At 37.4% G+C, this 72,089-nt stretch overlaps 4 protein-coding genes across 5 annotated transcripts; all 4 read left to right on the top strand.

Annotated features, from left to right (window-relative positions):
* Nucleotides 1–10,227: 10,227 nt before the first annotated feature.
* Nucleotides 10,228–21,630, top strand: LOC107814333 (peptidyl-prolyl cis-trans isomerase CYP21-4). The gene is made up of 8 exons (XM_075254052.1): nucleotides 10,228–10,385; nucleotides 15,964–16,101; nucleotides 18,000–18,039; nucleotides 18,482–18,520; nucleotides 19,379–19,464; nucleotides 20,504–20,641; nucleotides 20,742–20,892; nucleotides 21,187–21,630. The coding sequence occupies exons 2-8, from the start codon at nucleotides 16,058–16,060 to the stop codon at nucleotides 21,271–21,273; spliced, it is 585 nt and encodes a 194-aa protein (XP_075110153.1). The 5' UTR covers nucleotides 10,228–10,385; nucleotides 15,964–16,057; the 3' UTR covers nucleotides 21,274–21,630.
* Nucleotides 21,631–30,067: 8,437 nt separating this feature from the next.
* LOC107814330 (serine/threonine protein phosphatase 2A 57 kDa regulatory subunit B' beta isoform) lies at nucleotides 30,068–36,814 on the top strand. Its single transcript, XM_016639732.2, has 2 exons — nucleotides 30,068–31,551; nucleotides 36,058–36,814. Exons 1-2 carry the CDS (start codon nucleotides 30,373–30,375, stop codon nucleotides 36,358–36,360), a joined length of 1,482 nt encoding a protein of 493 aa, XP_016495218.2. The 5' UTR covers nucleotides 30,068–30,372; the 3' UTR covers nucleotides 36,361–36,814.
* A 467-nt stretch (nucleotides 36,815–37,281) lies between these two features.
* On the top strand, nucleotides 37,282–40,534 carry LOC107814332 (uncharacterized). Its single transcript, XM_016639736.2, has 4 exons — nucleotides 37,282–37,583; nucleotides 38,249–38,359; nucleotides 39,369–39,437; nucleotides 40,231–40,534. The coding sequence occupies exons 1-4, from the start codon at nucleotides 37,434–37,436 to the stop codon at nucleotides 40,279–40,281; spliced, it is 381 nt and encodes a 126-aa protein (XP_016495222.1). The 5' UTR covers nucleotides 37,282–37,433; the 3' UTR covers nucleotides 40,282–40,534.
* Nucleotides 40,535–41,682: 1,148 nt separating this feature from the next.
* On the top strand, nucleotides 41,683–43,346 carry LOC107814331 (transcription factor MYB27-like). Of its 2 annotated transcripts, XM_016639734.2 has the most exons (5): nucleotides 41,683–41,818; nucleotides 41,909–42,057; nucleotides 42,293–42,422; nucleotides 42,580–42,680; nucleotides 42,953–43,346. In XM_016639734.2, the coding sequence occupies exons 2-5, from the start codon at nucleotides 41,925–41,927 to the stop codon at nucleotides 43,201–43,203; spliced, it is 615 nt and encodes a 204-aa protein (XP_016495220.1). In that variant the 5' UTR covers nucleotides 41,683–41,818; nucleotides 41,909–41,924; the 3' UTR covers nucleotides 43,204–43,346. The 2 variants fall into 2 exon arrangements, with proteins under 2 accessions (XP_016495220.1, XP_016495219.1); XM_016639733.2 differs by having other exon boundaries at nucleotides 41,787–42,057.
* Nucleotides 43,347–72,089: the final 28,743 nt, after the last annotated feature.

The raw sequence follows: 72,089 nt of genomic DNA, 5'->3' as shown, positions 1-72,089 counted from the left end.
AGGAACCAGGTTCCCTGACAGATTTTGTAAATGCGAGCCTCATCCTTTTACCAAAGTGCAATACCATTAACTACTTGTTTGCTCTGTAATCATCATGCGTGTCTACCTACAACGGTATAGAAATAAGTTAGACTTTTCCAGAAAATACTTTTTAGCTATTTTAACTATTCATTTCTTTCATAGCCAATCAGCGAGGAACCAGGTCCTCAGCTTGATTTTATCAGCCCTAGTGCCAAGCAATTCTTTTCAAAGTGTTCTCTGCTTAGTGCTTTGGTGAAGATATCTACAATTTGATCTTCTGTACTGCAAAACTTCATGTAGATAAGCCCTTTTTCAATATTTTCTTTGAGGAAATGATGTTGCATGTCAATGTGCTTTGTTCTCTTATGTTGGACTGGATATTTAGCCATGTTAAGAGCACTGGTGATGTCACATAGTAAGGGCACACAATCAGAAACACACCAAAATCTTCTAGCTACTTGATCCACAACAGTTGAGCACAACAAGAGGTAGCCGTCACATACTCAGCTTCTGCAGTTGAAAGAGACACTGAGTTTTGTTTCCTTGTACCCTATAAAATTAGACATGAGCCCATAAAATGTGCTACGCCAGAAGTGCTTTTCCTATCCACTAGATAACTAGCATAATCAGCTTCAGCATACCCGATTAAATCAAAATTGTCTCTCGAGGGATAGTAGAGAACTAGGTCCTGCATTCGTTTGAGATACCTTAGGATTCTCTTGGCAGCCTTCAGATGAGATTCCTTTGGATTAGATTAAAACCTGGCACAAAGTTCCACACTGAAAACTATATTTGGTCTGCTTGTTGTGAGATGCATGAGTGACCCAATTATACCTCTATACATGGTCTCATTTACAGGAGAACCAGGTTCATCTATGTCCAAATGAGTGGTAGTGGCAATGGGAGTATCAATGATTTTTGAACTTTCCATCTCAAATCTCTTCAGAATCTCTTTGATGTATTTTTGTTGACTTATCATTGTGCCCTTAGGAGTTTGCTTGACTTGTAGAACCAAGATGAAATTCAATTCCCCCATCATGCTCATTTCAAACTCACTTCCCATGCGCTTTGCGAATTCCTCACATAGAGAATCATTTGTTGCTCCGAAGATGGTGTCTCGACATAGACTTGCACAATGAGCAGGTTCCTCCCCCATTTCTTTAGAAATAAGGTGTTGCCAATTTTTCCTCTTATAAAGCCATTTTCTAGGAGAAATTTTGACAACCTTTCATACCATGCACGACGAGCCTGCTTCAGCCCATATAATGTCTTGTCAAGTTTAAAGACATGCTCAGGATGCTCATGACACTCGAAGCCAGGAGGTTGCTTGAAGAATACTTCTTCTTTTAGAAAACCATTCAAAAATGCACTTTTGACATCTATTTGAAACAATTTGAATTCCATATGAGATGCAAAGGTAATAAGGATTCTGATGGCCTCCATTCGAGCAACTGGAACAAAAGTTTCATCATAGTCAATTCTTTCTTCTTGATTGTAGCCTTGAACTACTAGCCTTGCCTTGTTCCTTGTTGTGTTTCCAAACTCATCAAGTTTGTTTCTAAATACCCATTTGGTTCCTATAATAGTTTTGTCGACATGTCGTGGAACCAGGTGACATATGTTGTTCCTCTCAAATTGATAGAGTTCATCTTGCATAGCCGTAATCCAGTCAGCATCTTTCAATGTTTTCTTGATATTTTTGGGCTCAATTTGAGAGAGAAAGGCTGAGAAGGCAAGTGACTTTCTTGACTTTAATCTAGTTTGAATCCTTGATTCAAGAGGAGTAATCACATTTCCAAGAGGGTGTGAACTTTTGTGCTTCCAATTAGACACCTAAATATCATTGTGAGAGGGTCCAGGTACTTCTGAATGTGATCCTTAGTTGGCGTGAGTTCCGCTTCTTAGTTCAACATGTGGGGTTCCTTGGACAACATTAACAACTATGTTCTTAGTTTCAGTTGTTGTGATTGAGGAACCAGGTTCCTCCAGATCAGTTGGAAATACAACTGCACCATCATTATTTGATTTCTTGGCGTGACTCATCATGTCAGCCTTTCCATTGGCCATGTCAATGACTTCACCAGGAACAGTTGACTGCTCTCCATCTTGATCAATCTTACCATGTGAATCTTTCCCACATAGGTGGTGAGATTCATCAAAGATCCCATGTATGCTTTCCTCAATGCATTGTGTTCTTTTGTTGTATACTTTGTAGGCTTTTCTTTGTGATGAATAGCCCAGAAATATTTCTTCATCACTTTTGGCATCGAATTTTCCAAGTGCTTCCTTACCATTGTTAAGGACAAAACATTTGCAGCCAAATGTCCTTAAATGTGTCAGCTTGGGTTTCCTCCCGTTTAGCAGTTCATATGGGGTTTTGTTCAGGAGGGACCTGCTCATGTACCTATTCACCAAGTAGCATGCAGTGTTGACTACTTCTGCCTAGAAACCTATTACAATGTCATAGTCAATCGTCATTGTTCTTGCCATGTCTTCAAGAGTTCTATTCTTCCTCTCCACAACACCATTTTGTTGAGGTGCCCTTGGAGCTGAAAAATTATGACATGCCATTTTCAACACAGAATTCGTCGAATTTAGCATTGTCAAATTCCGTGCCATGATCAGATTTTATACACACTACATTATGGCTCATCTTCACCTGGATCTTCTTCAGAAATGCAGCAAATACTTGAAGAATTTCATCATTGGTTCTGAGAAATAGGGTCCAGGTGAATCTGGAATAGTCATCCACTATAACAAAGGTACTTCTTTCCTCCTCTCCTTGGCACCCTCAAAGGTCCACACAGATCCATATAAAGGAGATCAAGTGGCCTTGAGGTACTAACTTTCTTTTTGGGCTTGAAGGAGGATCTGACTTGATTTCCTTTTACACATGCATCACACACCTTGTGATCCTTGAAGCTTGACTTGGGCAGGACACAAACTAGGTCCTTCTTGACCAATTTGTTCAGCAACGTAAAACTTGCATGACCAAATCTTATATGCCATAGTTCAGCATCATCATCAACATCACTTAAACAAGTGAGATCTCTATTTTGCAAGGACTCAAAATCAGCAACATAAATGTTTCTGTATCTTTTAGCCACGAGAACCACTTCACCAGTCACAAGATTTGTGACTGTGCATATTTTTGACACAAATTCCACTTTGTTTCCCTTGTCGCATATTTGGGAAAAGCTCATTAAGTTGTACTTTAAGTCGTTCACATAGTACACATTTTCGATTAAGTGAGTGAGAGACTTCCCAATACTTCCAACTCCTAGAATGTATCCCTTTTTGCCATTTCCAAAGGACACACTCCCTCCCTGCAAAGCTTTGAGTGAAAGGAAATCATTAGTGCTTCCAGTCATGTGCTTAGAACAACCACTATCCATATACCATTTTTGGATTCCTTTCACTGCTCCATGCACAAGGAAATCAAGGATTAGACTTAGGAACCCAAATGCGTTTGGGTCCTTTGTAATGAGGAAATGGGTGAATCAAGGCTCTTCTTGTCCAAGCAAGCATCATACATCTTTTATATGAGGAACCAGGTTCTTTAGCAGTAGTTATCTTTTTAGGGAAGACTTTGTTTTCCTACTGGGACTGAAATCTAGCTTTACATGTTTCTTTAAAATGCCAGTGTTACCACAGTGAATGCAAAGCCAGTTGTCAGGGGCGGTAACATACTTGTTATGAGGATTGTAAGGAGTCCTTTCCTTTTCGAACTTGATTCCCTGCATGTTCCCCCTATTGTTCTTATACATAGCAGTGATTGCATCAGAGGATGAGGTCCACTTAATGGATTTTTCTAGGTCATTCTTAACTCTACCTAGATCTTTCTAAAGTTGTCGGTTTCTCTCAAGTTTAGTACACAGACTAGATTTCACTGATTTTAACTCATTTTCAAGCCTAAAATGTGCTTTACTTGCAACTTCCTTTCCTTTTTGAGTGTTCCCATGCCTGGTTTACCTTTTTAATTTTCAATTGTTTCCTTTAGGTCCACAACTACTACTAACAGGTCATCTCTCTCATGTTCTACGTTTGCAATTTTTTCAATCAAAACATCTTTTTCTTTCTTTAAAACCTCGATGGTTTCTTTGAGATCTACCACTACAACTGCTAGATCATCTCTCTCATGTTTTACCTCTCTTAGTTCCACAGGTAATGCATTTTTATCATTTATAAGACTATGATAAGCATCAATTAGAACATTTGCCAAAGATATAAGCTTTTCTGAGAGTAAGACTTCAAATTTCTTTGAACGTCTAGAAAGTTTACCTCATCATCATCATCATCATCAGATTTTGCCATCAGGGCAAAGATAGAGTCATATTCAGTTGCTTCACTTTCTACTGTCATCATGGAACTGTCATCTTGTTCATCATCTTCTCCAGATTCGCTGGAGGAGTCTCCCCATGCAGCAAGAGCTTGTTTCACAACATTGTCAGTAGTATCTTTTCTCTTGAATCTTTTGTCGGGAATCGAGTTCCTTTTGCCTCCTTTGTTTGTGTTGTGCTTGTACTGGTCTTTCTTGTGGAGAGGACAATCCTTGATGAAATGTCCTGGCTTCACGCAATTATAACATAGGTCATACCCTCTTGGCTTACTGGAACTGCCCCTCTTTGGAATACCTCCATTTCTGCAAACTATTTTTTGAAATCTCTTTGTCAGGTAAGCCATATCAACATCCTCACCACTTGAGTCATTGTTGTCTGTCTTGAGGACCAGGTTCTTTTCTCTTTTGGGCTCTCTTATCTCATTATCCTTATTCTTCTTCTTCTTCTTCTTCTTCTTCTTCTTCTTCTTCTTCTTCTTCTTCTTCTTCTTCTTCTTCTTCTTCTTCTTCTTCCTCTTCTTTATTTCATAAGTCTTTAGATTACCAATGAGTTCATCAATGGTCAGCTTCTGCAAATCCTTTGCCACTGTGATAGCATTTACTTTGCTTTCCTAGGAACTAAGTAATACACTAAGTATTTTCCTGATAAGTTTGTTTCTGGAAATGATTTCTCCTAGAGAATGAAGCTCATTGATGATAGAGGTGAAGCGAGCGTGCATATCCTGAATGGACTCATCATCCTTCATCCTGAAGAGCTCATACTCGGTGGATAGCATGTCAATCTTCGACCACTTGACTTGAGTTGTCCCTTCGTGTGCTGTTGGAGAGCTTCCCAGATCTTCTTAGCAGGTTGACAGGCTGAAATCCTATTGTATTCGTCTGGTCCAACACCAAAGACGAGAATCGTTTTTGCTCGAAATTTCTTCTATACAACTTGTGATCAACATCATTGTGCACCTTTCTTATTTTGGGAACTGTCACTGCTGGTTCACCAATTGTCTTCGTAGGAATGAAGGGTCCATCGCAGATAACATCCTAGAGCTCTTAATCTTCAGCCATGATAAAATCATGCATCCTTGTATTCCACCATCCGTAGTATTGGCCGTTGAATCTTGGTGGTCTGCAGGTAGATTGACCTTCTTCAAAGTTTGGTAGAGCAGCCATGAGGATCCTTTTAGGTGTTAGCCTGATAGAAAGAACCAGCTATGATACCAATTGATAGAAACTAAGGATCCACCAAACTATATAGAGAACCAGGTTCTCTATTAGTTCCTATAAAACGCACACACACACAGCAGTAAGTGAATGACACAATATAGTTTTATATAAAAAACTCCCAACTCACGAGATTAAAAACCATGACCTACCCTCGTAGGATTTCAATTTCACTACTGAGCAAACTTCAGATTACAACCTAGGAATTAACCTCTTAATCCTCACTAACTTGTAACAACTCTATTACAAGCCCCTTTGTAATAACTCTATTACAAAGCTTACAACTCGATTAACTCTAGCCAAGACACAAACACGAGGTTTATGGTTTTACAAAAAGTTTCCTACACAATGTTTTTGACTAAGCTAAGTATGAATTACAAGTAAATCAATTTAACAAAGGTGCAACACAAGTAAGGACATATAATGACTCAATATAGGAAACTGGTCCTTCGTTATGTTGTTCTTTGTTCTTGATACCCTTGAAAGTCACTTGCCATATTGACACACACTTGAAAGAATGCTTGATGAATTCTGGGATGTGCAAGTGTGATGTTTTTCCTTTGCTTCATGTTAATATTACATAAGTGACATCACTTGAATGATGCAAGCATGTTTGGTACAAGGGCATTCCCTATAAAGTGATTGATGCACTGTTGCGTGTGTAGAGAAACAAATGCAGCGACTTTATAGTTGTGGAGGTTGACTGGGTATAGTCAGTAAGGGAATTGGTGTCCATTTGTTCCCTCTGTTGTTTCTTTGACTCTGAAATATTGAACCACGTCCCCAGCTTGAGACTTGTTGTTCTTGAGTACTTGAAGATGTGTAACAGGTTCCTTATCTAGTTCTTAACATTAAATTTATTAGATCATCAAAGCATAACAGGATGCCTAACCTATCAAGGAGGTACTTTGTCCTTGAAATGAGATTTGTAAACTAAGATAGAGTACCCGCTATAAAGAAAAAAGTGAATTGATGATAATGTAAAACTTCATGACGTGTATATAACTTTAATATAAACTACCTAACTATCTTGAGTGAAGATCATGCTAGTACCGGTGTCACTAATGCCTTTGAGACAATTGTTTCCTTAGGATCAATAGATTGTTTTTGCTCTCTAAACTTCTTATAAATATCACCTTTGTAGAATTCCTTTGTTCTAATTGTCGAGTCCATTACTCAGATACACCAATAACAACCTAGTAAAATCTTACAGTTAAGGGGTCTGGAAAGGGTAGTGTCTACGTAAACCTTATCCCTATTCCGATGAAGTAGAGAGGCTGTTTTCTGATAGATCCTCGGCTCAAGAACATGAAAAGGACGAAAAAGACAATATATCAGTACCATCAACAGAAACCATAAAAATAATAACAACATTATAAGAACCAGAAAATAGTTGAAACACAATAATAATAACCAGTAAATAAGGCTGGATAGTAAGAAAAACGGAAGAATATTGTGAACAAAACATTAACAACTATCAATCTAAGACAAACCCTATTAGACTAGCCTGACACGTAGAACGAAGTAGAAAAATGCTCAACTACCTCCTAACCTACAACTCCAATGCTCGATCTCCACACTTTTCTATCAAGGGTCGTGTCTTTGAAAATCAGAAATCACATCATGTCCTGCTTGATCATTTGAGTCCGTTACTCAGATGATTACTTAATTATCCAAAATTATGAACTAAAGTCACTTTTCTTTCATTTTTAACAGGAAATCCACTCGACTTTTCCTATTGTAAACAAGTGGTCACTCAATTGGAATTATCAAACTTTCCGAAGGAAAAATGTGTTGTGGCAATTCATATGACTTTTTCATATTTTTGGACCAAATAAAATAATAAACACTCAAACAAAACATAGAAATCCCACTCATACAACTAACCTAACCTAACCCGCTAAAAATAAAATTCCACGGTAAGGCTAGGCACAATAGACGCTCGTAATCCGGCTCTTCCTCGGACCTCGCACATAGCAGGAGCTTAGTGCACCGGGCTGCCCACCCGTTAAATAAAATCGAACGCTAGAACGCATCCTTATTGCAAATGCATCTCTCTTTTTTTATAAAAAATTGAGTCCTTTTAACGTGGCTACCTGGTGTCCCTAAAAATTGAACTGAAAAACTAAAATTCAAGACACATTGACTAATTCCTAAATACCAGCTCTTTAACATGGCTACTTGGTGTCATTTCTACAACGTTCATTTACAAATTTTGCTCCTTAAAAAATCATTGTAAAAGCTATGTATCTTATATACTTTCTAAGTACACAAATTCCTACAACTGTTGTATACCTTCTGAGTATACAAAATTCTAAAACTGTTGTATACCGGTAAGGTATACAAAAAAATGAATTATATATCTTGAAGCTATACAAAGTTATTGTATTTTGTAATAATCTTTTCCTAAATAGTATGAAGCATAATATTTTTCAAAATGAAATATTTTTGACGGGGCATTTGTATTTATAACCGTTTTTTGGGTCACGTTTTAACTTGTGTCCGCTTTGCAAAAAAAATTGCAAACGTACCCACTTTTTCGCGTAACTTCAGCATACGGGGCTGAAGTAGCAAAGACAATCATGCAAAACTTCAGCATTCTAGTAGACGGGACTGAAGTAACAAGTTCTTGTTTTTGTAACTGGCGAACTTCAGCTCTATAGCTGAAGTTTTTGTTTGTAACTGGTTTTGTTTTTGTAATTGGCGAACTTCAGCTCTAGAGCTGAAGTTTTTGTTTTGTAACTTACGAACTTCAGTTCTAGAGCCTTCTTCCTTTCATAATGATACTGTCAAGAAAATAATCTTCATTATGTAAGCAAATATCTGCTCTAATTAATCAACATTAGAAGGAGTAATACTAGGCTGATTATTCAAGAACGTCCCAGAAAAGTAATCTTAGTGCATCAATTCCTCATCATGATAAGATCAATTTGAAAAGCTTAAACAAATTGTAGACCAATAACATAAAAATATCACATTTATAAGGGAAGAAAAAGAGCGAATTAAACTTTAGCATGCTACCTATTCTTTTCAAGCGAGGTGTTTCTTATGGTCAACAAAAAAATCTTAGCATCTTACTGATATTAGACGATTAATTACAAAGAGATTTGCTTCCGATATACTCTTCACATTTAAAATATAAAACAAAATTGAAAAACAATTGCAACAACTACTTCTTTAGCTTGTGCCTCTTTCACTTCCTTATGTAACCAAATATCTTCAAAATCTCTTCGTAGTACTAATAATTGTGTATATTAATATTAATATTTCCAGCTGCAAAATTATTGTTCTTGGAATCTCCTGTTGGTGTTGGATTTTCATACACAAACACCTCTAGTGATATCACAGAGCTTGGAGGCTCTGTTACGGACTTCAGAATGAGGTTGAGGGCGGATATAACTTTGAGGAGGAGAAGGAGGAGGAGAAAGGGGGCTGAAGTTATTTAAAAAGTGGGTACAAATTAAAAGTTTTAAAAAATGGGTATAGATTAAATGGGGGCGATCAAATAGGACGTCCCGTGCAATTTTTACATTTTTGACTCACTCTTTTTGTAACCCGAGCACCCCGCGTATATGTCCCAACGTAGTAGGGCTGCTTATCGGGCGAATTGGGCGGTTAATTACTCTTAACGGTTTGGCTTAACGGTTATCGGCTTTTAAATGCACTAATCCGTTAGCCACCAGATAAGATATTGGGCGGATTGGTATCGGTTTAGCTCTTATCGGGCAGTTATTGGGCGGTTTATCGGCCTATCATACATATTCACAAATCGAAATTACACCAGACATACATATCAACATATTCTTACCTATCCTCTGTTTTTGTTGTCCCGTTGTATATCCAGATCCTAGAGCAGTTTCAGCCACACATCCTTCACTTTACCGGGCTCAAGGTCTTTCAAATCTATTCGAGCACAACCAATGAATTCAGCAGCCTGAATCCCTTCATCATCATAAACTCTAATTGTTAAATGTTGAGTGGATATGTCTTCAACTATGAACTCAAAGTGCTCATTCCAGATTGGATTTAAACAGTTATCCTTAACAAAGGAAACAAAATCTGGCGTTATACATTCCTCATCAGGAGATAAATAAATTAAGAAGGACAATAATAGATGGAAGTTCTCTTACAATAACTTTGTTGGTCTTTGTCCTATCGCGTAGTGGACGTATAAACAACTCAACAAAAGGATCAGACTTACCAATGGTGTCTTTATTAGTCAACTCTTTGGCTTCGATGAGCTTGACTTATAATATGCCAACTGGCTTTAGCTCCAGGTCACTGCAAGTAACGTTGGTCCTAGACACTAGACAGACAGAGTACTGGAAAGTGGAAACTAAAGTCAAGGGTTTTTGTCTTTTTTATATTTAATATATATAAATCAAAATAAATTTTGAATATATATATATTCTTAACGGGTTAACGGATTATCCGTTAAGAAAATTGAATAATCCGCCCCCAAACCGATAAGCCGTTAATAAAAAAATCTCAATCCTTTCTCCGTCCGTTAAGCCGTTAACCCCGTTACCAGTAAGCCATTAAGCTTCGGCTCGGTTCGGTTTTCGGTTTCGGATAGGTTTTGAACATCCCTGCAACATAGAACTCAATGGACTTCAAATAGTACTAACTTGTAGTTCATTAGACTTTGGGGGTTTGAAATGCACTTAAAAAGAACGGGTCGAAAATTATACCAACTGCCTTCTTAGTTCTTTCTCCTAATCCCACGCAGAATACAGAAACGAAGAAAAACAATCAATCCAGCGCAGGCAATTCAATCTAGTGCAGACGATTCAGGTATATTATTTTAATTGTTCTAACTTTAAAGAAATTTATCTTACTGTCTGAAAATTTTGTAATTTCAAGTTTTTAGCTCAAGCATCAGATCGATTTAAAAAAGGTGTATGAAGTAATGTTCATTTCTATTTTATAGCTAGAAATATGTGCGCTTTTTAATCATTTTTGCTTGCTTTGTATATGAACTTTGAGCTTGAAATAAAATTATGCGACGTGAAGGTCATATTCATTTACTTTTTTTGGGGGGCCTAATTATACGGTCGAATTCATATCTAAAGTACGATTTTGTTGCCGAATTTGAATTCTTATTGTTCATTTGTTTGTTTTTTAATTTAAAAGGTGGGGTGATAATTTTGACTTGATTTATGATTAGTTGTTGATGAGGTCCATCTCATTGAAGAAGTATTAGACATGTGCCTAATAAAAGTTTTCTTTGGTTTGGTAGCCAACCTTGTTGACTTGGTTTGGTTGGTAGCCAACCTTGTTGAATTAGTTTGGTTTGGTAGCCAACTTTGTTGAATTTCTTTGGTTTGGTAGCCAACTTTGTTGAATTGTGAAAAGTGTGTGTAAATTGTCAAATATGGTAGGCTTTAGAGAGTGAAGCTTTGGCTATAAAAGGAGAGCTTCAACTCTCATTTCTACACACCAACAAAGAGAGAAAGAAAGAGTGAGGTTTCACAGACAAGGTATAAGAAAATAGTCTGTGAGGAAAATAGAGAGTGAGCGATATTGTAGTGAGGTGGGAATATCAAAAGAGGGTTATTTCTTTTGAGTGTTGTAGTGGTCTTTGGAGTATTTATCTCCGACCTACAAAGTGTAAAATTCCTTACTATAGTGATATCAGTTGCTCCTCTCGGGGTCGTGGTTTTTTCCCTTATTCAGAAGGGTTTTCCACGTAAAAATCTTGGTGTCATTGTTACTCTTTTATTCTTGTTAATTACCGTATCTCGGTGCTACATTATTATTCCGCTTTATTATCGTGAATATTATTTTGGCAAGGGGTTTATTCCCAACAACTGGTATCAGAGCACAGGTTCTGCTCGTTCACTGAAATACTATTCACTGTCGGTAGTACTATACTTGGTGAAAAATAAAAATGTCCGGAGTAAAGTACGAGGTAGCAAAATTCAATGGAGATAACGGTTTCTCAACATGGCAAAGAAGGATGAGAGATCTGCTCATCCAACAAGGATTACACAAGGTTCTAGATGTTGATTCCAAAAAGCCTGATACCATGAAAGCTGAGGATTGGGCTGACTTGGATGAAAGAGCTGCTAGTGCAATCAGGTTGCACTTATCAGATGATGTGGTAAATAACATCATTGATGAAGACACTGCACGTGGAATTTGGACAAGGTTGGAAAGCCTATACATGTCCAAAACGCTGACAAATAAATTGTACCTGAAGAAGCAGTTATACGCCCTACACATGAGTGAAGGTACGAATTTTTTGTCACATTTAAATGTGTTTAACGGACTAATCACACAGCTTGCCAACCTCGGAGTGAAAATCGAGGAAGAAGATAAAGCCATCTTGCTATTGAACTCGTTGCCATCTTCGTACGATAACTTGGCAACAACCATCTTGCACGGTAAGACTACTATTGAGTTGAAAGATGTCACATCGGCTCTTCTACTCAATGAGAAGATGAGAAAGAAGCCTGAAAATCAAGGACATGCTCTCATCACAGAAGGTAGAGGTAGGAGTTATCAAAGGAGTTCGAACAACTATGGTAGATCCGGAGCTCGTGGGAAGTCAAAGAACCGATCCAAATCAAGAGCCAGAAATTGCTACAATTGTGATCAACCAGGTCACTTCAAAAGAGATTGCCCAAATCCAAGGAAGGGCAAAGGTGAAACCAGTGGCCAGAAGAATGACGACAACACAGCCGCCATGGTGCAAAATAATGATAATGTTGTCCTCTTTATAAATGAGGAAGAGGAATGCATGCACATGTCAGGTTCAGAGTCGGAATGGGTGGTTGACACAGCGGCATCTCACCATGCCACACCGGTAAGAGATCTTTTTTGCAGATATGTAGCAGGTGATTTCGGCACAGTGAAAATGGGTAACACAAGTTACTCAAAGATTGCGGGGATTGGTGACATTTGTATCAAGACAAATGTCGGATGCACATTGGTTCTAAAGGATGTGCGGCATGTACCTGATTTGCGGATGAACTTGATCTCGGGAATTGCTTTAGACCGAGATGGATACGAGAGTTATTTTGCAAATCAAAAGTGGAAACTCACTAAGGGATCATTGGTGATTGCAAAGGGAGTTGCTCGTGGCACGTTGTACAGGACAAATGCAGAAATATGCCAAGGTGAATTGAACGCGGCACAAGATGAGATTTCTGTAGATTTATGGCATAAAAGAATGGGTCATATGAGCGAGAAGGGATTGCAGATTCTTGCCAAGAAATCACTCATTTCTTATGCCAAAGTTTTCCAGAAATTTCATGCTCTAGTAGAAAGGGAGACGGGTCGAAAGCTAAAGCGCCTCCGAAGTGACAATGGAGGTGAGTACACTTCAAGGGAATTTGAAGAGTATTGTTCAAGTCATGGGATCAGACATGAAAAGACAGTTCCTGGAACCCCACAGCACAATGGCGTAGCCGAGAGGATGAACCGCACCATTGTGGAGAAGGTGAGAAGCATGCTCAGAATGGCTAAACTGCCTAAGTCATTCTGGGGTGAAGCAGTTCAGACAGCCTGTTACCTGATCAATAGGAGTCCATCAGTTCCGTTGGCGTTTGAAATCCCAGAGAGAGTTTGGACCAACAAGGAGGTGTCCTACTCGCATCTGAAGGTGTTCGGTTGCAGAGCTTTTGCACATGTACCAAAAGAGCAGAGAACAAAGCTGGATGATAAATCTGTTCCCTGCATATTTATCGGATATGGAGATGAAGAGTTCGGGTACAGACTGTGGGATCCTGTAAAGAAGAAGGTCATCAGAAGCAGAGATGTAGTCTTCCGAGAAAGTGAAGTTGGAACTGCTGCTGATATGTTAGAAAAGGCGAAAAATGGTATAATTCCTAACTTTGTTACTATTCCTTCTACTTCTAACAATCCCACAAGTGCAGAAAGTACAACCGACGAGGTTGCCGAGCAGGTGGAGCAACCTGGTGAGGTTATTGAGCAGGGGGAGCAACTTGATAAAGGTGTCGAGGAAGTGGAGCACCCCACTCAGGGAGAAGAACAACCTCAACCTCTGAGGAGATCACAGAGGCCAAGGGTAGAGTCATGCAGGTACCCTTCCACAGAGTATGTCCTCATCAGTGATGGGGGGGAGCCAGAAAGTCTTAAGGAGGTGCTGTCCCATCCAGAAAAGAACCAGTGGATGAAAGCTATGCAAGAAGAGATGGAATCTCTACAGAAAAATGGCACATACAAGCTGGTTTAACTTCCAAAGGGTAAAAGACCACTCAAATGCAAATGGGTCTTTAAACTCAAGAAAGATGGAAATGGCAAGCTGGTCAGATACAAAGCTCGATTGGTGGTTAAAGGCTTCGAACAAAAGAAAGGTATTGATTTTGACGAAATTTTCTCACCTGTTGTCAAAATGACTTCTATTCGAACAATTTTGAGCTTAACAGCTAGCCTAGATCTTGAAGTGGAGCAGTTAGATGTGAAAACTGCATTTCTTCATGGAGATTTGGAAGAGGAGATTTATATGGAGCAGCCAGAAGGATTTGAAGTAGCTGGAAAGAAACACATGGTGTGCAAATTGAATAAGAGTCTTTATGGATTGAAGCAGGCACCAAGGCAGTGGTACATGAAGTTTGACTCATTCATGAAAAGTCAAACATACCTAAAGACCTATTCTGATCCATGTGTATACTTCAAAAGATTTTCTGAAAATAACTTTATTATATTGTTGTTGTATGTGGATGACATGTTAATTGTAGGAAAAGACAAGGGGTTGATAGCAAAGTTGAAAGGAGATCTGTCCAAGTCATTTGATATGAAGGACTTGGGCCCAACACAACAAATTCTAGGGATGAAGATAGTTCGAGAGAGAACAAGTAGAAAGTTGTGGCTATCTCAGGAGAAGTACATTGAACGTGTACTAGAACGCTTCAACATGAAGAATGCTAAGCCAGTCAGCACACCTCTTGCTGGTCATCTAAAGTTGAGTAAGAAGATGTGTCCTACAACAGTGGAGGAGAAAGGAAACATGGCTAAAGTTCCTTATTCTTCAGCAGTCGGAAGCTTAATGTATGCAATGGTATGTACTAGACCTGATATTGCTCACGCAGTTGGTGTTGTCAGCAGGTTTCTTGAAAATCCTGGAAAGGAACATTGGGAAGCAGTCAAGTGGATACTCAGGTACCTGAGAGGTACCACGGGAGATTGTTTGTGCTTTGGAGGATCTGATCCAATCTTGAAGGGCTATACAGATGCTGATATGGCGGGTGACATTGACAACAGAAAATCCACTACTGGATATTTGTTTACATTTTCAGGGGGAGCTATATCATGGCAGTCTAAGTTGCAGAAGTGCGTTGCACTTTCAACAACTGAAGCAGAGTACATTGCCGCTACAGAAACTGGCAAGGAGATGGTATGGCTCAAACGGTTCCTTCAAGAGCTTGGATTGCATCAGAAGGAGTATGTCGTCTATTGTGACAGTCAAAGTGCAATAGACCTTAGCAAGAACTCTATGTACCATGCAAGGACCAAACACATTGATGTGAGATATCATTGGATTCGAGAAATGGTAGATGATGAATCTCTAAAAGTCTTGAAGATTTCTACAAATGAGAATCCCGCAGATATGCTGACCAAGGTGGTACCAAGGAACAAGTTCGAGCTATGCAAAGAACTTGTCGGCATGCACTCAAACTAGAAGACAGTGCTACCTCCTCTAGATGAATGAGACTGGAGGGGGAGATTGATGAGGTCCATCTCATTGAAGAAGTATTAGACATGTGCCTAATAAAAGTTTTCTTTGGTTTGGTAGCCAACCTTGTTGACTTGGTTTGGTTGGTAGCCAACCTTGTTGAATTAGTTTGGTTTGGTAGCCAACTTTGTTGAATTTCTTTGGTTTGGTAGCCAACTTTGTTGAATTGTGAAAAGTGTGTGTAAATTGTCAAATATGGTAGGCTTTAGAGAGTGAAGCTTTGGCTATAAAAGGAGAGCTTCAACTCTCATTTCTACACACCAACAAAGAGAGAAAGAAAGAGTGAGGTTTCACAGACAAGGTATAAGAAAATAGTCTGTGAGGAAAATAGAGAGTGAGCGATATTGTAGTGAGGTGGGAATATCAAAAGAGGGTTATTTCTTTTGAGTGTTGTAGTGGTCTTTGGAGTATTTATCTCCGACCTACAAAGTGTAAAATTCCTTACTATAGTGATATCAGTTGCTCCTCTCGGGGTCGTGGTTTTTTCCCCTTATTCAGAAGGGTTTTCCACGTAAAAATCTTGGTGTCATTGTTACTCTTTTATTCTTGTTAATTACCGTATCTCGGTGCTACATTATTATTCCGCTTTATTATCGTGAATATTATTTTGGTAAGGGGTTTATTCCCAACAACTGGTATCAGAGCACAGGTTCTGCTCGTTCACTGAAATACTATTCACTGTCGGTAGTACTCAAGCTCTTCTATTGCAAAGCAAAAAGAAGAAGGGGCCAAGTGGTGTCAGTGTTACTACAATTATAGTATGCATCCTAATTGTTGCTGTGATGGTGTTTTCCCTGTATTCTACCTATAGATACTGGTTTCGAAGGTTAGTCAAAATCTTTCCTTGGATAATTGTTCGTAGCTGCTTGTATTATCTAAGTTTTCTGTTCAATTTGTTTATTATTGGCTATCGTTTGATTGTTTAGCTTTGACTTGGAAAATAATGTAGTTACTTAGGTAAAATTTGGACGTATAGCATAACTGCATAGGTATAGAGACGAAACTACATTCTGGGAGTAACAGAGAAAGTGGTTATTTTTCTAATATTTTTGAACTCATGCAATGTTCTTTGCTTCAGAGAGTAAAGTTCTCTTTGGCAGTTGTCAAGGTTCTTAACTTGGCATTTTTGGTAATGGTTCCGATTCATACTATTTTCATAAAAAAAGTGAGGTGACAAAGTGTTTGGATATGACATTACCATAGCTAGTAGTTGATGTAAAGTCCAAGGTGTGGAATTCCCTAATTTCTGGTTCCATATTTGCACTGTACAGAAAATTAATACCGGAACTTTTTGTATACCACTTCTATATATGTCCAACAGTAACCTAATCATGTCCATTTCATGAGCTTCTTGAGTTTTGATATATCCATTCAAGAAACTTGTTTGCTTTTGTGGGGAACCATATTGTCGGAGTGCCAGAAATAAGGACAATAATGATGTTTATAATATAGTTTTTGCAACTCTTTCACATTGTTTGATACTAAGAGACTTCTAGTCTTGCGTCTTTTCTTTTTCAGAAGTATTTTGGTACTCCTCAAGTCCAACTTCATGTGAAACTATTTTCTTTTTACTCTGTCCGAGAAAAGATTGACATTTTTATGAACTTGGAAATTATTTAATTTAACATACTATTTTAGAAGTTGATATTTTGTTAGGAGAGAGAAAGACATGAACTTGTGGAGCTCTTACCATATAATAGTTAGTATAAGGGCAAATTTCTTACTCTTTATATCTGTTTAGCTTATATATTAGTAACAGTTTTCCTTTGTTTCTCAAATTTCATGTCCAGTCAACATAAAAAGTAACGGAGGAAGTGCTACTTTGGATCTTCTAATCATTACTTGATATTAAATGACTTGAGTCGTTATGATAGTGGGAAGTTTCCAAATAAAGTATGTTATTTGTGCCTTTTTGTTACTAGCTTTCCTTTTTTGGGTTAAATTATGTCTATATAGAAAAATAATTATGGACATAAGAATATAACTTTATCATATTCTTGTATCATATGTTCTGCAACTTGCTAACTTCTTTTAATTAGCTTGTCCACGTCTGACACAAAACTAGTGTTAGTGCTAATGCTACTTACCATAGGGTAAATGACAGTCTAATCGAGAAGTAAATGTGCAGTTGATGGCGGGGTGGTGTTGTATTAAGGTGGTAACGGCAGCCAGAGATTAGCTTGGATGCTGTTGCTTGGAGGAGAACTGTGAATTCTATGACTGTTATTCTGTAAGAGAGTATTCGAAAAGTTCTAGACGTGGTTATCTAAGGGCAGTTCATATTTTTAGAGGAAAATCGAATTATTTAGGTCTTGGATTAAGCACATAGAAATACTTGTTTAGATTATGGTTGCAATGAGATGTGAACTCAAGACCTTTGTCTGCCCTTCTATCATGTTACATTGAGTGACCACCTCATTTAAAGTTTTATCCATACTCTTATTTATTTATTTATTAATTTATCTCGACAGAAAGAGCTCATTCTGAGCCCCTTATTATCGTTGATCCAAGTGTTGCATGAGTCCATCATAATATGTGTAAACTTAGTAATTATTTGGTGTGAAGAACTCTAAATAATGTATGATTGCTGAGGAAGGATGATATGGGATGAATATTTGTTTCATCAACAATGCCTCACTTGTACATTTGTTGAATATTTTATGACAAGATGCATTTGGATAGATGTTTTTTCCTCATACTTGGACGTTCTTCTTTTCTGGCTAGATCAATTGTTCAGACACACGATGATCTATCTACCAGCAAGGTATGAATAATTCTACAACACTTATTTTGGTTGGTAGATAATATTTGATTGGGAGTTGCAAATATCTTTCTTGAGCTCCAGTGACCAATTTATGCAGTTTTTTCTGGTCTCGACTATGATACATCATTTTTTTTTAATAATAGTGTGGTGTTTGGATTAATTTGCTCGCACCTAAATTACTCCACCGGGTACCTGTAAACTTCTACTAGCACATGCACTGGGTAATTTTGCCCACCAAGGTTTCGGCATATGGAAGAAATCACCTTGCTTTTTTGTCTCTGCTAAGATGTGAACCCTGCACTCCCATGATTTTCACCCACTTTATTTACTGCTAGGCCACACCCTTGGGTGCAAACTGTATATTTAAATCCTAGAAACTGCATTTGCCTTTCTATATATTCCTTTGCACTCATGTATATCTTTACCTTTTTCTTTGCTGCAGGCTATTGAGCGGAAGAAATCTGATATTCCTAAATATGCTGTAAGTTTCAAAAAATCCTCTTTCCTGCTTTCTCGCGGAGCTGGTTTTCATGACTGTTTCTATCTCACTTAGCTAGTCAGCAAGCATTTGTTTACTGGATACCAGGCAGTGTTGTCAAAGGCTCATTTAAGGCGCGCTTAAGCCCTGAAGCTCAGAAAAGCTCTGGGAGCGCACTTCGCCTCGCTTAAGCTATGTTGCGGTGCAGGCAAGGCACTAAGGCGTGTGCCTTATTGCCCATGAGTTCTATCTTGAACTGGGCATTATTAAACAACAATAATAATCGACAAATAAGTGTATTAGTTGTTGAGTAAAACATTATGAGTGAATATGTTACTCTTTTTTCTTAGATTACGCATATATTTATTTTTTTCCTCCATTGCGCCTTTTTTCACTAAAGCCCACATTTTAATTACGCTTCGCGCTTAAAGCCCCAATAGACTTGGAGCGCTTTTTAGAGCTTTTCACTTTTGACAACACTGATACCAGCTTTGAGCATGCAAGTGTGACAGGCAGCCAGTTCCGCACTCCTCTCATGTTCTTCAACTTTCCTTCTGTCATACTACTAGCTTGTTCTTCAAGTCTATTGGTGGTATTATTCAATATTAACTTGTCATTTCCATTCAAGGGAAAAAAATTGATAAATTTTTTTTTTTTATATCTTTGCCTATCGTCAAGGGTAAAATTTATCTACTTATCTTCCTTACATTATAGCATATGATAGGATACCGCTGTTTCTCTTTCAAATGTGAAGTTTTCCTCTATGTTTTTTATTGGCTATAATTGCATATTTCAATGTTTTTTTTTGTTTTGTAATCCTTATCTTTCCTAGACTTTGTTAACTTGTTATATCTCTGGTAGCTTATAAGCACCTCGAAAGGCCTGATAACCGTGGAACTTTACAAGGATGGTTCTCCTGACATTTTTGATGAATTCATTGACTTCAGGTGTGTAATTGGTATAACTTCTCATTCATTTTCTTTCCTTTTTTGTTTTTGGTTTGTTCTTTAACAGAGATGACAATTAAATTACTCCTAGTTCATATAGATCTAACAAGCAACCTTGTCTAATAAGTTGACAAGTCCAAGCATTCATCTCTTCCCTACCTCACATGCAGCAGCTGGTAACTTCTACACATGCTTCTAGAAGGAGAAATTTTGGGATAGTGCTTATATGAGATCCTAGAAAACGTTCAAAACAACCTGCGATTGAAATAATAAGGGGCAAAAGGATGTTTTTTGGGACATATTTTTAAGAAACACTTACCTAAGTTTTAATTTTTGGAAAATAGGGTCGGGATAAAAAGGTTTTGAACATGTTAAATCCACCTTTTTCTGTTCTTTCTATTTTCTCCCTGATTTTGAGAGGAAAAAAGCGAAAAGAGAGAGAGGGATTCATATGTTTGATTGGATCTCTAGTCTTCTTCATTCCTTCCCGTGACAATTATAAGAGCACAGGAAAGATGGATTTTGAATCTCACCATCGTTACCTTTTTCTTTTCTCCTTCAAGGATGGGTCAGGTGGGTGATCATTTGACAATTTGTGGTTGTGGCAGTTCACGGTTTCAAGCTGAAATGCTAGTGTTGATTTCATGAATCTCCACCACTTAACCCATGCTCAGGCTATGTGCTTCTCTTTGGAACCCCAAATTTTCAACGTTCCCATTCTTATTGAACTGATCTCTAATTTAATATTTGATTCGGAACTTTGAGAACAATCTGCAGATTCATGGGTGTTCTAACATTTGCCATGGACAGCTTGTCACAAATTCCTCATTAGGAACTCATCTTCTGTTTTATCCTAAAATCAGAATCTTTAAGGACTTCACAATGTGTATTCAGTTCTTCATAATCAATGGGTGCAAAACAAAATGCTGCCTCAACTAGATGCCTAGAACAAGAATGATAAAAATCTTGGCATGCTGGTCCATTTGCTGATGGTTCACATGGATGCTTAAGTATGATATTGTTGTTGTTGTGTTTGCAGTCAGAAGGGTCACTTTAAAGAGATGCAATTTACTCGTGTAATCAAGAACTCTGTCATCCACGGTAGTAAAGTTGAAAGACCTGAAGCTACAGAAGAATGGACTTTGATGGGAAACCATTATAGCCAACTGGACCCAAGGTCTTCCTTGCACATCATTTACTGTTATTGTGTATTTTACAGTTGCCTTGGGATCCCCTTACTTCATTCTCATCGCTGAATTGGCTATCATAATGTTCAGTCTTAAGCACGAAGCATTTATGCTTGGTACTTCCAAGGTGAAACATGAAGGTGGAGGATTTGATCTATTTATTACAACAGCACCAATCCTGGATCTGAATGACAAGATTAATGTCTTTGGACGTGTCATCAAGGGAGAAGAGGTTGTCCAGGTATAGATCCTTTTCCTTTTCCTATCAGTTTTTGCATGAAGAGGTTAAAGGACAGAGTTAGAGATTCGATATTTCACCGGATTTCCACACTATTTAATATTTAGTGAAAACTCAAGTCCATACTGGGAGTATATTTGGAAATTTATTTCATTATGGTTCATGATGAAATGATAAGTCATCGGGAAACTGGCCAAAACCCCATTGGCAAGCTGCACGCCTAGCGATGAGAATTTTAGTCTTCTCTGTTCTTTTCTCTCCCCATCTTAATGCTGATGGTTGGTTATGGCTATTCAGGAAATCGAAGAAGTAGATACAGATGACCACTATCGACCCAAAACTCGTGTGCAGATCAATGAAGTTACTCTTAAGCAGAGAACCTGAACTATGCTCTGTCCATAAGATGCAGTTACTTGACATCGATGGACAAAAGCAGGCAGCAGCATATGATTGCAAATATCTTTCAAAGATTTTGATTCCTCGGAGTTGACATGATGCAGCTTGCTAGCAGTGCTTTGGTTTAAAATCTGGATACAGGTATTCCGTTTGTGCAATGTGGTTAGGTTCTCTCCCAAGTTTTTCCCTTATGGTAAACAATCTGGCTATTGTATGTGTCTTATAATATGGTATGTTCAGAGGAAATTTTCATTACACAGTTCAAATGTTCAAAAGACGGTAATTGAAGAGTTTTTATCCAAGATCCCGCCTAGACATTTCTGATCACAGATCAAAATTTCAGGAGGAGTTGCAGGATTTTTATTTAATTTCCAAAGCTACAAGTCCTAGACTAGAAAAGAAATTTCTTTGGTGTTAAGTCAGCTCTACTAGATGCAGTTGCTCAGGTATCCAATAACTAACTCTTGGATTTAGATTATATGTGTGGATGTATCATGTTGAGATGTCGATTTGTTGTGTCCATGAAGTGAGGATATTTGTAGGTGTCCGATGAAATGGGGGTAATTATAACCCCCTGTTTAGACCTTTGGATAAACAATCTGGCAGTTCTATAAGACAATATGTTCAGAGGAAAACCTTCAAAACCTAGTTCAATTGTTCAAAAGCATAGTAGTCCATGAATTTGAAGACCCCTCTTCTTATGCTTCCAAGAACAAGGGGGAGAGGTTGGAGTCGAACTTTTCACTTACTGAAAACAAAGGCTGCTTTCTCATATTGTGCATGAATGATTGAATGAGAAACATAAGTCCATATTCCAATTATTGATGTCCCCTCATTTGATTTTCGGACAAGTTATTGAGATTATAATGTGGGGATTATAATTGGAGATTAAACAATAATTGAATTATATAGTGGATATATTTTTTTCTAATAGATGTTTGGTCTATTTGGATTAAAAATGAGATAACGTGGTATAATATAACATATATGTTTGGTTTTCTATCTGAAGTTTGGATAAATTTTTATTTATTTTTAATATTGGCCTTCTTAAAGGGCTTTGAGAGAAGAGCTTTGGACAAGGACATCTTTGTCATTTGGTTGGTTTATCCTTGTATTAGCTAACCCCGAGATTGTTATCCCACGTTGAATGTGGTATAAAACAACAAATACAACAACTATTCCTCAGTATCAAACAAGTCAAGGTCGACTAATGAATCATCATTAACCAGTGTTGCTCCATTTAATTTCATCTCATGTGTGAATGTGGTATAAAAATAATGTCAAAATTTTGGTATAAATAATCCTGGTATTACTTATATTCGAATAAAAATCTTCAACGAAACACATGATAAGATAATTCCACATTTTATCTTGGATTATTAGATAAGAAGTCCAAATCTGGCAACAACTTGTCTGGTGGGCGGTAACTAATTAGCTTCTTCATTGACCTGATTTTATGCTATTTTCTGGAATACTTTTGAGTTTTGCCATAGATTTATATAAAGATTAAAAGCTTGTTCTCTCCTTCTCTGTAATTAGAAATTAGAAAAACGTAATCAGGAGTAAAGAAATCTTATGAAGGCGTAGAGTAGGCGATTTCAAACACTTCATATGAACAGAAATCTCACTTCTAATTAAACAGTTATAATCCATGTCCTATTTTGCTGGATACAATAACTGTCAGTAAGAGATAACTGTATTTAAGCGAAAAAACAAGTTCAATTAAAAATAAAATATAAAAAAAATAAAACGAAGATGGGGTTAATTTTTCAACCCCAGTGATGATAATAAGAAAAAGAAAAAGCAAAAGAAAAAAGGATGGTCATAATGAGATTAACAAAGGCAAACCTAACAGGACTAAAATAGGAAAATAGATTAAATAGAAATGGAACGAGTCTCTACGAAAACGAGAATATGTCAAAATCTCACCAGCATAATAGCACTATTATAATCTTATCCAAATAGTGGGTCCAAGCTCCATCAAAGTATATAAACCCCACACAAAGAAAATACTTGATAGTTAATATTATAAACAAAGGAAAGATGGTCCTATTTAAAAATTAATTGAAGTTAAAACTTACCGAAAAAGAGACACTTGAATTTGAATTGGTAAAACTTGATATGATTTGGGAAACATCCAGTTTTAATTGGCTTTACCTATTAAAGTAATGTTTAAGAACTAATGACAAGCAATATTCTAGTCAGTCAGAAATCATGTTTGCACTGTTTTGAAGTGACAAACCTCCATTTATGTTCTCCAGGGTTTCTAATAAGGCTTTCACCATATCTAATTTCTAGTACTTAGTTCAAACTTATAGCCTAATTGCATTTTGACCCATCGTTTTTAAATTAGTTTATTTTAGAAAATATTTTTTTAAAGTACTTTTGGCGAAAAGTTATTTGTGAGGAGTTAATTAACTTGAAAAACACTTTTGAGTATTTGACCAACTTTAAAAAGTGCTTTTAAATACTTTTCAAAAAGTGCTTTGGGAACAACTATGTTTTTTTGCTTCTTAAAAGTTATTTCTGCTTCTATCCAAAAACACTTTTTTTCATTCTAAAAACTTGACCAAACACTAACTTTGAAAAAAAAAACACTTTTAATTAAAAAATAAATTTTGCCAAAAAGAAACTTGGTCAAACAAACTATAAAATTGACAAAGAAGTTTGGGGGTAAATCTTGAAACCAGATTCAAAATCTTCATTAGCTAAAATAAGAATAAAAATAACGACTCATTTTTAGAGATACTCTGAATATTATCCGATATCGTTTATTATTTTAAATAATATATATATATATATATATATATATATATATATATATTAAATAATATTTTTTAAAAATAATATATTTGAACAATAGACCGACACTGTCTAAAAATAATATGAAGTAAATATTAATTTGAAATAGGAAATAAAGTCTTAAAATCATTAAAATTTTAGACCTAAGCTTTCTTACAAGCTGAATTCTGTCTATAGGTTAATACTGCTTAGTATTTTTTTAATATCAACATTGTTATAAAATAAAGACTGTAAAGTAAAGACAAGTATAGAGAGAAACTGATATATTATTCGAATTCAAACTTATGTACATAAAGAACTGAAATCTCTTCTATTTATAGAAGAAAGGAAGCTGTTGTGTAAGCTGCTACGCAAGCTGCTGTGTAAGCTGCTACTGCAAGTTGCTGTGTAAGCTGCTACTACAAGCTGTTGTGTAAGCTGCTACTATACCAGATATGGATAATCTTCTACTGAGAGCAATGTTTATCCATAACGGAGTACTGAATGGATAAGCTTATTATACCCGGTATGGATAATCTTCTACCTAGGGTAATATTTATCCATAACCGGGTACCGAAGTGATAAACTTCTTCAGGAAGCTTATTTTCAATAGAGTACTAAATAGATAAACATATTTACGGTGGAGTCTAATATGGATAAGCTTCTTCAGGAAGATTATTTACAACGGAGTACTAAATGAACATCCATAATATAATATATTTATAACACTCCCCCTTGGATGTTCATTAAAAGATAATGTGTCTCACTAAAACCTTACTAGGAAAAGCCATGTGGGAAAAAATCTTAGTGAAGGAAAAAGAGTACGCATATTTAGTAATACGCATTGCTAGGTGCCTCAGTAAAAACCTTATAAGGAAAACTCCATGGGAAAAAGCCTTAGTAAGGGAAAAAGAGTGCATCGCGTATTTTACTCCCCCTGATGAAAACCTTGTTTCAAATATTTAAGTCTCCGCATTCCAATCTTGTATACCATCTTCTCAAAAGTTGAAGTTGGCAAATATTTAGTGAATAAATCTGTTGGATTATCACTTGAACGGATTTGTTGCACATCAATGTCACCACTTTTCTGAAGATCATGTGTGTAGAATAATTTTGGTGAAATGTGCTTCGTTCTATCTCCTTTTATAAATCCTCCCTTTAATAGTGCTATGCATGAAACATTGTCTCCGTATAATATTGTGGGTCTTTTATCACATTCCAACCCACATGCTCGAATGAATCACTGATCTCAATCATATTCACTCCCTGCTTGCCGGTTTGAGATCGAGCTTTATGGGTATCGGATAAATAACCTGCATCTGCATTACCAATACGATCTGCACCACTTTTGTTAGCATTAGCAAGATAAATAAATGCACCATCTACACCGAGATAGAGTATTTCAGGACCAAGGAGCTCATCATCCTCTTCTAGAGGTTGGAACAGATCCTTATTCACTTCAAGTGATTGAATATCCATTGGTGTACTTAATGGGTACACTTTGTCCATGTAAAAGCATTTTTAAGACCCTCTTGGAGCTCTTCTGGAGTTCCAATTTATGTCACCAACATAAACAACAAGTGTAACAAATTCTGATGACATTTTCTTTATAAAAATACATGGACAAATAACATAATTTATGTAACTTTCTTTCAGCAAATATTTACTGAGGCGATTATACCACATATGCACAGATTGTTTTAAACCGTACAAAGATCTTTATAATTTGATCGAGTACATTTCTCAAGACTTTGAATTATATGCTTCAGGAATCCTTCAAGGATCTTCATATAGATTTAGTCAAATAAGTTATATAGGTTAAGACTTGTATCTAAATGGTATGACATCTTCAAGTGTCTGGACTGCTAGTCCGATCCTCACAATCTTTTACAATATTGTGCACTATATTGTATTAAATATATCGTCGACGATCATTTTGTGTCAGTTCCGAAGCGACAGAACTTGTGGAGATCTCATCACTTTCTTTATTTTCAGGTACCTGAACTTTTTCGGGAGTTTCATGAAATGTTATGTTGTGGGCTCTTCTAGAGCTTATTTCCTCCTCATTATGATCATTTTGATCATTAGCTCCTACTATTTTTCAAGGATTGTTACCTTTGGAACCGATTGGTCTACCACGCTTCATGCGTACAGTAAACTCTATCCTTTAGGGACTTTAATTTTAATAGGAGCATTTGCAGCTGAAATATGATATTTAATTTTGGATCAGCAAATGCTTCTGGCATTCGACTTGAATTATCTTCTAAGTGAGGATCATGATAATTCGATTCATATAACATATTTTTCAACTGTTTATTCCATCCTTCAAATGTTAGAAAAACTAACATATATCCTCAATCATCTTTGGGAAACATATCTTTGTGTATTATGGTAGAGAAATTAATCACATACCACACAACAAAAGATAGTAAAAATATTTGGTTTCTGATCCTAAACCAATTGTGAAGGGAGGACTTATCATATATTGTTGATCTGATGCATACAAGTGCTGCTATATGCAATTTAGAAAATCTTAGACCAACACATGAAGCTTTGTTCTCATAAGCAATGGTTTAGCCATTAATAGGAGGTATTCAATGCTAAACCAGCTTGGATATAAACCAGCATTATCAAGATGAACTGTCTTGATTTCATAATCTGAAAATTATGCTCTTAATCAAGAAAAGCAATTCCAAATGCCAAACTGCAGGTTGACAATAATTACACATATAACCATCTCATATATGCACCTATAAGTGGTTCACATGATAGGTGAACGGGCTCATATTCACCTTTTATATATTTCAGAATCAGGGGTCTTAGTCCCAACTTTAGCTGGTATAATCAATTCATTATGAGAACAAGCAACACATGGTAATTCCTGAAGAATCTTCTAGTTCTTTAGTATATGCTTATCTGAATTCTCAAATAACTCATTTAAAAATGGCAAATGAAAACTTCAAGTTTATCATGTCATGTGCTATCTCTTAGTAAACTTCTGGTTTACTATGGCATAAACGTTTGCTTTAGTAAACTTCTGGTTTACTGTGATACATGATATAGTACAAATTAAAGAATAAGGCGGGTAACTTCTCACATACATATTATTTTACCCCCTATGATTGTGGAAACATGAAGATTATCAATCTTCCAATCATTTGTAGTCTCAATATGATAGCCATTTGTATTAGTAAACTTCAGGTTTACTACAACATATGTTTTGACCATAATCATATAATATGAATGACATATTTGTATATAAGCTCTTCGAGAGCCTTCATTTATTATCCACAATCTAATATTTATCTGGCACTACTAGTGTCATGTATTCTTTAGGCAAACATTTAGCTCTTCAGGAGTTGTTGATACATTTTGTACTATCAAATATTGCTCAGACACTACTGGTGTCATGAGAGAAAATCACAATCAAATAAACAATGTAAAACAATTGTTTAAGCACACGAAAACTCCTCTTCATAATATTTTTTCACTTCAGGAGGCAATTTCAATTGTGTTACTTCTTCAGAAACAAATTTAAAATATGAAATATTGAGTATATATTCTCTCAATTATATTAACTCTTCTGGAGGTGAATTGTAATGTATTCATATCAAGAGCGCGTTCATATTTACCCGACTTATTAATATTGTCACATTCACTTCAGGGAATGGATTAATATTATCAAAAGTTCTCATCCTTCAGGAAATCGAACATAATTATCTGAATGTGCATTAATCACATCAAATTGTGATGCCTCAACCTCTTTTAAAATATTTACTACTTCAGGAGCAAATCGAGGCGTGCATTTAATATAGAGAATATTTATGTAGCTTATCTTCAATTGTAACCATAGAAAGCCTAAATTATCACTTCTGGTGATCATAGGCATATACCACTTCTGGTAGTTAACAAAATATAATTACAATGAGATATACGAAATATAACCACTTCTTGTGGTTGTATATTTCTTGCAAACTCTGCTAGAGTTTAAGTTGATCTAATAATGTTATCCATATTCTTCAAAATGACATAAACAAGATATATTATAGTAAACATCATTATCAAATCATAATTTTTCTTTATGTACAACAATTACATAACCATACTATCTATTACAAATAACAAAAATTAAAATATTTACATTTCTACAGATTCACCACCGATTACATGACTTGTTTCTCCTTCTGGGAGTGCAAAGTAATCAGCTACATCCAAATGCATGAAGTCTAAATTATCTTCAGAAATAAAATTTGCTTCAGCATTTTTCTCTGTCTTTTTCAGGGAGGCTTGATAAATCTCAACTGGGTGCTTTGGCGTACGACAGGTACGTGACCAGTGCCCTTTTCCTCCACATCTATAGCATGCATTTTTCGCATTTGGCGCTTGCACCGCTTCATGCTTTTGTTCCTTCCTTTTCCACTGCTGGTGGTGAGGAGGCTTCTTTGGTGCATTATTATTACCATGATTGGGGTTTCTTCCCCGACCACGGCCATGACCACGACTGGGGCCACGACCTCTTCCACGTTTAGCTTGGTGGAAGTTCGTCTCATTCACTTCAGGGAATGGACAAGAACCAATAGGTCGACTTTCATGATTTTTCATTAATAGCCCATTATGTTGCTCTGCTATAAGAAGATGTGAGATAAGTTCAGAATACTTTTTAAATCCCATCTCTCGATATTGCTGCTGCAGGAGCATATTCGAGGCATGAAAAGTGGTGAAAGTTTTCTCCAACATATCATGATCAGTAATATTATCACCACATAATTTCAATTGGGAAATAATTCTGAACATAGCAGAATTATACTCACTGATAGATTTAAAATCTTGTAGCCTTAGATGAGTCCAATCATAACGTGTATGTGGAAGAACGACCATCTTCATGTGGTCATATCTATCTTTCAAATTATTCCACAGTATGACTGGATCTTTAATAGTGAGATATTCCATTTTCAGGCCCTCATCAAGGTGATGGCGTAGGAATATCATTGCTTTGGCACAGTCTTGGTTTGATGCCTAATTTTTATCCTTGATGGTGTCTGCCAGACCCATCGCATCAAGATGAATTTCAGCATCAAGCACCCAAGACATGTAGCTTTTGCCCGATACATCCAGGGCTACAAATTCAAGTTTAGAAAGATTTGACATTATTTAGGAAAAGAAAGTTCTTACCTCTAATACTTTCAAAGTATTTGCTCGAGATGTCAGAGTCTCGTGCTGATAACGTGTTATAAAATAAAGACTGTAAAGTAAAGACAAGTATAAAGAGAAACTGATATATTATTCGAATTCAAACTGATGTACATAAGAACTGAAATCTCTTCTATTTTATAGAAGAAAGGAAGTTGTTGTGTAAGCTGCTACACAAGCTGCTGTGTAAGCTGCTACTACAAGCTGCTGTGTAAGCTGCTATTACAAGCTGTTGTGTAAGCTGCTACGCAAGCTGCTACTGCAAGTTGCTGTGTAAGCTGCTACCGCAAGCTGTTGTGTAAGCTGCTACGCAAGCTGCTACTGCAAGTTGCTGTGTAAGCTGCTACCGCAAGCTGTTGTGTAAGCTGCTACTATACCAGATATGGATAATCTTCTACTAAGAGCAATGTTTATCCATAACGGAGTACTAAATTGATAAGCTTATTATACCCGGTATGGATAATCTTCTACCTAGGGTAATGTTTATCCATAACCGGGTACCGAAGTGATAAGCTTCTTCAGGAAGCTTATTTCCAATAGAGTACTAAATAGATAAACATATTTACGGTGGAGTCTCATATGAATAAACTTCTTCAGGAAGATTATTTACAATGTAGTACTAAATGAACATCCATAATATAATATATTTATAACAAATATGGAGTATTTAACTGGTTTTTTCTATCATAGTCAACTCTTATTTGGTAATTGCACATAGGAAGTGAAATGTTTTGTTTATAAGAGGAAAATATTTGTAAATAGAAAAAAACAATGGGATAATAAGAAGATATGTTTCCGTAAAATGTCAAAAGAGCGCATTTTCAATCAATCATTTTCTTTAGCGTCCCTCAATTTGTAATTATCTCCACATTCGTCATTTTCTCTCTCTTCTCCTGCTTGAATTTTGTAGTAATATCTATAACATTTTCTCTATTTATATTTCACCCCCTCATTATCTCAACCGATCGCCGGAAAATTCCACTCCGTCCGATCACTTTACCGACCTCCGGCGGTCATGGATCGCCGCTTCTACACACTAATTGAATTTCCCGACGGTACTATTCCTCATTTCCGGTAAAGTTAGGGCTAGGGTTTTCGTATTGGTTAGAAGTTAAAATGTTGAATAAAATTATAAAGCGAGGGCACAAAAAGGTGCCTAAATCAGAAGTATCATCAGATTACGGTCACGCGCCTCCGCCTCCGGTGGGAGGTAGGAATTCCGGCAATGTTTCGACGTCCGATGTGGTCGTGAACCACGCTTCGATAGGCAACATCGTAACAACAAATTCACCTTCAGTGATGACGTCATCAGCAGTTCCAGCAGCACCTGGAAACATCGAGAACCTTCCCTTGTTCCGTGACGTGCCGATATCCGAACGGCAAGTGTTATTTTTTAAGAAACTACAGATTTGTTGCTTTCAGTTTGATTTTACAGATACGATGAAATATGTGAGGGAGAAAGAGATTAAGAGACAAGCACTTGTTGAGCTTGTAGATTACGTTCAATCAGGTGCTGGTAAAATCAGTGAAAATAATCAAGAAGAAATGGTAAAAATGATATCAGTGAATGTATTCCGTTGTTTACCTCCTGCGTCTCATGAGAATACAGGATCCGAAAATGTGGAACAACAGGAGGAGGACGAGCCGTATCTGGAGCCATCATGGCCTCATTTACAGCTTGTTTATGAATTGCTGTTAAGGTATGTGGTTTCATCAGATACTGATACGAAAGTAGCTAAGCGTTTTATTGATCATTCGTTTGTACTGAAGTTACTGGATTTGTTTGATTCTGAGGACCCTAGAGAAAGAGAGTATTTGAAGACGATTCTACATCGCGTGTATGGGAAGTTTATGGTGCATAGACCATTCATAAGGAAAGGAATTAATAATATCTTTTATAGGTTTATATATGAGACTGAGAGGCATAGTGGGATAGGTGAGTTATTGGAGATTCTAGGAAGTATTATAAATGGTTTCGCGTTACCCATGAAAGAGGAACATAAGTTATTCCTTGTTCGGGCACTCATACCACTACACAAGCCGAAACCAGTTGCAATGTATCATCAGCAGTTATCTTACTGTATTGTTCAGTTTGTTGAAAAGGATTACAAGTTGGCTGATACAGTTATAAGGGGTTTGTTGAAGTACTGGCCTGTCACTAATTGTCAAAAGGAAGTACTCTTTCTTCAGGAGCTTGAAGAAGTGTTGGAGACCACACAGGCGGCAGAATTTCAGCGCTGCATGGTTCCTCTTTTTAGACAGATTGCTCGTTGCCTTAACAGCCCACACTTCCAGGTTAAGGGGAATTTATAGTGCTTGTTGTTATCTCCTACCTGCATCCTTTATTTATTCATTTAGTATGCATTAGTAATTTCTATGGAAGTTTTTTTTTTTTTTTACTTTTTTTTTATCTGCATTGTCAATTCGATTTCCATTTGGTTGAATTGAGGGAAGAATAGAAAACTGATATGACTGTGTTTTCTCTTGTATGCATTGGTAATTTCTATGGAAGATTTTCTTTTATATTTTTTTTACTTTTTTTTTTATCTGCATTGTCAATTCGATTTCCATTTGGTTGAATTGAGGGAAGAATAGAAAACTGATATGACTGTGTTTTCTCTTGTTTGGTTGGTTAGGTCCAATAATGTTCTTCCTTTACTTTTGTTTGTTTGTTTCTTGAGAATCATTATGGTGTGCGCACGTATAACTGTGTTAATGAGTGGAAATGAAGTATATGGTGCTTAGATGAGAACATTTGGCATTTCCCCAATGCATCAATACTTTTTGGTTTAAGCCAAAGTAACGAACTTTTGAAGTAGGTTGCCAACTTCTGTGCACAAAAGTGTAAGTTTCCTTCTGATTCGTCATATGCATTAATTAGTCTATGTATTGGCTGTTTCTCTGAAGTTACTTTATGCAGGCCTGAGAGAGGATCATTGGAAACTCCTTGGAGTTGAGGATGTGCTTTTTACCTCTTCGCAAACTCTCTTATCAAATTTATTTGTTAACAGTTGCACTTTACTATCCCTGTCCAGCCTGATTTTATCATAAATATCTTTTTTATAAGTACTACTTTTGTCATAACTTCTGAAATAATCACTAATGGATGTACTAGAAGCAAAATTTAAGTCTCTATGAGACCATTTTAAGGAGTATGTCACAAATGCTTTATCAAAATTCAGTAACTAAGATAGCTAGCGTCAATGCTGTCCAGTGCATATGAAAGAATCACTAATGGATGTAATAGAAGCAAAATTTACATCCGTCTAGAGTTATGAGACCATTTTAAGGAGTGTGTCACAAATGCTTTATCAAAATTCAGTATCTAAGATAGCTACACACGAATCATTGTGTGCTCGTAATGGCATTAGTAGTACATTTAACGTCTCTGGGCCCATCGTCTTCTTTATTGTCAAGCCAGAGACTACCTTCTTCTAGAGGTCCCATCACCTAGCTGATTATCTTGGCTTTATAGCCAAACTTGTATTGTTCCTTCCTGTAATAATGTCTGTAGCTTTTTCAGATCAACTATCTTACTTTCTTATTTGGGTTGTTAATGTGACTATTGCACTCCCCAGTAGAGGAACTTCCGCACTACACTGCTTATACTTGATCTTGATCTATAGCTTACTGGCAAAAAGTTAAGGAGGTGGTTTGATGCTAATAAATTTAAAAATAAAAAAAGCTAAGATTTATTTTATGCCTGTGGTTACTTGAGAAAGTTTGGCATTTCTCCAATGCGCCAATGTGTTGTATTTATTTAGTTTAAGCCGAAGTAACTAACTTTTGAAGTTAGTTTGCCAAATTCTGGGCACAAAAGTGTAAGTTCCTTCTGGTTTGTCATATGCAGTTAATTAATCTATGTATTGGGTGTTTCTCTTACGGCACTTTATGCTGGCCTTAGAGAGGATAATTGAATAATTTTTGTGTTTGAGGATGTGTTTTTGGACTTCTTTGGAAGATCCCTTATCTTTCATGTGAAAAGATGAATTTTTTTTTCTTGTTTTTATTAGCTTGCTGCTCGCTATATTTCTCATAATTGCTACTCCCTCTGTTCCAGTTTATGTGAACCTATTTCCTTTTTGGTCCGTTCCAAAAAGAATGAACCCTTTCTAAATTTGGTAACAATTTAGCTTAAAGTTACAACTCTACCCTTAATGAGAAGCTTTTATAACCACGCAAATACTCTGGGCCCCATTTGGATTTGTTTAGGACCACAAATTCCAAAAGTCTTCATTTTTTTCTTAAACTCCGTGCCCAGTCAAACAGGTTCACATAAATTGGAACGGAGGGAGTAGCTTTTTATCCTCATTTTTTCATTCAACTAAAGGGCAATTGACCTATCAAGTTGATGTAGATTCTTATCCTATTTATTTGTTAATAGTTGCACTTCACTATCTTTCTCCAGTCCCTTTTTATCATAATATCTTTCTTCTTTTGATAAGTACTAATTTTGTCATGACTATTTGAATGTGGAATTGCTGTCCACTTTTTTCTTTTGCAAGTCTATGAAGCTAACTTCACGTGGAAATTGTGTTTGGCTTCTTATAGATCCCTTTGCTACAATTTTTTTTAAGCATTTCTATCCTTCGTAATACTATCCAATTTAGACCTGCCACATAAACATTAGAAATGCGGACAAAATGCTTAGTCTTATCAGCCATTATTATTGCTTCTTCTATGGATTGAGTATTCTCATATCCTTGGCGTCAATGCTGATCGGTACACATGAAACAATTACTAATGGATGTACTGTCAGAAAAATTTCACTCTCTTTGAAATTATGAGATACTCTAAGGAGAGTGTCACAAATGCTTTGAAACAAAATCAGTATTTAAGATAGCTATACGCGAATCATTGTGTTCTCGCACTTGAATGTCATTAGTGGTCAGATTAACTTTTTTTGGCCTGTCTAATTTATTTGTCAAGACAGAGGCTACCTTCTCTATCATCACCTAACCGATCATCTTGGCCTTAGAACCAAACTTGTAATGTTCTTTCTTGTAATATTATCTCTAGCTATTTCAGATCAACTACTTTACTTCCCTTTTTTGGCTGTTAATATAACTTGTGCACTCCCAAGAGGAACTTCCTGAATACATTGCTCACACTCGATCGATTGCTTACTATCAGAAATTTAATGTGGTGCTTTGATGCTAATAAGCTTATTAAAAAAACATTGCTTTAGTTTATGTCTGGACCTACTTCCTTTTAGCGAAATCAAATTGTGGTTATCTCAATTTTGTTCTTGGTCAATGTATGAGTCCTAGTTGAGGGGAAACTGAAAACAAATTAAAAGCTGGAACTACTCATTTCTGTTGCCAGAGCTTCAGGACTGCGATCACCTCTTGGCTATTAAGAACTTGTTTTTTTTATAAGGACTCGTCTACCGAACAAGAAGAAATCCACAAGCTTTTCACAGTTTCTTGTTTCTTGGTGCATAACCTTCATCTATCCTTGATACGTGATATGAGCTTCACTAGGTTTTCTGTTCTGTTGCTTGCTTTAGAAATATATGTTACTAGACTCTTCACTTTGTGCTGTGCAGCTGTGTCATCAAGATAGTGTACAAAAATAGTGGAGGTGAAAAAATTTAATTCAAAAGAATAGTTTTTAGGCATGAGAGAGTGTGAACCTGCAAAATTTAATGTAACTACTTGATTCTAAATGACCAACCTCAAACTTTAAAGCTCTAGCTAAGAAAAGGAGGACGTCAAGGAGAAGCATACCTTTACTAGAGTATTTTCTTATAAAAGTTTTGTTTAATGGGAGAAAAGGGATTTTTTATGGTGAAGAAATTTGTTGCTTGATGCAGACAAGGGATCTTTCGTTTTTGAGCCGAGGGTCTCCCGGAAACAACCTCTCTACCCTCATGGGTAGGGGTAAGGTCTGCGTACACTCTACCCTCCCCAGACCCCACTAGTGGGATTATTACTGGGTTGTTGTTGTTGTATTGAACCATAGGATGTTGTCAAGAAAGTAATAGAGTGCTCATAGGAGGAAGTACCTGCACCTTGAGGGAGGGGCGTAGCTAAATCGATGTCTAATAGCTTTAGGGGATTCTTGGGTAGTTTTAAAAATTTGAGGGGAAGATGAAGAAAATAGAGAAACTAATTGTATTATCTTTTCCTTGCTTGATTGTGCATTACAAAATACACTTGGATGGTGTACTGTCATGGCGTTGACTAGGCGTTGATATAACAATGACTTGGCATTGACATGACGTTAATTCGGCAACCGAGGAGGTGTTGACGTGGCTGATTTTTGGGTTGTTTCATACTTACTAGTCGAAATGTATTCAGCAAAAATCAGACAAACGCCAGCATCTAAAAGTCCTTATCATTTCCGAAAACTTTCTTCTTTCTCTTTATAAATATTTCTGAAACATGTGGACCCAATACTCTCCTGTTCCAGCTACAACTAGCAATATACATCTAAATTTCCGACCTTCTCATCCTCCCTTTCTTTAAAAGGAAAAAACTTGGCTGCTTAATCTAAAAGTTCTAGCAACATGGAAATATCATGATGGAGAGCACGAAGATTGAGGTTTATAAAAAAAATATCTACAACTTTCTTTGAATTCCAACCTTTTAGCATTTTATGAAGCTCGCTGTTTTTTCCAGTATTTTGTCCTTTTCATCTTTGTATAATTGCAGCAGCTCTCTTATTAAGAAATTTTCCAGTAGTAAGTTAGACTTTATACTAGCTTTATATTGAAATCTTGTGAGAATAATTCTTAGGATTATGAAATGGCAATTTAGAACATCGTTGTGGTATTTCTGAAGCAATTTTATATTTCAGGTTGCAGAACGAGCCCTATTTTTATGGAACAATGAGCATGTTGTGGGGTTGATTGCCCAGAACCGCAACGTTGTATTGCCAATCATTTTTTATGCTCTACAAAAGAACATAGACAATCACTGGAATCAAGCTATCCATGGGCTGACTGTAAATGTTCGCAAAATGTTCATGGAAATGGATGCTGATTTGTTCGATGAATGCCAAAGACAGTATTCTGAGAAAGCAGCTCGAGCCACTGAACAGGAAGAGCAACGAGAATTAAGATGGCAGAAATTAGCAGCTGCTGCAATACAAGGATGTTAAAGGGCACATTCGTCGCTATTCCTGATCCATTAAGGTGGAATTAGACCCCATATCCAAAACTGGATACGTGGCCCACAACCATGATCATTGTTGTAATTGTATTCTAATTTTCTCTTAGTGTTTGTTCGTTGGTTTTCAGTGTGCCGAATCATTGAAGATTGAGTGGGAATGCAGCAGCATGTAATTCATATATGTATTCGACAATTGCGTGTCTCGTGCTGCAGCTCAAGAATGGTTTGTTTAAAGTATTATCTCGTGTAACTTGTTCTGTAATTTTTCCCCCTTTAGAGACATTTTTTTTCTTCAGTGAACTTTGAAGGCAACAATTTCTGATGTTTACACCAGTTGCACATAGCTAGTCGTTAGGCAATGCTACCTATTTAATATTTTTGTTCAAACAGTTATCACGTTTGGAAACCTACATGTGATAGTGTATTATCTGTAATTTGGTCAATGGCGGAGAACTCCTCGTTGAATTGACTGTCCTTGTAGCAACTCTAAACTAGCAATCCTAATTTCATAGCGTAGTGTGTTTTTCTTTCTCTAATTCGCCAAACATCCAAAACATTCACACGTTTTAAGACATGCGATATGGCTTGTACATATTTTATATGGCTTCTATTAATCTTGGATTTAAATTGTCTATTTTTTTATTTGCCAAACCACTAATGAAACAATAAACAGTATTCGAATTCTTACTTCGGGTAACTATATAAATTATCTAAAATCATTCTGGCTCTATCGAAACGATTTGATTTATCATAGTCAATTTTCTTACATTTATATGTTTTTTCCATTAATATAACTCGAGGAGTTCTATTTTTCAAACCACTTTTTTTAACCTCAAAAAAATCTTAATATGACAAAAACAGATGCCCTCCCATGAAACCCAGTCAGCGCCACTTGTTATAGCTAATCCTTTGCTATGTTCATCTTCATTCACACATCATTTTTCTTTTTTCTTCACTGCCATTCTCAATTGACTTACATTTATTTATACTAATAATACTGCAAAATAGAAAAAGAATTCAGTAAAAATTTAAGAACTTGGCAGGCAAACCCATAATCGTTCAATGGGTGGTGGAGGAGCTGCTGCTTTGCAGAAAGATGTGCCGTGGAGAGCAGCTGGTTCTGGTGCAAGACCAATCCCAAAGATTCATCATTCCCCTATTCTTTGTCTTCCTCAAAACCCTTATTCTGATTATGCTCTCTCCATTATGAAGGTTCGTTTCTTTTTACCACTCTTTCTCTTGCTCACCACTGCCATATATTTATTTGTTTCTGTTTTATTGGCTCTTCAATGGAAAAGTTTAAGTGGAAATGCATATTGATTAATATTTTCTTCGTTTCAATTTATGTGATTAGGCGCAAAGTGTAAGAAATAAAGGAAACTTTTTTTAGAATTGTAGGTTTTAAAAATGCCCATCACATTTATGTGGCTATATGAGCTTTGGAACTTGTGGTCCTAGTTATTACATAATATTTGTGTGACTATAAAAGCTTTTAAGTGCATTGAGGTTAAAATAAGAAATTTAAGTTTAATTGTTTCCAAATTTAGACATGAGTCCTTTTTGAATGGATTAAAAAGGAAATAGTGTCACTAAACTGGAACAGAACAGTATTAGAGTTGAATTTATTTGTTTGGTGCAGATACTAGGCGCCTAAGTTTCTCTCATTTTGCGACTTTCACGTTTCTCTGATTTGTATATGGCAGTGCATATTTTTGAGTTGCTGAAGTGGTATTTTCCTCATTTTTTCGCCTTTTTAATCTCTGTGTGTGTGTATTTTTTTTTTGGGTTGGTTGTTTGGGGGGGGGGGGATGGTGAGAGGCTAGGAGATTTACTTCAGAAAACGTAATCTTTCTGGTTTGTTCGGATGGGAATTGCAGCACCCGGATCCAATTGGAAGCGGATTGGGGACGGAGGCAATAGTAGAAGCCGCAGGGCCTGATTGCATTGTTCCTGGACAGAATCCACCTATCAAACTTCTGGGTTTTAAGGTGCTTCTATTTGTTTCCACAATTTAACTTGTTCCTTTTCCTTACTTATATTGCGTTGTTGATGGCAATGACAAATTCTCAAAGATTATATTTTTCTTACCATTAGAGCCTATAGTGGTTTACTTCTCTTCTGGAACTATGAGTTTGTTGGAGAATGTGATAGAGTTAATAGGCTAAAGATGGTCAATTCTGTCTTGACTTTTCCTTCTAATTTTATGGATGTTGTTGGTTGTTTTTATTTCTTGTTTTGGCCATTAATAGGACTGCTTTGCCATTAGTTCAGTCTGATGCTGCACTGCTTAATTGTTGGTTGTCCTTTGAAAGGACTGGTGATTTGTTTAATATAAGCTTGCGACTGTAATCTAGTTGTTGTTATCGCTAGCTTGTAGGCAAAATAATTAGAATTTAACCATTCATAGGGGTCTCTTCAATTTCATCTTTAAGTGTCAGGAGAAGAAAAGGAAGGCCAAAAAAAATCTGCTTTTGGTGGTGACGTTATTAAACTCATTCAGCAGGTCAAATGCTTTTCATTTTAGTTTAATTTAGGTTCTCCGAGATCAAGCATTACTATGTTGCAGTCTGATGGTTGCATCTTTTAAATTATAAAACTACTCTGCTGTGGGGATTTAAGTTGGTCATGCTGAAATCTTTGGAGCAATTAGCATTTGAAAGTTCTAGCAGCCGTATTTATGAGGTATAATTAAGATCGAACTGATGCACGGCTCAAAACCACTTTGCACTGTTAGGGAAAGGGAATGATGAGGTTGCATATAAGCACATGTAAAGAAGGAAATGAGATTCCTTTTCTTTTTATGTGTCGTAGGAGCAGGGGCAGGGAGCTCACATGAAAAGTCCTTGTTGAATTGAGTAAATTTATATACTTTATGAGGGTTGTCTCTATGTGCTAAGTATGTTTTATCTTAATTATCTTTTGGTTTTTCTCTTGTGCCTCTTCATTTAAGTCCTTGCGCTCAGTGTTTCACGCTCCTTTCCTTCTATATGCATGCAGGTATGGCCCATTGAAGTCGATTTGAAATTTATTGAACCTGTTGGGCGAGAACTAAAGTCAGTTGGGAAGGTAAATTTTTTCTTTGTCTAGTTTAGCATTCCAAGTATCTAAAGTAGAATGCTATTGAGACGAATCTAGTGACTGGTTTAGATCTTGTGAAAGCAAAGCAGTTAATTGGTTCCATTATTGATTGATTGACATTAAGACAGATGTATATTCCTTCGCATAACCTTGCACGAGGAGACACAACTTTGTCTCAGAACTGACTTAGCTTTATAATATATATAACCTGCAAGAGTATCGCACTTTTTGAACTTTAATGTAATAGTTTATGAAATTTGTGGAATATGGATATAGATATTGGTGCTCATTGACATAATACTGACATACACATAGACTGAGTGCATGTGTATGTACGTTTGTTTTAGTAGTCATATAAGATTGTCTGATGGTAACCAGTAAATTTTCTTACCAAGTGTGTGACACTTATTTTCCTTTCTTTAATAACTTTTTCTGAAGGATCAACCTTTACAGAGGGTGGTAAAAATTTTGTTGATCTCTGAAGAAGGTGGAGTTGATAGTTTCATTTTCTTTGACATATGAAAACTATAATCAACGTGGTAAACGTAATTATTATAAATGCATTCATTAGAGGATTTGGCTAATTAGCAATCAGACGATGCTGCTCATCCCTTCTTCCTAGCTAGTATAAGTTTCATTAGGCATTCGACAGTATAATCAAGAATGTGCAAATAGACCTTTTATTACAAAGATGCACATTTTTTAGCTGGAGAACTGTGTTACATATATTACAAGTGTCATTTTACCTTTATGACAGTTTGCTATTTTTTCGTGGTTGCAGTTCATGGATTCTGCAGTTGATCTTATGAACAAATCTTTCATCGATCGCTAGTACTTCCCATCAGAGTGGCTGGAATTTGACCAGTTAGTATACCAACTACTTGAGGCTTGTCAAAAAATAGTGAAGTGGGTTGTTGAGATCATCTGTTGGATTTATCCTACATCTAATGTTCCTTATTTGAGGTCCCATTTTGTACTTCCCCAAACTTGAAGTATATTGTACATTTGAAAGCTGCATGGAGTTGTGGCTTTTTGAAAAAGTTAATTACATCTTAAAGTTATATAATTTGGAACTTTTGTGGCAATTCCAGGATCCTATGCTATCTTCTTATTACAGGCTCAATTTTTCAGTCTATTCAGTAGCATCTCCCAATTATCAGACTTTCATCATGGATAATGAATCAATTGCAGATGCATATACAATGACTTTTTCTTGCTTATATGAAAAAATAAGAATATACAATGAAGGCCTACTATGTACAATGGCCTAGTTTTGTCATGTTTTGACTTTCAAATAAGGGTGATGATAGTGGTAGAGCAAGAAGGGGAACCTTGGAGCAGATAAAGTTGTTTTCGTGTGACTTATAGGTCATGGGTTCAAGCCGTGGAAGCAGACACTAATGCTTACATTAGGGTAGGATGTATACATCACACTCGTTGGGGTGCAGTCCTCCTCGGCCCTGCGTGAATGCAGGATGCTTTATGCATCGGACTGCCCTCTATAGTGGCATGTTATTTTGCCAAATCGACATCAGGACTGCTTGCCATTGTTTGTCAACATTTGTGCACTGCTTTTGAATGATGAATTCTGCTCTGTCCTTGGCAATTACTAGTAACACCAAGGAGAAAATATAAACAGAATTGATCCTTGGTGGGTGTGGCCTAGCGGCCAATGAAGTGGATGGAAATCATAGAAGATAAGATTCAAATTCTAGTACTTCGATAGAAAGCCGAAACATGTGCTGGTTGGAGGTAGCAGATGTCCAATCGAACGGTCAAGGTGCATGTAAATTGGCCCTGACACTACCGTTAAAAGGAAAAAAGAACTGAAAAGCAATTTAAGCGGAGAGTAATACATTTCAGACTTAGGTGATCTAAGCCTTTGCATCATTTTTGAAAGCTGGGGGCCATCTTTACATGTTTTACAAAGTGAGCAGTTTTCACAGTAGTGGTAATATTCAACTGTCTTAGTGTTTCAACTCAAACAAAGCTGTGAAGCATTATAAGATTTAGTCTCCCCCACAGGAGATGCATTTATTGGATTTTACTCTGCACCAAAACCTCATGCTTATCTTGATTTTTCTATGTAAGCACATGCCTAATTAAAGTTCTTATAGTTTATATTATTGTTATGAATGAGACAAAATCTTTATGCAAACAGAATAGTGCAAAAGAACTTGTGTAGCACACAAACTTAGTGTACTGTACCAAAACTAGTGATGTAACAAAGGAGATACAACTCCATCCTTTAGGTATGTAAAATTGAAATATCCATTGATGACCAATGGAAGACTTAATTGAGAAGATGAATGCATCTAAGCTGACCACAGATTCCATTATAATCTGATGTTTTCCACCTACTTTTCCAGGTAAGATCTTCTGGTTTCTCTTTTTCTCTTTTTATCCATAATATTATTTGCCACCTCGGCATCCCTATATAAGGAGGGTAACTTTCTTAGGTTGTGGCAACCATAAATGGCTTCTAAACAAACCATGCAACAAGACGAACTGCGCAGAGGGCAATGGCTTGAAGAGGAAGATGAGAGTCTGGTTATGATTGTAGCCATTTTAGGAGAATGTCGTTGGGATGATATAGCAAAAGCTTCAGGTATAATTAGATATGTAGAAATGTTAAACTTCATAGTACTGAAACAAAGTAGAAACTCATGTCAGATCAGAGGCAGTCGGTTCAGAATAAGTGTGATATATGTATACATTTTTAGTTTACTTTGTATGTATAATATAGTTTGAGCGAAAAGCAATTTGGTTTAGTTGAAGCCGCTCTAAGTCTGCCTCGGATACAAAGCATCAAATTAATGTGTTTAGATTATGCTTTAATGCAGGGCTGAGGAGGAGTGGGAAAAGCTGCAGATTGCGATGGTTGAACTACCTCCGTCCCAATCTAAAGCACGGTCATATTACTGCAGATGAAGAACGTCTGATAATCCAACTTCGGAGACAGTTTGTAAACAAGTAAGCTTATTTCCTTCTTCAGAAGAATTTTTTAAGATGCTTTACCACAAATTAATTGTCTTTTCGCTATCCAAACGTCGAAAGAATCTTTTCCTGTTTCCAGGCTAAGATCATATCACTTGTTTATTAATATTAATCTTTTTTATTAAATTTACAGGTGGTCAAAGATTGCAAAACAATTGCCAGGAAGAACTGATAACGAAATCAAGAACTACTGGAGAAGTCATTTGAGAAAGAAAGCGCTAATTAATGAACAAGGTCTACTACAACTTTACAAGATTCTGCTATTTTATACGGATTTCTTTTATATACCGACACTTCAAAAAAACTTTTATACTATCATTTCACTTAACATGTTATTGTAGTTAGTCTGCTTTATATTTCTGTATCTAAGCTAGTTCCACTTATTTATGAACAGTCCTTTAGGTGATCTGATAATGTAAAAGTTCTTTTACACAATTAGTGTATATAAGTTAATGTCTGTTCCCTAACCGTGCCGTTTCTCACAAATTATTGGTTTCATTTGACAGAATCCTTTGGCAGTAACACAAGTAATTCAGAACAACAATCATCAACTTTGAAAAGTGACACAGTCCCTTCTTCTCACAGTGATGACTCCTTTTCTGAAAAAGGAGATTGTTCCTCTGCTGATTCTTTGTCACACTCTTCAAATGAAACAACATTACTGGATTGGATTCCAAGTTGGTCATATGAACAAAGCAGAATGGAGCATCATATGTACTTTTGCAGCTCAAGCCTATGTTATTGTTATCCTCCATAGACCTCCCAATTAGGGCCAGAGCTAGAAGGCTAGCTACGGGTTCCACCGAACTCACTAGCTTTAGTCTAAAGTCCTAACCTTGTATTTTACTAAAAAGTTAACTAAATATGTACAAAATTAAATTCAGAATCCAGTTACTAACACTTGACATCGCTATCCTAGAATTTAGAACAGGGCTCGTTTGGTATGAGGGATAAAAGATAATTAATTCCGGGATTAAATTTGAGATGAGTTTATCTCATGTTTGGTTGGGATAAAATTGCGGTATAACTAATCCCGGGAGTATTATTTTTATCATTATAGGAGGGTGAGATAACAATCTCGGGATAACTAATTCCGGGGTAATTAATTCAAGAATAACATATTTCCCAACCAAACGACCCCTATAATTTAAATCTTGATTCTGTCTCTGCTCCCAGAACAATACTAGGAAGGTTCACATTACCTCAGGGACAATAGTTAAATCCATAGTATTCCTTACTTTTATATGTAGAAATGTGAAGTATCTTGATTTGTATAGACAACTTGAATGTACATTTTTATGGGGAAAAAAAGAAGAAAAAGTACAGTCTAAACACCCATTTAGACATATTACTATCTCCGGTTTTTAGCTCAAAGTTCTGTGCCCTGATAGAGTATAGGTTTGTCACGACAATAGGTAATTCTTAAATATCAAGCCTAATATGATTACGTGAAAAATGGTGTGAGAACCTACTAACTACACTGATAATGAAAAAGTTCTTTACGCTGTCGGCGTATATATTTTAAATCTTTAAGCTTATCGTACTTATTTTCTTATCCTGTGAATTAAACATGAACAAGGATAAAGAAAAAGAATGATGCAACAGGACGTTTAAAAGGAAGATGATGAGGACTAACAGCATTTTTCTACAATTATTAATGAACTTATCGTCAGCTTTACCAGTTTGACTGAAGTCATAGCTGGTGGATATATTCTGTCTAAAATTAAGAAAAGAGAAAACAACAATCACAAGAGCTGCTTAGTACAGGTTTATTGGCTTTTAAAATCCACAGAAAAGCAATTAAATACTTCAAAATTCCCCTCTTTTTTAGTGGAATAGCTTGCACAAACAAATACTCCACTATTTTTAAAGCAACGTGAAAAATAACAGCAAACTCAGTGTAATCCCACAAGTAAGGTATGTGGAGGGTAGTGTGTGTACATAGACCTTATCCCTACCTTCAAGAAGGCAGAGAAGTTGTTTCTGGAAGACCCTCGGCTTAAAATTGTTTGACCAAAAAGTAGTAGGCCTTTTTGTTAAACTAATTAAATAAGAAGACATAGGGTAAATTCTAGCCAGAGATAATCTATTCTAGATCTGAGATAGAAGATAGGAATAGACAAGCATAACTGAACATAAAATTTGATTACAGTTGCGATTGAGTTCCATAATGTAAGAAAAGGATGATTGCTCCAATGATATCAAATGATAACAAAGAATACATAAAGGAAAAAAGTCACCATTCTTGAACAAGACAGACCTCCATACATTTGATAAAATTGGATTACGGATGATTACCAAGATTCTAAGCTCTATTCTTCTTTTTTGGCGAAGAGCTTGAGAGGAGGGAACATCTTCACCTTCAGAGAGATGTATATGTCTGTGTGTGTTCCCATTTGCCCCTTGTATTATTCTCTCTCATGATATTTATATAAAACACTTTCCTTCCCCAGCGGTCCTTAACCGGAGTACCTAAGTTCTTAGAACATCCTGTAGAATATTCCTTTAAAATGTCTAAGTGTTGAACTAGCCGTTCGGGCCGAACTAAGTGCTCGACCTCGACCATAGCTGAATCATTCGCCAGTATATTTCTTCCTATACATGGCTTCGGCTCGGTTGACTCTTGGTCGTTCTTCCTTAAGTAGAATTCTTTTGAACAAATTTTGACCTATACAGTTAGTCCCTTGCCCGTCAGGGTTGCTTTTGGGCGAGCTCGGTTGGACGGACTTCGCCAGTTGCACTTTTGAGAAATCTGAGCACATTGGCCGAGGAGTGACCCCCCTTTTTAGCGAGGTGAGGTAGCGACGTGACGCTTCAAGAGCCGCACTTGACCGTTACTACATTTTGAAATGACATTGTTTCATCATGCATCATTATGGCGCATGTTCCCCATGCGTTACATCGTTTCCCTCGCTTCTTCCGTTTTGAAATTAATGAGGCGGCCTTTGGGATTTCTGAATTGGAGTGCCCATATTCTTATAAATAGGGATAGGCACTCCTCATTTGAATTGTTGCATTTTCAAAGCCTTTGAAGCCTGAGTTCTTTTCTTCTTCGAGTTCCCAACTTCTGTGTTTTCTTTCTCCCTTCAGTATCTTCTGCTACTGTTATTTCCTTTATCTTTGTATTTCCTCTTCACATACCATCAGAAAAATGGCCAGTGTTTCCTCTGATCCTGTGATGTTGGTTGTGGATGCACCCCCTCATAAGGAAGGAGCAGCCATGGTGGAAGATGAAAACTTCCCCACCGTGGATGAGATAATCCCATGTTCCGGGAAGGCTAGGTCGGACTTCAAGAACCTACCCGAGGACGAACCTGAACCTGTTATTTCTGCGATGGATGCGGCAGCGATTGCTGCATTTAGGGTTAAGTGGCGAATCCCGGCCCATGTGGAAATCGTTCCCGCTGGTAGTGATGTAGTGCAAATACATCGCCCAGGGTACTGTGCATTTTACGCGTACCCGTTCATCGTCGGCTACACACTTTCCCTTCATGTGCCCGACTCAGCTTTCTCCGTACATATACAAGCTTTTCCTCATGCTTATCAAATACGCGGAGCTATCCAACCATGGTATTTCTCTCTGCCATCTGCTTCACCTCTTCGCCCAAGTTTTTATAGGGGCACGATGATTCATATGCGCCACCGCGGGACCAAGGGGTTGGTGGTGAATATGGACGATAAAACTAATCGTCGTTTTTGATAAAAAAAACTCCTACGTGAAGACAGAGCACGTGATATCGAACCCCAGCGGATTTCCCGAGGAGTGGAACTTTGCTCGTAAGTGTTTTTCTCCTAAATGACTTCGTTATTTATTCTGGGTAAACTGATCGTTCTCCTTTTATTCTTGCAGTAGAGCAGAATCCTCCTCTACCAGTCGTTGACATTCGTGACTGGGTGAGTTAGGTTTTTCCTCATGCTGTGGGGATTCGTGAGTGGTCGCACTTCAATGAGAGGTTTGGGCGTAGACCTGCGGCCGGTGAGTCACCTTTGGCTTAAATTGTTGACTTTTATACTGTATTTCTATCCTCTTATTTTTCTGTGTTTATAGGTCGGAGGGCATCAAGGAGGGAGAGGGCTCCTATGCATGCCTTTTGCCAGTTGGGTATCTCGGCCGAGCCCGTACTCGTTGTGGCTGCAAGTGAGCCTGCTCAAGCCGCTGCTATTTCGCATATTACGGCTTCGCGCAGACTTGGACATCCAGATGCTGCTCCCCTAGCGGGGGTTCTGGCTCCCACAGTTCATTCAGTGGTCGGGTCATCGGAGGGCGAAGACAAAGAGGCTCCATTAAATAGGCAGAGGATGGTGGTTGATGGGGTGATCGGGACCGAGGAGCCTTCGAGGGGTGAACCCGTGTTGGCGATGTCTGAACTGGACAGTGGTACTAGTTTGGGCATGGAAACTGTGCCTCATTCTATCGTAGAGGTGGCTCCCTTGGAAAAGGGCAAAGTTCGGAGGCCGCTGCGATCATTCTGAGTGGTCCATCGACTTCGCAATAGGCCCGTGCTCCCTCTTCGGCCAGCGAGAGGGCAAAGGGCGTGGTTATAGATGACTATGAATCTGGTTCAGATATTGACCCCGAGGACATAAGCTTGTTTGAGGCGGGGTTCACTCGGGTGGAGGTAGGAATAGACTGTTCCTCCCACGCGATTGAGATTTCTCCGAATTGCGATTTGTTGGAGGACATGGTGAGCCGGGTGCCCCAATTTTCCCTTCTTTGTTCTGCTACTGTAAACATGGCCCTTCAGGAGATCAGCGATGCTGGCCTGTCACGGGGCGTAGCCGGAATGGCTTTGAGGGTGAGTTCTTTATCGCGTTCTTCGTTTTACATCTTCTACTCTTGCTGACTTTTTCTTTCTAATCTCTTTTCTTTCTTCAGACTTTCATCTTGGAGACTGAGAGTATCCACTGCGAGGAGAGTCGGGCTTCCGTTTTTTAGAAAATAGTTTCGAAGTACTGTCGATACCGTAACGAGTGCCGGGAGATGTATGCACGACTTAGGATGGGCGGTAATCTTCAATCTCTTAGGGAGGAGTTGGAGCGGAAGAACGAGGATCTAATATGGTCCATTGGCAGATGCAGCGAACTCGAGGGGCTGCTTAGGGCTAAAGAAGAAGAGCTCGAGGTGGGAAAAGAGGTTACAGCTGAGTGTGTTGATCTTCAGGCGAAGATGGTGGCCTTGCGGGCGGAGCTTGAGCAGAGTGCCACTAGAGTCGCCGGTCTGAGTGTTGAGTTGGGGAGAAGGTGACCGAGTTGGAAAGGAAGGCGACCGAGCTAGAGAGGGCTGAGGGAGCTCGAGTAGCGGCCTTGGCAAGGGCTGCGACACTGGAAGATTCTATCCACGTTCTTAGGTCTGAACGAGCAACTGAGATGGAAATGACCACTCTGAGGGAGGCGCGCCTTGACGAGCGAATTGGTGGGCTTGAGAGACATGTCTTAAGCCTGGGTGATCAAATTGCTGCTCTCGAGGCTGAGAAGGCGCGATTGTTGGTTTTGACTCCTGCTCCTGCGTCCGCCTCTGTTGACGTTCCTCGCCATTTGTACGATATGTGGATCCACGCTGATGCTCAGCGGGATATATATAAGGGCTTGTTGGCAGCGGGGAATGTTCCTGAAGCCGCTTTCGAAGAAGTTCGTGTTAAAATGCATGAGGCTCGGCTTGCCTGCGGCTATAACCCCGCGACACCGGAGGCTGGTGGAGACGATGAGGCCGAGGATGGGCTTACCTTTGATGATGAACATTCTAATGGAGAGGGTGACGGTTGAGGTGAAGCCGCTGAACCAAGCAGGGAGGGAGATGACGGCGTGGATGGGAATAATGCTGAGTGAAGCTTTTGTACTTAATTTTTTCAGTACTTAGTTAGTTGGGTGGGGGCCCCTTTTTGGCCCTTTGTAAGACGCTATTTTTCCTTTGAATGGAACAGTTGATTTGTCCTTGAGTGTACGTCTTTGGCGTTTCCTTCTCTTTTCTTTTCGAATTTCTTGAATCTTAAGTTCCTGACTTTCGGTAGTTAATTCGAGCGGGGTCGAATTTGACCTGCTAATTCGAGCGGGGTCGAATTTGACTTGTTAATTTGAGCGGGGTTGAATTTGTCTTGTTAATTCAAGCGAGGTCGAATTTGACTTGTTAATTCGAGCGAGGTCGAATTTGACTTGTTAATTCGAGCGAGGTCGAATTTGACTTGCTAATTCGAGCGAGGTTGGATTTGACTTGTTGATTCGAGCGAAGTCGAATTTGACTTGTTGATTCGAGCAAGGTCGAATTTGACTTGCTAATTCGAGCAAGGTCGAATTTTACTTGTTGATTCGAGCGAGGCCGAATGTACATTTCCTGTATTGGCACGATGTGTAAACTTGGAGTTACGTAAGAATTCCATATGCTTCTTCGCTTATTCATTCATTGGAGGACACTACATGTTGTTGTACAATTCATACATACACTCGAGGAGTTCCAGTCTATCTAGTCCATTCATTGCTCGGCTTGGAGAGGTAGTTGATAGACCGGGCGATGAATGTCTCGCTCAAGCTTCTGGACGTCTTAATGTATGTACGATATCAAATTTTAGCTAGTTGTGTTTGTCGCATAGCTGCTTTGGCGAGGGCGTGGGTGAGTTTCAGGCACTTGTAGCTAAAAGGAAGGGCAACAACAAGCATATTATGGTATCAAAAAGCCGACACAAAAGCAACAACAAGTAATTACAGAAGGCAAGGGATACAAGAATATGCAAATAATACTAAATCATGTGCTAAAGCTACTGTTACAGATAAGGACAACACTCGTCTATATGTCCTAACCCTCTACCTTAATTTTTAACCTCCACGCTTTCCTATCCGTGGTCATTGTGAGCAAGTGATTTTTGCCCTATATGAATTGCTCCTATAAAATTCAAGAAAATAAATTTTTCCAATTATTTGCAATTTTATAGATTTTTCGTAGAATTTTTAATTTTTTGCATTTCTGTGCATGTTTTAACTTCCTTAAAATCATGAAAACGCCAAAAATACCATGCATTGTATTTAGGTTTTTTCGTTTACATTTTTAAGGATAATTAGTTAATTATTTGCTTTATTAAAAAAGAAAATCACAAAATGGCCCAATTGTTGCCTTTTTGGCTGTTAATTCCAGAATAATAGTTTTTCTCTTTGAATTTAGGTTTAAATAATTTTTATATTTGTTGTAAATAGATAATTAGCTTAATTTTCCCAACTAGATTAATTTAAGATTTCAGTTAATCAAAAAGAGGGAAGAGAAAACAAAGAAAAAGAAAGAATTGAAAAGGGGTTCATTTGGTTTTTGGATTGGGCCAGGTTTAGAATTGGCCCAAAAATTCTCGCCCAGCCCACCCTCATGCTCGGTCCAAGCCTTCAGTCTGCAAGACCACTGAAACAACGTAGTATGAGGGCAGTACTATGTCGTTTTGAATTCAAAAGTCGAAATTAATCCCGACCCCTCGATGTTCTCCCATCCAACGGCCCTGAAGGTTTTTCCCATTTCGTTTAAAAGTGTCCAAACGTCCTAAAAATAACCTAGGACCCCTGTTCTATCTTCTCTTTTACCCTCATCTCTCACCACCGTCCGCCGCCCACTGAAAATTGCCAGCGGCGGCGGTTGATCTCCAAACCCCCTCAAATCTCGACCATATAACCGTTGTTGCCCCTCCATTCCAAATACACCCTTGTTTCCTCCCCCAAACCACTCGTCCTCTCTAAATCAGAGATCTAAGATAGCAGTAAAATCCTCTTCGCCCTTTTTTTTTGATTTCTGCCGAATCTAGCCTCTTTTTGGTGTTGAACATGTGTGAATCGACCAGCTTCGAGTGAAAAGCCAATTGAATGAGGGTTCATTTTGTGCATGGTGGTCGAGTTTGGTTAACAATCTCCGATGGGCCATTATTTCTGTTTCTTCTTCGTTCTTGACTCATGATGGGGACTGTGACAAAGAGCACAAGCCATTGAAGAAATTCCGGCTAGTGCTCAATGTTACAGTTCACACCATGAGGTTGAGGTTCTTCATGCCGGATGCCATCACCTTTGAGCCATCGATCTAGCCGGTATACTTCTATTCCTCTTCATCTCAGTTGGGTTTAGAAAACATAGGTTTTTCAGTCGATTAATTTGGTAATAATAGGTTAAGAAGCACAGTTAATCTCTTTGTTAGCACTTATTAATTTTCTTCTTTCCTTTTATTTCTTCTCTTTTATTCTGCTTCGTTAGAAGATCTTTTGTTAGTAGGATACAGAATTGGGTTAGTTTGGACTTTCTTGTGAATTCATTTGGTTAGACTTGAACTTGGGCTTGCTAGTGCAAGAAGCCCAAAGTACTTGTTGAAGTTCGTTGGTGCAGAAGCCCAAAGATATTTGGGCATATTGGTTAAAATGTATGGTGGGTTGAAGTAATTATTAAGCCTTCTGAGGGGTAGTTAAGGGAATTAGATAGGAGGAATCTTGGCTAACTGCCTAGGAAGCTTTCGGGAAGGTGGAAATTGGGCAGTTCAGCAAACATGTTTAAATTTCAGGGTTGGAAATGAACAAAAGGGAATTAAAGAGGGGAGGGTATTGAATGAATAAAAATTAAGTTTGGTGCCCTAAAAATATGACTATAAAAGGGTTCACTTCCTTCATTTTCAGGGGGGATCAGAATACCTAAAACTAGCAAACGGCTGAAATACACATACACTGTTAGAGTTTTAGATTCAGAAAGAAAAAGAATCTCCAAATATTGTTTCATTGTAGCTGGTTTTGATCTTTCTTGGTTTTTAAAAGCTTGAGTACACTATTGTTCTTTTTCTGGGTTCAAAATATGAAAAGCTGATTGATAGTTGATGTTTGTTGTTGTTTTAAAGATATGTTGATATTACTATTTCTTGCTAAAGTTCTGTGGCAGTTTTTGGTTTATATCCAGGTACCTCTTAGATCTTAAATGGTCTGAGATTGCAAGCTTGAAGCATGTAGTTCAAATGTGAAAACCTATTGATACAATACATGTTGCCATTTGAGTTTTATCCCTATTGTTCTTTAAGTTCATTCATGTTTTCTGTAATAAATTAGCTTTCTTATATATATTCTCGTCTGCTCATTCATGCTACTATTATTGCGCCACATGTGTAAGTCTTGGATTAAGATCATAGCTCATTATGTTGGGTTGTGAGTTGATTGAAATTTTCTCATTGAGTGTATAGAATACTCAAATCATCTACAGTAGAGATCCAAGTCGGCTGATAACTATCTGTGTTAGGATTTGTATAAATATGTTTAAGTCAACACTAATTTTCAGTTCAGGGTGGTCATGCTATAATTCTGTTGTAAAACTAACCAATTTCATCTTCTTTGGTTTGGTTTAAATATGTTTTAATTGGTTTGCTTTTTCTGACTTAAATGGCTAGGAACACGCTGCCTCAGTTTGATAGAAGCAAATACTAGATTTATAAACTCATTTCGATGTTGGTTGGTATTCATAGATGCCATTTAATTCACTTCCTATGTAGCCTAAGCTTCAAGAACCATTGTTCCTTATTTAAGTGTGTCCCATTCTAATTGATCACTTACTTAATCGCAAGTTTGTCTTGATATTTCCTCCAGGCATTTTAAGATCTTTATTCTGCCATTTTCCTACTCTTTCTTGTAATAGTATAAAATCCATGATGCCTTGTGTGAAAATTGTTAAGGGATCAATAAAATGATGCTAATGCTCATATCACTTGACAAGGAAAGGACTGGGAGGCCTATGCATTGTTTGAAACGTTCCCAGCACATGTTCTCCCTTTTAGAACTTTCTTTGGGAATAAGCTAAGGCCCAATAAATGATCTAGGGCCCAGCCATGTGTTTCAGGTTTTTACTAATATAGCTGCCCCATTAATTTTATATCAATGCTAGATACGGATATCATAAGTCCATCTCAATTAAGTTCGGTTCTTTAAAAAAAAAATTGAGGTGTGTCATATCAAACAAGACCTATAATTTATAGACTAGATCAAGAAATCACACTTGAAGAAAGTGAATTGAGGTGTGCTATCCATAATTAAATCACCTATGGCCCTCATTGATCTTATAACTTAGATATTAACAAAATGAAGTTTGTAGTTTGCTTTAGGCGCGTTAATTATATAATTATCTTGGCTATTACTAAAATTCGGGTGTATATTTCATGTGACCCGGTTCTAATTTTCAACAAGGTTAAATAGAACGTGTCGTGAATCACGGGTGCATTTCATGTAGCGTGACTTGCGATATGTTTTAAATAGCCTTGAAATAATTCCTTAAATTAATAAAAGCTGTTTTAAAGTTAAAAATGCACATAGGTTTAAAAATATTTTAAAATCAGATAATTAGGCCAATAATAATAGTTGAGCGACCATGCTAAAACCACGGAACCCGGGAATGCCTAACACCTTCTCCCGGGTTAACAGAATTCCTTACCCGAATTTCTGTGTTCGCGAACTGTAAAACAGAGTCAATCATTCCTCGATTCGGGATTTCATCCGGTGACTTGGGATACTATAAATCATCCCAAGTGGCGACTCTGAATTTTTAAATAAAAATAATCCGGTTTCGATTGTCACTTAAATTGAAAAAACTCACTTATATACCCTTCCGGGTGTAGGAAAAAAGAGGTGTGACAGTCATGTCCTCGATAAAATGTGGAAAATGTTACAGAAAAAATATTTTATATTTTCGGCACAAATCTCTTTCTATATATCCCCTCGAGCACTCAGCAGAAGAAGAGGAATCAAATCATACAAACTCAAATCCAATCCTTCGCTCCCACAGTCAGTTCTTGGGTTTGATCTCCGAAACGCGCTAACGAAACATTTTTTCACAACGGTACCAAAAATAGTCTAAGATGAAAACAAAATGGTGAAATGGTGTTAAAAACGATCGAACTACAGTCAAAATTTTCACTTCATTGAATAAAAATCACGTTCAGAAATTAACCTTTATTTAATATATGCATAATTAATTATTTACTCTTGGGCAGCCTTTCCACCAGCACTGCAAACTACTTATTATATATGATGCTTTTATTCTATTATTTATGTGCCCATCTTACTGATTTGCGAATCTTCATGCTTCTTTTAAATTTTTTAGTTCTAGATTTGCATGTATTTCCTAATTTTTTAAAGGTCATCAAGTTCGTTAAGTACAATCACCAATCAGAGGGGAGCCATGATTTGAATTTTGTAGGTTATGGAATTTAAAACAATAATTTTAAGTGCTAATGAGTCTAAATTTAATATGTATACATACTTAACGAGTTACTTCATATAAATATATTATTCAAAAAAACTATTGAATTCAGCCGAATTAGTATCACAGCTTCTGCCTCGATGTCACCAACAATAGAAAATAATGTGCATCCGTTACTATATATATTCAATCTGTGGTTAATTAATTAGTATAGTCCATATACACTGAACTTTCCAACAGATAGGAGCCATATGCTTCAAAATTATAAGATGATGGTAGCACTGCTTGGCCATATGCTGCAAATTCTATGATAATGATAATGTTGATAAACTAAACATCTATCTTTTATAATCATTGGATAATGATCTGAAATCATATCCGTCCTTCTAAAAGCACTGACATAATATATCTCCTGGGGCGAAATCAGAATTTGAAAAAGTATGAGTTCTGATCTTATCACCGATTTCTAACTCGGTTTAGTTATTTTTATTTATTTAATAAACTTTCTAATACAAATACAAGATTTAAGCAAAAGTAATTGAATTCGTCTGAACCTGTAGCTACTACACGTCCTCCGTGCCTGCATCTAAGCATTTCCAGTAAGCAAGTTAGACTATCCACTTATACTACCGCCTCGCCGTAGTACACGTCCCGGTTGGCGACCGGACGCGCGCCACCACCGTCCTTTGAAAACACTATGTCCATAGTAAATGGAATTAACAATTTGAAAGTAAACCTCTTGTAACTACAAAGTAACCGTCTATTATAAGTGGATTATTAACTTGAAAAATTAAGTATGTCACTTGCTAAAACATTTTAAGTGATCTGTTTTACAATATCAATATATATAAGTTAAATTCGTTGTGTATTGTTATATGTCGTTATTTATGAACGCTTTTCTCCTATGTCGTCATTGTGACGATCCGATAGGGTGTTTTGACTACCAGCCTTAATTTTAGTGTTTCGAGACCTTCCATAGCTTCACTTACGTTTATTGATTTGAGTGTGTGGTCCGTGTCGTTTTCCGGAAAGCTTTTACGTAAAATTTTGAAGAAAATGTGATTTTTGACTTAAAATGAGCTAGAGTTGACAACGGTCAACATTCTTGGTAAACGACCTTAGATCGGTATTTTGAAGATTCTGGTAAGTTCGTATGATATCTTTTTGTACGCATGTTTGGTTGATATCCGGGGTTACCCGAGCGCATTATGTGAAAGATTGTGAAAAGTTGAGTTTTAGTTGAAATTTAGAGTTTTGGTGATCGATTATTGTTATTTGATGTTATTTTGATTATTTGAGGTAGCGAGCAAGTTTGTAGGATGTTATTATACTTGTGTGCATGTTCGGTTTGGAATCTGAGGGGCACGGGTAAGTTTTAGATGGGTTACGAATAGGTGTCAACTGCTGGTGCTCAATAATTGCTGGTGCAAGCCTGTAGATCTCGCATTTGTGAGGTCTGGCTCGTATTTGCGAGCATCCTTGCGGTCAAAAGATCGCATTTGCGAAAGGCACTGGGACCGGGAAACTTCGCATTTGCGAATAAGGAACAACATTTGCGAAGGCTGGAAAATCGCAAATGCGGCTGGAGTCTCGCATTTGCGACTCTGAAAACTTTAGGTGCAGCTTCGCAAAAGTGAAGCTTAGTTCACATTTGCAGAGGGAGGGACCTTCGCAAATGCAGAGGTTTTGTCACATTTGCGACTTTTGTGTATCTGATGCACTAATCGCATTTACGTTGAGTGTGTCGCATTTGCGGACATCACATTTGTGAGTAAGTGTTCACAAATGCGACGTCTGCAACTGGGTAAAAGAGGGGAAAGTCAGGACTTAACTCATTTTACACCATTCTTCAACCCCAAACACTCTAGAGGTGATTTTTGAAGAAAATTTTCTTCTCGAATCCATTGATAAGCAACTTTAACTAGTTTTCAATCAATTTCAATTGCTTTTCCATGAATTTTAACATCAAATCTATGAATTTCCATGGTAGAAATAAGGGGTTTGGGTAGAATTTAGGGATTTTGTGAAATTGAGATTTAGACCTCGAATTGAGGTCGAATTTAGAAACAAATCACATCCAGACTCGGGGGTGAATGGTTAATCGAAAATTGGTTCGAATCTCGAATTTTGACCAAGCGAACCCGGGGTTGACTTTTGTTAACCTTTTCAATTTAGCTAAAGATTTAACCTTTTTTATTCGTGGGTAGTTTCTAAAGCTTATTTTAAATTGTTTGATCGATAATTGGTTAGATTCAGTTGGTTTGGAGGCTTGTTCAAAAGGCAAAGTCGTGATTGATTATCAATTTTATTGCGGAATGAGGTAAGTGTCGTGGTTAACTTTGACTTGAGGAAATTAGAACTTGTTTGGTCTATTTGTTATGTGAACTATGTGTGAGGACGTCACATATGCAAGGTGAAGCGTGTATGTATGTTGTCATGAGTTAAAGTATGCGGGTAAAAATTATCTTATTTGTACTATGTTATTTCATTTACTATGCTTTCCATGCCTTTGCTAGATTGATTATTCTTTAATTGCTTGCTTTCGTGTTTATTACTCATGTTGAGGTTGTTGTAATGTTGAAAGTTGAAGTTGTTTATTCTAGCACCATGATCGAAGTTGAAATTTGCTTCCCACCTTGCTTGATATTTGGGTTATTATTGTTGCTTGGTGAGGAAGAGTGAAAAGCACGAAGGGTGTTGTCGTGTCTTATTTATATATTGTTATTATTGATTGAGTGAATATGAGGATCAAAGCACGAAGGGTGCGTGCACTTGATTGCTCTATTATCTTTATCATGTGAGGACAAGAGAGTAAAAGCACGAAGGGTGATGTCGTGCACATGCTTTTTTATATTATATGGTGAGGATGAGAGTAAAAGCACGAAGTGTAATACCGTGCAATTGCATTTTTATTATATGGTGAGGATGAGAGTAAAAACACGAAGGATGATGCTGTGCAATTTGATAATTTCATTGCTTTTACTTGATACTTGGATTGTGAATTTAACCTGGCGGTTTTGTTGCTTATTTCGGAAAGAGACATACTTGGTGATTCTGTACTTATTGTTTCGGTTGTTGCCCATTTTATATGGCCCCACCCCGTTATTTCTTTTAATGCTTTACTTATTATTTCTGTTTCTTTATATATATAGTTGCATAGGTTTTTAGTAGGTATCTTGTCTTAGCCTCATCACTTTCTCGTCGGGGTTAGGCTCGATACTTACTCAGTACATTGAGTGGGTTATACGCATACTACACTTCTACACTTTTTGTGCAGATTCTGACATTGGTACCAGCGAAGTTCTGAGAGGCACTTAGAGGATACCAGTCAGTGATTCGAGGTAGAGCTGTACTCTGTTCGCAAGCCCTAGAGTCACTTTTCTATTTCTACTGTACTGTTTTCATTTTATTTCGGAGAGTAATGTATTTTCCTTGAAAACCTTGTATTTAGCTGGATTTAGACGCTCATGTACTTGTGACATCAAATCTTGAGGTGGTTTATAGTATGCTATTGACCATCTATCAGATATTTATTGCTTTTTCTTTATTTTGTATTATCTGTTGTATTGGCTTGTCTGGCATTCGATGGTAAGCGACATCACGACCTCGCGGTTGAAATTTCGTGTCGTGAGAAGTTCAAGTCCTTTCCTCTTTCTATTTTATTGTTTATAGAAAGAGAAAAGAAGCGTTTCACTTTGTGGAGAAGTTAGAACTGAAGAAAATTTGATCCTTAACAAGCTAGATTAAAGTACGCAGCTGAGATAGTGGACACTGAAGCTTTTAGAATTATCCCTTCCAAAGTTCGTGCAAATCAATTTGGATTTTATCTAATATTAAAATTGTCAAAAGTGACAAAGAAAATTAACTTTCGAGTTGATTGAAAAAGAAATTTTTTTAAAAAAAAACGTAGAATGGCATACGCCTTTACCTTCTTCTTATCATTAACTATATTACTTCGATTTAGATTTTTTTTTTCTTCCCTTAGAACAAAATGATACTCCCATTGTAATTTTAAATGGCACGGTATGATTACACAAAGGTTAAGAAAGAGAAAAAGGGGTCTGAAATTTGTGGTTAATATGTCATGGTTTTATATTTCTGTGGCTAGAGAAATTTAAAGTTAAATTATTTTTAAATATAAAATATAAACATTTCTTAAAGTAACTTTTTGTTTAAGACTTTTATATAAATTATTAAATATAGACATATGAAGTACTGAAAAGAGTGAGCTTCATATCCTCGCCGTACATTTTAAGCCTTTCTTACTTTATTAAAAGTTCCATTAGATGTATGGATAAAGTCATTTGTTTGAAGCATATATATACTTCTTTATGAGCCTCAATGCCCTGCACCAGGCATGCAATATATATATATTCAGTGTTTAAATAAAGAATTTAAATTATATAGACTAAAAGTTCAAAGAAGTTAATTTTACATCGTTAGTGTCATTTATGTTACGTACCATAGGTTACTTATTGCTTATTCCGAGATTAAATAAAGAATTTAAGTTATATAAACTGAAAGTGCAAAGAACTTAATTTTACATCGTTAGTATCATTTTGCGTATGTTACCATAGGTATCGTTTATGCTAAGTTGCCAAAATTTACATATATCACCCATGCATAGAACATAAATTCTTAAATAAAACCTAAAACAACTTAAATATAACATTATCAACGTATTTGGATAATAACAAGACCATACCTTGTGTATATGCAGCTACAAATTCTCGATGCTAATCTATGCTGTAGTTCCTAAACTTTACTACCACTAAATAACAGTACACTTGCCCATATCTTAGACGTAGCATGAGATCATATCATATCATATCATATCATATCATATCATATCATATCATATCATATCGTATCATATCATATCATATCATATCATATCGTATCGTATCGCATCATCCTTTTATAGTTTGAATATTGGTCGAGGGAGAAGTTGGATCTTGGCTACTACCCCAAGACTCCCTTGGAATGCTATGGTGGTTATTTATATCAGCCTGCAAATCCTCATCCATTTCTTTTCCAAATAACTTCTCCTTTCTTTCTGCCTCCTCAACAGAACGTGTCCTAGATCCGCCTCTAACTACATTGGCACCCGACTTGGTGGCCACCATTATGGCCATCTTCCTATTTATAGAAATTACCGGGTCTATTGCCAAAAATAGAAAAAGCGTAGACAGTAATATGATTTTCGTAGCCATTTAGTCCAGAATATTTGCTTCATCAAATGCTGTACGTTGGCGATTTATTAAGGGTACGCAATTATATTTATAGGAGGAATTTGCTGGTAAGGAAGGCTAGATAAATATCAAGGCGTGGGAGCTTTAGAAATATCTGAATGTGGGCTTTCCACCTGTGATTGCTAGATCCAGTGCTCCATTTTTGGGTTACCCATAGATATATTTTATATTAAAAATTGCAAGATTATGAATCCTGTTAGCAAATAGTACAAAGACACCTCGCATTGATAATGAAAACCCACTTTGCAATTTATCATCAATGAAGTTGTTGAAAGATACTTGGTATGATGAAGTTTCCAGAATATATATTTAGCTAATCGAAACAATAAAAAGTGCTTTCCTATTATTAGAGGCAGACTCAGAATTTAAATTTAACGAGTTTAATTTTTAAATTTTGTAGCATTGCACTTATTGTATTGTTAAAATTATGAGTTCAAATTCAATACTTGTTGAAATTTTAGTTCGTCCGTTTCGAAAAGATTGTTTTAGTTTGACTTGACACAAACTTTAATAAAGAAGAAAAGACTTTTGAGATACGTAGTCTTAAATAAGCCATAGCATTTGTGTAGCTGCAAAAATTTTGAAACTTGTGGTTTGAAACTTGTCATATCACTTATGTAGCTATAAATGCTTCTTATTGAGGAAATATTGATAAGTGTCAATCTTTTTGATATGGACTAGTAAGGAAATAATGTTAATCTTTTTGAAACAAAGGTATATTTTTACATATAAATTCAAACTCCAACTCCATATCGAAAGTAAGTAAGTTTTTAGTTGAATCCATAGTTGAAAGACTGTATTATTATACGCATTAGTTGAGGTACACCCTATAGTAAAGATTTCAAATGAAAATTGGTGTCAACTTAAGGGAACGTTTATCTATTTGACCAACTTAAATCCAAACTTAATTATGTTCACTCTTTTTTAGTGCATTTATATGAACTATATAAGGTCTATATATGCTTCCAGGACTGGCAGAGGATGGAACCTTCTAGAGGGAAAAGAGAGAAAAATCTAGAAAGAGAAAGTGGGAATTTTGTTTACTGTGGCATAATAAAGAGGAGGCACTTGTAATTATCTGGTTTAGTGTCATTTGTTCGTTATGATTTCCTTACCTCAGTGCTTTCTTACGTATTCGGAAGCTCAGTAACTGCTTTGATAACCTCATCTATATTCACTCTTTCGTCATTCAAATTTTATTAACACTAAGCAAATTAATCGATTGGGCTTAAGAATTTTAAAGAGGCAATGAAATGGGCTTACCTCAACTTAGCTTAACCTATATAATTAAAGAAGGAAAAATACTAGCTATGTCCATTTATAAGTAGTTGGTTATAAAAATTGACTAATTCATAAAATATTATTAATATTAGCCATTTGTAACCAAAAAAAAGTCCAATTTTTGCTTTCTTTTGAGTGTGTGTTATTAGAATAGATTGGGTACATCTTAAGCATCTTGAATCTCAGTTTTTGGGATGATTTGGTAGAGTTTTGAGATGATTTGAATTGAAAATTTGAAGTAGAAGATGAACATGAAAAAATGATATACATATCACACTGTGTATCACTTATGTATCAGATATGTATCATATTTGTATCAAATGTATATCCATGTATACCTGCATGTGAGATACATGTGTGATACATGTTTGATACATGTACCGCAGAAGAGCTTTTTGGACTCGATTTTAACTACGAATTTTGATACCAATTCAATCCAAATCACCTCTAATCTTCCTCAAATTTTGTATATTGACTCATGTATATGTTTTCAATGAATCTCGAGCAAAGATTGAAAAAGTTTTATTTTTTTGCTTAGATTTTTGGAATATTATAATTTTTTTTGTATTTCATCACCTTATTTGCTACCTCATCCATGAAATTTCCTTTCCGTCTTGCATCTAATGCTGCTAATCACACTTAATTTTTATATGTACTTGGCTAGTTTTGGTAAGTCTATGATTAATGGCTAGAGCTTGATAAGGTGGGACTTTTTGGGACGTTTTTGTAAGGTTCCCGTTAAAGAAAGGAAAGAAATGTTTGAAAAAAAGGAAAAAAATGAATTTTCAGAAACCACTATAGTTAAGTGGCTATTAACGTGTTATAGCTACAATATTCATATTTACTGGCGGTAGCTATAATTTCATTGCTACTGTGCTTTTTATTGAGTCACATACAATGATGCAAATACATTGTAATTTGTACAAATACACTCAAGTTTGAGTGTATTTTATATTTTTTAAATGCAAATACAATTTTTTTGCATTTTCACCTGTATTTATGTATTCCAAAGGTTATTTTTTGTGGCAGATCCCTATATTTGTTTTTAATTTTTATTATTTGAATACAACCGAGTTAAATACAGTAAATTGAATACAGTGTATAAGCAGCTAGGAATGAATATAGTGAATTAAATACAACCAAATATCATTGCTTTTGTAATTTTTTTGTTTGAATACAACTCTCTATTGAATACGGTGAATTAAATATAATGTAAAATAGTTAAGAATGAATATAAGTGAATTGAATACAGTGTATACAGTTGAATTGAATAGAGCGGTATACCCCATATTTCTTGATTATTTGTTGTTTGACTTCAACTGAATTCATCTTCTCCTCCTCTATGTTTTCATTTTCCCTAAAGAGTGTGTCTCTCAATTAACATTGTTTCTGTTAAGTGCTTCTTGTGTTATTATTGCAAGAACAGTGAAATTAGAGATAATATTGCATTAAAAATCTGGATTTATTGGAATCACAAAACTAGGTGCAAATCAGGGCTGTCCTTTTGCATTGTCCGTGAATATTTTGGTGAGAATTAGAGTGGCCTATGTAAGTTAACTACTAAGTATGATATAACATTCTTGATTTGACATGGTTCTAATGTTTTAGGAAGCTTTGGCCGGGAAATTACTTGGTTCTAGTGGTTGCATTAGTTGTTTTGGTAGTTGGATTAGCAGCTCCAGTTGGATGGTTTATTTGGAGGCGGAGGCAAGAACCCACTCTTCCATATGGACCAGTAGGAAGAGTTGAAACTGTTACTCATGATCAAGAACTGCAGCCGCTAAAATGAAATGAATTATTTGCCTCCGATGGTTCATCATGCTAAAAAGGAATTTTTGAAGTGGAAGTGCCATAGTAAAATTGAATACAATATAAAATATATAAGAATAAGTACATCTGAATTAAATACAGTGTATACAATTGAATTGATACACGATGATTTATTGCGCTTTCTGTTATTAAACAATTGTAATCTTTTAGGCGAATTACCTCTCTGTATTTATAAGTACAGTCACGTGAATACATGGAATATAGCACAATAGCATTGTATGTGACTCAATAGCAAAGAAGAGAAGAAAGTTCGTCGGAGATGGCATCTTCCGGCCAAGCAAAATACTGTATAAATTATATTAAAACTTAAAATGGAGACGAACAAAAATTTGGCCCTCAAATCTGTCATCACGCCTACGACTTTTCAAATGATACATAGATTTGAAACTTCTAGTTTTGAGTAAATTGAACAAATCTTCCATCGCGCCATGGATCCATTTGTATGGAACAAATACATCCGAATTTTGAGCGGCAAAACCATATGGAAAAAGGCTTCGTTTTGATATTAGAATCTGGGTCAATTGACGAACAAAGAAGAAGAAAAGCCATAGATTCCAGAGAAGAACCCATGGATTCCAAAGAAGGAGAACCCAAAAACCAAAACTGGATTTTGAGTGGCAAAACCAGATGGAAAAAGTCTTCATTTTGAGTAAATCGACAACATTAGCCTCCACCAGGGAACCAGATTTAGGATTTTAGAAAGTGGGAGGAAAGAGAAAGAGCGAGAGAATTGAGGTAGAAGAGAGAGCGGGTTGAGGGAAAAGTTGAGGGTTCAGTAGTATGTATATATTTGTACTTTTGTGAGCTTGGTGAATCTGAGCTCAATTTCTAGATTCACACAAGCAATTATGATTAGGCCAAGAATGAGAGAGATGAACTCGAGAGAGAAGAAATGAATTACAGAAGAGAGAAAATGAATTCTATATATCTGTAAAATGAATGATTACATTCTTATATACATTCAATTACGTACTAACTTAACCTAACTACTTAACTACTAGGCCCTACAACTATAACCGACTAATTAACTTATTTGCTAACTAACAAACCTAATTAACAGACTAACTACATAATAGCTCACACTCCCCCTCAAGTTGGAGGGTACAAAATGTGAGTACACATTGTTTGATCTTGTCGCGCAAAAAATGGCAATCGATCTCAATATGTTTGGTACGTTCATGGAAGATAGGATTGGCTGCAATCTGGAGAGCAGCTTTGCTATCACAATAGACTTCCACAGGTCGCTTGATGGGCACTCCAAGTTCAACAAACAGTCCTAATAACCAAACTACTTCTGTTATCACAGATGCTAGGCTTATATACTCTGCTTCTGCAGAGCTTCTCGACACTGTATGTTGCTTGTTGGACTTCCATGAGATGAGTGAATTTCCAAACTTGACTAAGTACCCAGCTACAGATCTTCTTGTGTTTGGAAAACTTGCCCAATCTGCATCACAAAAACTTGTCAAACTATCTGCACCTACGCTACTTAGAAATATTCTCATGCATGATTCATGCTTTAGGTATTTGACCACTCTTATTGCAGCATCTCAATGATATTTTTTTGGCTCTTGCATGAATTGACTGAGAGTTTGAACTGCAAACACAATGTCTAGTCATGTGATAGTCAAATAGATCAACCTACCAATCAACCTTTGGTATTCACTCACATCTGTCAGGTTTTAATCTCCTGCAATGCCAGTGTGTCTGTCAAATTCAACAGAAGTGAACTTCTGGTTAAGATCTATGAGAGTTGAAAGTAGCTTAGTAACCCTCAATCCCAAATCAAAAATGAGTTGAAGGCAGTATTTTCTCTGATTCAGTAAAATCCCTTATTTGGACCTCATGACTTCAATTCCCAGAAAATTTGAGACCACCAAGATCTTTCACCTTGAACTTCTAATGAAGAACAACTTTAGTCTCATTGATGAACTCCTTATTATTTCTAGTAATCAATAGATCATCCACATATATCAACACTGCTACAAAGTCATCTCCTTTCCTCTTAGTAAATAATGAATATTCAAATAGACTCTGAACATATCCTACAACTATTAAGGCCTCACTGAGTTTAATGTTCCACTGTCGTGAGGCTTGTTTAAGCCCATATAATGATTTTAACAGTCTACAGACCTTTGTCTCCCCCTGTCTCCTAAAACCTTGAGAAAGTTCCACATACACTTCCTCATATAAATTCCCTTGTAAGAATGCATTGTATATATCCATTTGTGATATGTTCCAGCCTTTAGAAGCATCAAGAGCAATCACTGATCTCACAGTATTCATCTTGGCAACTGGTGAAAAAGTTTTATTATAGTCTAGGCCTTCTCTTTGGCTATAGCCCTTGGCTACCAACCTAGCCTTGAACCTTTCTACCTCACCATTTGCAATGTATTTAATCTTGTACACCCATTTCGAAACAATAGCCTTTATGCCTTTTGGAAGATCAACAACATCCCAAGTTCCGTTGGCCTCTAAAGCCTTGATTTCAGTTTCCATGGCTTCAATCTACCTTTTGTCCTTAGATGCTTCATTGAAGGTCTTTGGTTCTTTTAATACTGAGATTCCAGCCAAAAAACTTCTACATTTACTAGCCAACCTGCTATAAGACAGATAGTTGGATAGGGGATAGGAGGAACTCCTTTTTATTGTGGTCACATAGTCCTGCAACCATATGGGTTCCTTTGTGGTTCTTTTATATTTTCTGGCCTCAGTCAACTCTTGTTCAAGAGTTACTAAAGGATTCACTTCATCTTCCTGCATTAAGTGTTGTTCTGGAACTGCACTGCTACTTGTTTGTGCATTGTTGTGACCTGCATTTGCATCATCACCTTCATTTTCTTCTGCACCTACATTTGCTCCTGGTGAGTCTGGCATATCACCATTTCCTTCATGTTACATATCTGCATTTGCTCCTGATAAGTCTGGCATATCACCATTTACTTCATGTTTCATATCACCATTTCCTTCATGCTCTGCAATGTAAGTCCATGCATTGTTGTCAACACCACTCCCCTCAACATACTTCTCTAAATTACTGCTTGCAATTCCTTCTAACTGCAGATTCATATTGTCATAGGGGTTCTGTAAAAGCTCAGATTGTTCCAGGTCTGAGGTGACATCTGAAGTTGTTATATGTCTTTATGAATTGTGAGATATGGAACAATGTTTGGCAAATGAAAAGATATTCTCCTTGAAAATAATTTCTCTACAAACAAAGAAACAATTAGTATTCAAATCCATTAGTTTGTAGCCTTTTTATGTCTCTGCATAACCAAGGAATATAGCTGCCTTTGCTCTTGGTGAAAATTTGTCTTTCTTAACCAAATTAGTGGCATAGCAAAGACATCCAAACACTCTAAGGTGAGACAATGAGGATGGTTTGTTATGAAGGAGCTCATATGGAGTTTTTCCATTCAATAACTCAGTAGGCAGTCTGTTTATCACATACACAGCTGTTTTAATACATTCACCCCAAAACCTTGTAGGAACACTTGCTTGAAACTTCAATGCCCTAGCTGTATCTAGAATGTGCTTGTGTATTCTCTCCACTATTCCATTCTACTATGGAGTGTATACACAACTACTTTGATGAACTATCCCATAGGCATTAAACAATTCATTCATGTGCTTATTAAAGAATTATGTACCATTATCTGTCTAAGTACCTTAACTTTGGACTGAAATTGAGTGTGCAACATGGCAAGAAATTTCTTCAACACCACAATATCAATTTTCATTGAAGTAAATGTACCTAAGTGTCACGATCCCAAAACTGACCAGGTTGTGATAGCGCCTATAATGAAACTAAGCCAGCCGATATAAATCCCCAAATCAAACCAGCATTTTCATAAAAGACATTTTTAACTATAAATTTACTAAAAACCCATAATATGCGTCTAAACAACAAGTACGAAAAACAACACAAGCCCGACATCGGGGTGCCACAAGTCGCGAGCAACTACAAGGTCTGTCTAAGTACAATAAAGTCTGGGAACAATACTAATATAATCTAGGGAAGATTAAGAGGGAGAGGAGCAGGACTGCGAATGCCATGCAACTACCTTGCCGACTCCAATAGACCCGCTGGATGAAGCTCAACGCTCGCTATCACAACCCGCGACTCCTGGATCTGCACACAAGGTGTATGAAGTAATGTGAGTATGCCAACTCAGTAAGTAATAAAAGTAAATGAAAGCTGAGCAGTAAGAAATTAGATAATTCCATGTCATAGCACTACAACAAACATGGTATGGTTCCAAAAACAGTGTAGAAATCAATTATCTCATAAAAACTCAGTTTCAGTAAAAGTACTTTAAAAAATGTCTTTCAATAGTTTCATCAGAGAATTAATGAAGTTTAGAGTAAAAATGACAAAAATCATAACCAGCCCCCCGGGTGAAACATATATCATAAACCGCCCCTCGGGCATAATATCTGCAGAACCAGCCCCTCGGGCTACCTCACAATCACTCATAATCAGCCCCTCGGGCATAACATGTATCAGAATCAACCCCTCGGGCAACAACTATCACTCACTCTGGGTACCCACGCTCACTAGGGGTGTACAGACTACGGAGGGGCTCCTACAGTCCAAGCGCTATCACAAGCCATCTCGCGGCATAATGAATCAGGCCCTCGGCCTCTCATATATCACAAAATAGTACAACATGCTGCGCGCGCAGCCCGATCCCCTAATATCCTCACAACACAAGCCCTCGGCCTTACTCAGTTAGAAACCTCTTAAGCCACTCGGACTAACAATAAAATGGGGTGCTCAGCCCGAAAATATCATTTATGCATTAAATCAGAGTAAATAAGACTGAGTTATGAAATCAGTAAAACATGGCATGACTGAGTATAGTTATTAAATCAAACAGTGAGGAATATTAGTAAAGAAAGCCCCTAAGGGTCTAAATAGTTGGCACGAGGCCCAAATATGGTATTCAGCCCAAAACATAGTAATACTTTCTAACATATGATAGTATCAAGTAGTTTCAGTCAAATATGCAACTTAATAGTTGCTACGTGATGGACCAAGTCACAATCCCCAATGGTGCATGCCCCTCACGCTCGTCATCTAGTGTGTGCATCACCTCAAAATAGTACAACGATGTGAAATCCAGAGTTTCATACCCTCATGACAATATTTACAATCATTACTTACCTCAAACCGGACCGAACTCTAACCCGCGATGCCTTTGCCCCTCGACTTGGCCTCCAAATGCTCCAAATCTAACCAAAATCAGCATCACATCATTAATACATGCTAAAGGAACAAAGCCCATGCGAAAATTATCAAAATAACTCAAAAATCCAGAAATTGGCCAAACCCGACCCCCGATCCCACATCTCAAAATTCGATAAAAATCACAACACTAGATTCCTTAACCCCTCACGAGTCTATACATACCAAAATCACCAAAATCGGACCTCAAATGACCGCTGAAATCCCCAATTTATACTCTCCAATTTCAAGCCCTAATTTCCCAATTTTATGCATAATATTTCCACAAATTTCATGATTAAACAATGGAAAATCATCACACATATAAGTTTTATGGCTCAAGTTACTCACTTTGCTATTAACCCTTGAATCCCTTCTCAAATTCGCCCTCAAAAGCTTCAAAGCCGTCCAAAAATGGTGAGAAATAAGCTGAAAATCGTGAAGATGGCCTTTTATACTTTATGCCCAAGTGCTGCCTTAATCGCGATCGCGGAAAGACCTTCGCGATCGCAAAGAACAACTTCGCTGGCTCCTGACTTAACTCTACGCGAACGCGTTAATCACCACGCAAACGGGATGCTATGCCTCTCACTCTTACGCGATCGCGGACCACTATTCGCGTTCGCGATGAACAAACGTGTGGCCCCAGTTTTGGTCCACATAACCCTACGCGAACGCGACAACCCACGTGTTCGCGATGCTTCACCTGATCAACCTACACGATCGCATCTCTTACTCCGCGAATGGGATGAACAACCTGACTGGTCTCCAGAAATGCTCTACGCGATCGCGAGCCTCCTCACGCGATCGCGAAGAAGGATCTTCTGCAACAGAAATACCAGCAAAAATCTGCTAACCTTTCAAGTCCAAAAATGACCCGTTGAGCATCCGAAACACACTCGAGGCCCTCGGGGACCTCAACCAAACATGCAAACATATCCCATAATCTCATTCAAACTTAGTCGAACCTTTGAATCACTCCAAACAACATCAAAACACCAAATCAACCTAGGATTCAAGCCTAAGAACTTATAAACTTTCAAATTCCACAAACGAGGCCGAAACCTATCAAATCACCTCCAAATGACCTAAAATTTTGCACACACGTCACAAATGACACTACGAATGTACTCTAATTTCCGGAATTCTAATCCGACCCTGATATCAAGATTTCCATTGCCGATCGAAAAAATGCCAAATTTCCAATTTTGCCAATTCAAGCCTAAATCCACCACGGACATCCAAAATACATTCCGAACATGTTCCTAAGTCCCAAATAACCTAACGAAGCTATCCGAACCATAAAAACCCAATTCCAAAATCATTTACCTACAAGTCAACTTCCGATTGACTTTACTAACTAAATAACCAACGTAAGAGACTAAGTGTCTCATTCGACTCTAAGATCACTCTGAACCCAACACAACTAACACAATATGATTAAATACAGCTGAACAACACACAAGGAAGTAGAAATGGGGGAAATGGAGCGGTAACTCATGAAATGACCGGCCAGTTCATTACATCCCCCCTCGAACGAGCCAAGAAACATACCTGAAGCCTCAAATAGGTGTGGATATATGCTCCGCATCTCTCGCTCGGTCCCCCAAGTAGCCTCCTTCACGGGCCGACCTCTCCACTGCACTTTCACTAAAGCTATATCCTTTGATCTCAACTTTCGGAACTACCGCTCCAAAATAGCTACTGGCTCCACATCATAAGTCAAATCACCGTCTAACTGAACCGTGCTGAAATCCAAAACATGAGATGGATCGCCAATATACTTCCGGAGCATAGAAACATGAAATATCGGATGCACACTCGACAAGTTAGGTGGCAAGGCCAGCTCATAAGCCACCTCCCCAATCCTCCAAAGCACCTCAAAAGGTCCAATGAACGAGGACTTAATTTACCTTTCTTCCCAAATCTCATAACACCCTTCATGGGTGAAACCTTCAGTAGAACTTTCTCCCCAACCATGTAAGACACATCACAAACCTTCCTCTCAACATAACTCTTTTGTCTCGACTGTGTTGTACGAAGCTGCTCTTGAATCACTTTCACTTTCTCCAAAGCATCTTGCACCAAGTCTGTACCCAAGAGTCTAGCTTCGCCCAGTTTAAACCAACCTACTGGAGATCTACATCGCCTCCCATATAAAGCCTCATATGGAGCCATCTAAATACTCGACTGATAACTATTGTTATATGCAAACTCCACGAACGGTAGAAATTGATCCCATGAACCCCCAAAATAAATGACACAAGCGTGCAACATGTACTCTAATATCTCAATAGTGCGCTCAGACTGCCCGTCTGTCTGAGGGTGAAAAGTTGTTCTCAACTCAACCTGAGTACCCAACTCTCGCTGCACGGCCCTCTAGAACTACGATGTGAATTGAGTACCTATGTCTGAAATGATAGAAACTGGAACCCCATGCAGGCGAACAATCTCTCGGATATAAATCTTAGCTAAACACTCTGAAGGATAGGTAGTACACAAGGAATGGAGTGCACAGACTTGGTCAACCGATCCATAATCACACAAATAGCATCGAACTTCCTCAAAGTCCATGGGAGTCCAACTACGAAATCCATGGTGGTCCGCTCCCACTTCCAATCTGGAATATCTGTCTGCTGAAGCAAGCCACCCGGTCTCTGATGCTCATATTTTACCTGTTGACAATTGAGACACCGAGCTACAAATCCCACTATATTTTTCTTCATTTTCCTACACCAATAGTGCTGTCTCAAATCTTGATACATCTTCACGTCACCCGGATGGATGGAATACCGCGAGCTATGGGCCTCCTCCAGAATCAACTCCCGAAGCCCATCTACATTGGGCACACATATCCAGCCCTGCATCCTCAATACCCCATCATCACCAATAGACACATCCCTGGCATCGTCGTGCTGAAATCTATCCTTGAGGACAAACAAATGAGGATTATCATACTGGCGCTCTCTAATACGATCAAACAAGGAAGACCGAGAAACCACACAAGCTAAGATCCGTCTGGGCTCCAAAATATCCAACCTCACAAACCGATTGGCCAAGGCCTGAACATCAACTGCAAAAGGTCTCTCCCCAATAGGAATATATGCCAAACTGCCCATACTCACTGCCTTCATACTCAAGGCATCGGCCACTACATTGGCCTTCCCCGAATGGTACAAGATAGTGATATCATAATCCTTTAGCATCTTCAACCATCTCCGCTGCCTCAAATTGAGATCCTTCTACTTGAACAAGTGCTGGAGGCTACAATGATCAGTAAAAACCTCACAAGACACACCATAGAGATAATGTCTCCAAATCTTCAACACGTGAACAATGGCAGCCAACTCCAAATCATGAACAGGTTAGTTCTTCTCATGTGGCTTCAACTGACAAGAAGTATAATCAATCATTCTACCCTCCTGCATCAACACACACCCAATACCAACTCTCGAAGCATCACAATATATTGCATATGAACCAGAAGCTGATGGCAAAACTAACACCGGAGCTGTGGTCAAGGCAGTCTTGAGCTTCTGAAAGCTCGTCTCACACTTATCCGACCACCTGAATGGAGCACCCTTTTGAGTCAATTTAATCAAAGGTGATGCAATAGATGAAAATCCCTGAACAAACCGATGGTAATAACCCGCCAAACCCAGAAAGTTGTGAATCTCTATGGCTGAGGACAGCCTGGGCCAACTCTGAACCGCCTCTATCTTCTTTGGATCAAGCTGAATACCCTTACTGGATACCACGTGCCCCAAGAAAGCCATTTAACTAAGCCAAAACTCACACTTGGAGAACTTTGCATAAAGTTCCCTCCCTCAACCGCTGCAATACAACTCTCAAATGCTCAGCGTGCTCCTCCTAACTATGCGAGTACACAATAATATCATCAATGAAAACAATCATAAACGAGTCGAGATAGGGTCAAAATACGTTGTTCATCAAATGCATGAATGTTGCTGGGGCATTGGTCAGCCCAAAGACATCACAAGGAACTCATAATGACCATTTCGGGTCCTGAAAGCTGTCTTAAGAATATACGAGTCCCTGATCTTCAACTTGTGATACCCCGACCTGAGATCAATCTTGGAGAACACCCTCGCTCTCTGAAGCTGGTCGAATAAATCATCAATACGAGACAAAGGATAATTGTTCTTGATTGTGACTTTGTTCAACTGCCTGTAATTAATGCACATCCTCATAGTGCCATCCTTCTTCTTCACGAATAGAACAGGCACACCCCAAGGCGACACACTAGGCCGAATAAACCTCTTATCAAGGAGTTCCTGAAGCTGCTCCTTCAACTCCTTCAACTCCGCCGGTGCCATACGATACGGTAGAATAGAAATGGGCTGAGTGTCCGGCACCAAATCAATACCATAGTCAATATCCCTATCCGGTGGCTTGCCCGTCAGGTCTGCAGGATACACATCCGGAAAGTCCCTCACTACCGGGACTAAATAAATGGTAGGAGTCTCTGCACTGACATCCCTCACAAAGGCTAAGTAAGAAAGATAACCCTTCCCAACCATCTATTGGGACTTCAAAAATAAAGTCACCCTACTAGGAACATAATCAGTCGAACCTCGCCACTCAATCAGTGGCACACCCAGCATAGCCAATGTCACTATCTTAGCATGACAGTCCAAAATAGCACGACACGGAGATAACCAATCCATGCCCAATATCACATCAAAATCGACCATACAAAGTAATAGAAGGTCCACTCGGAGCTCCAAACCCCCAATAGTCACCACACACGACCGATATACGCGGTCCACAACAATAGTATCGCCCACCGGAGTAGATACACGAATAGATGAAACAAGAGATTTATGGGGCGTATCCAAATAACAAGCAAAA

Source organism: Nicotiana tabacum, chromosome 5 (genome assembly GCF_000715075.1).
Source record: "Nicotiana tabacum cultivar K326 chromosome 5, ASM71507v2, whole genome shotgun sequence".
Classification (NCBI taxonomy): Eukaryota; Viridiplantae; Streptophyta; class Magnoliopsida; order Solanales; family Solanaceae; genus Nicotiana; species Nicotiana tabacum.
This window is presented reverse-complemented; position numbering and strand designations above follow the sequence as displayed.

Bases quoted from the DNA above. Each gene is read 5' to 3' on its own strand.
- LOC107814333 (XM_075254052.1), top strand. From the start codon at position 16,058: ATGGTGTTTTCCCTGTATTCTACCTATAGATACTGGTTTCGAAG. The intron at 19,465-20,503 runs GTGTGTAATTGG...TTGTGTTTGCAG, and splicing joins GATGAATTCATTGACTTCAG to TCAGAAGGGTCACTTTAAAG. The intron at 20,893-21,186 runs GTATAGATCCTT...ATGGCTATTCAG, and splicing joins AGGGAGAAGAGGTTGTCCAG to GAAATCGAAGAAGTAGATAC.
- LOC107814330 (XM_016639732.2), top strand. From the start codon at position 30,373: ATGTTGAATAAAATTATAAAGCGAGGGCACAAAAAGGTGCCTAAATCA. The intron at 31,552-36,057 runs GTTAAGGGGAAT...TTTATATTTCAG, and splicing joins TTAACAGCCCACACTTCCAG to GTTGCAGAACGAGCCCTATT.
- LOC107814331 (XM_016639734.2), top strand. From the start codon at position 41,925: ATGGCTTCTAAACAAACCATGCAACAAGACGAACTGCGCAGAGGGCAA. The intron at 42,058-42,292 runs GTATAATTAGAT...GCTTTAATGCAG, and splicing joins TGATATAGCAAAAGCTTCAG to GGCTGAGGAGGAGTGGGAAA. The intron at 42,423-42,579 runs GTAAGCTTATTT...TTAAATTTACAG, and splicing joins CGGAGACAGTTTGTAAACAA to GTGGTCAAAGATTGCAAAAC.
- LOC107814332 (XM_016639736.2), top strand. From the start codon at position 37,434: ATGGGTGGTGGAGGAGCTGCTGCTTTGCAGAAAGATGTGCCGTGGAGA. The intron at 38,360-39,368 runs GTGCTTCTATTT...ATATGCATGCAG, and splicing joins TCAAACTTCTGGGTTTTAAG to GTATGGCCCATTGAAGTCGA. The intron at 39,438-40,230 runs GTAAATTTTTTC...TCGTGGTTGCAG, and splicing joins AACTAAAGTCAGTTGGGAAG to TTCATGGATTCTGCAGTTGA.